Genomic DNA, 56,038 nt, shown 5'->3' with positions numbered 1-56,038 from the left:
AACGCTATGTTGCTTAGAGAGGAGTGATATCACTCAGTCTAGGCAGAAAACATTCAGTTTTATGCCCAGAGCTCCCTGCTTGTTAACAGTCCCCTGGAGTTCCCGTCGTGGCGCAGTGGTTAACGAATCCGACTAGGAACCATGAGGTGGCGGGTTTGGTCCCTGCCCTTGCTCAGTGGGTTAACGATCCGGTGCCCTTGCTCAGTGGGTTAACGATCCGGCGTTGCCGTGAGCTGTGGTGTAGGTTGCAGACGCGGCTCGGATCCTGTGTTGCTGTGGCTCTGGCGTAGGCCGGTGGCTACAGCTCCGATTCACCCCTAGCCTGGGAACCTCCATGTGCCGCGGGAGCGGCCCAAGAAATAGCAAAAAAAAAAAAAAAAAAAAGACCAAAAAACAGTCTCCTATGTATCTTCATGGTCACCTCCATGAAAGTCATGTGGACAGACACCTGATTTGCTTCCCTTGATGGGATTCTCACTTCTTCCTGACTGTCTCTGGGTTTAGTCTGTGTTTCTGTGCCAGCATCTCTGTAAGGCTGGAATTTGCAGGCATGGAGACCGAGGCCATATTAGGGCCTTGGGGTAGAAAGTTTTTTGGGCGATGATGATAGAGGGGATGACAGTGGTGATCATAGTGCTGGAGGTGATAATGTACATAATTATGATGACGGAAATGGAGGACTGACCATGATGTTGAAGTGGAGAGGTGATGGTGCTGGCAAAGTGGAGGTAATAGTGATAAGATGGGTAACGGGGATAGAAGAGGGAGTGGAGGTAAGGGTGATGGCAGCAGTAGAGGTAATAACAAAGTTGGTGATGGTGGAGGTGGTAGCATGAAGAGATGGTGGTCATGGTGATGAAGGTAATAGGAAAGGTGGAGATGGACCAGAAGAGGTGGTGGAATAGTTATGTTGATGGAAGCAGAGGTGGTGAAGGAGCTGGAGGTGAAGATGGGAGTGGCGGTGAGGGAAGAGACGAGACTTGACATGGTGGTGGTACTCAAGCCAGCAGAGACGGAAGGAAATTCTGAACTTACCCTGCCCAGCTCTCTGTCTCCTAATTTACAGATGAGAAAACAGGCCCCCAAGAATACCTGGTTTCAGTTGCGGTCTTGGAAGGGGGTGGGGAAGATCCAGGTTTCTGGAACATCAGGGCTGAGACAGAGGCATCAATGCCTTACGGAAGGCAGGCAAATGTCATGCAAATAAGTGTGCAGAGGGCTCCTCTGCTCCAGCAGGGCAGCCAGGATCTCCACCATCTCCCCTCCCTGAGCTCAGATCCTTCAGGGGACTTTGACTCACCTGGAGAGTCACTGGAATTCCTGGTCTGTGTAAGGGAGAATAAAAATGATAGACACCTCCTAAGGTTGCTGTGAGAATTCAATAAGATAAGACGCATGAGGCGTTTAGTGCAGAGCCCAGCACAAGCAAGCTCTCAGTAAGGCAATTGCCCTGGAGTCACAATCACCTTCACATCTTCATCATCTATTCCTACCTGCCCATTTGGTGGATGCTGAAACTGAGGCCCAGCATAGTTGCATTCTTGGGGGGAAGGGAGAGGGGCGCTGAGACCCAGACATGGCCTTGCCAAGAGAAGCGGGCGGGAGGCGGACCCTGGCTGAGGAGAGAACAGGGTGAGAGCTATATTTGAGCTCCTGGTAGGATGACTAAGGAGGTTGATAACAGGCTCTGGGGCTCAGGGAGGCAGGCTGGGGGCAGCTGCCAGGGAGAACCGCCCCCCTGGAGACGGCTGCCTCCGGAGGCACCTCCTGGTTCCCTCCCTTCACATACTCCTGGGGGAAGATAGTGGGGGGTGTACTGAAACAGAGATTACGTGTTGTCCAGGTCCTTCTGGAAACTCTTAGTGCTCCCCTCCAGGCAGTTTGGATCAGGGATGGAATGGGAGGTGGTTGATGGATTATCTCCATAGTAACCCTGGGGGGTTGGTAATAAGATTCCTGTTTGACAGAGAAAGAAACTGAGGCCTAGGGGTTACCCAGTCAGTATGGGACAGAGCATGAAGTTCCCAAGGAGATGGTGGATAACTCTCCCCTACAGAGGTGCCCGTTGAACCTATTCTTTTTTTGTCCTTTTAGGGCCAACCTGCAGTGTATGGAAGCTCCCAGCCTAGGGGTCGAATTAGAGCTACAGTTGCCAGCCTACGCCACAGCCACAGCAATGTGGGATCCGAGCCATGTCTTCGACCTATACCACAGCTCACTGCAACGCCAGATCCTTAACCCACTGAGCCAGGCCAGGGATGAAATCCGCGTCCTCATGGATACTAGTTGGATTCGTTACTGCTGAGCCACGATGGGAACTCTTGAACCCATTCTTTGAAGGAGAGTCCATGTGGCCCAACTGAAAAGAGAATTAGCAGAGGGAGCAGCAGGTGCAGAGGTATGGAGTGTGAAATAGCGCCAACCCTGGATACGTGCCTTCATGATCCTTTAGATCAGAGCAAATCCTGCAGAAGCAGGGAAGGGAGAGAGAGTTTCTTCTTCCTATTTTCTCTTCTTCTTCCTCGATTCGCCTCCCAGGGCCACCTGGTGATGGTAATAGTACAGAAGGGTCTGTCCTTTGTTTTGCTCCCTGGTCACCTGATCCAGGCCCACTGTGAGGGAGGTCACATTGGAGCCACTAGCTGAGAAATGTCTTGAGACTTTAGAGGGTGCCTCAGGGCATGGTGGGAAGGTGGAAGAGAAGGAGGGCATCCTGGATGGGAAAGTATACGGGGCCTGGAGGAGCATTTCTCCTCCCAAATCTTCACTCCAGGGGTCCTTACAGTACCACATGCCACATGTTATATCACTGTCCCTTCGTTCTCACCCTCTGGGGCAGGTGTCATCCTCACCTCCCAAACTGGCCCTCAGGAATGGGTTAAAGCAGGAGGAATGACTTTCCCAAGGTCACACAGCTGGGGCTGAGCTCAAGCATCCCTCCTCCCTCTCCTTGACTCTCCCTCCTCCCAGGCAGGCCAGCACCCGCTGTCAGCTGCTCTGAAGTGAGCGGCTATTTTTATTCTGGTGCGAGGGGATCTCGGGCAGCAGAGCCATGTAGGTTAGAAGGCTCTAGGACAACTGGCTTCTGTAGGCAGGGAGAGGCTTACTGCAGGGATGTAAGCTTGCTGGGGGAGCCCTCGTTTTTTGCATGCTGACCTGTCCTTAGCTCCCAGGCCTCCAGAAACTTCTTTATTGGAGCTCAGAACAGAGCACAGAGCCAAACTAAACCCTAGCCCTGATCCTAGATCCAACTTGAGCCGTGTTAACTAAGCCCTGATCCCATGCTAAAACTGAACCTCTAGCCCCAGCTCCAGACTGAGCCCTGACTCTAGTCAAGTACTGAGCCTGATCTAAGCCTAAGTCTGATTTCAGCTTGAGACCTCAATTCTGGATCTAGATGGAGCCCTGACTTTTTAACTTTAGGCTGAGCTGTAGTCACAGCCTGAACTCTAACCCTAATCCGGACCAACCTTGATGTTAGACAGGCCCAACCTCAAGTCTAGATTGAGGTCCAAGTCTAGTCATTAACTGAACATAGTGGCAGGCTGAGCCCTGATTTTGGGCACAGTCTGAACCTTGGGATCTGACCCTGGGTCACACAAAACAGGTCACACATTAGTCCCTGACCTCAGACTGTGCATTGAATCTGGTCAATGGCTAAACCCTAAGTATAGTCACAGACTGAGACCTAGTCCCAATCATTGACTGAGCCCTGACTCTAGCCCAAGACTATGAACCTGGCCATAGGCTAAGGACTGATCCTGACTCTCTTTGAGCTTGGCTCTATCACAGACTAAATCCCAAACCCAGAGCCACCTGAGGAAGGCTGATGGCCTAGATTTTAAACTGCCACATAAGGGCTTGGGTTACGAGCAGAAAGCTGTTCTGGGAGATCCTGGGTCTCCCATGGGTGCTGATGCCAGAATATTCCCGGTACTATTGTGGCCAGTGTCTCTACCAGCAGTTCCACTAGCCGGCTAGTCAACCCACAGCAGCCCAGGCTGTGGCCCCTCTAGGCCATAGCATCCAGGTTAATGCAATGAGAGTGGTTTGGTGGCATCTGTCCAGTGAACATGGGCCCATGGGGCACTGAGGTTTGGCTCTGTCAGCAGAAAAGCCTCAGGCTCCATGAGGCCTCTGGTTTCAGCCACTCTGAGGCCCTTGCTGGGGTGTGGGGTGGGGTAGAAGGAACCCACGGCATACGACCCTTTATTTCTGTAAACAGGTTACTGTTTGTGTTTAGGTAATACATACTTATTATAGGAAACACAGAAAAATATTGTAAAGGTGAAAAAAATTCGCCTATAATTTCATCTGCCAAGAGATGGCCATTTTGACTCCTGGGGTTGTTTCCTTCCAGATTTTGGGTTTTGGTTTAGGCATATATATTTATATATACATATTTTATAAGATTGATTGGCTACTCTGCTGTCACCATAACATCCATTGCAGTCCATATCCCTGAGGGCCTTCAGAAATGGGTCCCAACTGGTTAAGCCAGGGAGCATTCCCATTTTCCGAGCCACTTGACTGCATCATGGATGGCCTGATGAGATATAAGGAGACTTTTGCTGAGGACTTTTGGGAAATAAAGTTTGTTTTCTCTCCTGAGAAGTTTACAGAAATTAAAAAAAATTAAAGATTTCCACTTGATTAGATATGAGTCAAGAAGTCTATGGCAGTCCTGATTATTGTAGGCAGCCATGTTGACACCATGCAGGTAACTGGGCTAATGATAAACTGACACTATGGAAAGCAGAATGGAAAGAGATCAGGTCTTGGTGACTATCAACCAGATCAAACCTCACCTGAAGCTCTCCCTTCCTGGACTCTTTTGTTATTTGAACCAACACATTCCTTTTACTGTTTAAGCTGGCTTAACTTGAGGTTTCTATGACTTGCAGCCCAGAGCATCACAACTCCCAACTGGTATGACTATCTCATAGCTTTTTAAACAATTTAATACTATAACTATGAACATTCTCCATGTCATTCAACACTATGCTGCATCATTTTAAACAATTTCATGGTTCTACTAAGGAGAATTGTATGCTGCATGCAATGTCACAATTGCATGCTGTGACATGCTTCTGTCATGTCTCCAGTTTTTCACCATGATAAACAGTGTTTTGATAAACATCTTGACCTAACAAGTAGTTCACTCTCTGAAGATTATTTCAGTCAAATTCTGAGAAGTAGGATGACAGGGTAGAAGAAATATTTTTAGGGTTTTGATTTATTGTGTCAAGTTGCCTCTCGGAAAGCTTGGATGAATTCCCACTTCCGCGGCAGTAAATAGAGTGTTAGACATAGCCTATCATTTCAATGGTCTGGATAGAACCAATTATATTCACTGTGTCCACATATATTTATAGAGAATGAATGTCAAATAACAGCCCTAAGCCTATTATTATTATATCTTCACAATCAAATCAGCGAATGGGAGGGAGCGAGGTATGAGCAAAGGGCTGGGGGCAGACCTGATTTATCTATCTAGGGCTCATCATACTTTTAGAGGTCCATGAAAATGCTTTAATTTTCATTTCTTTTAAAAACAGAAGAAAAAAATGAATAAATAATAATGAATCCAGCCTGGATTTGATTCTTTGGGGGGGGGGCTTGCCCATGCCATGCAAAAAGTTTCTGGGCCAGGGATAGAAACTGCACCATGGCAGTGACCTGAACCATAGTCAATGCCGGATCCTTAACCCCCTGAGCCACCAGGGAACTCCTGATTCATCTTTTTATTAAAGAGGCTATAAACTGCAGATTTTTAATATGTGGTCTTTTGTTGGTTGTAGTAGTTTTGTGTGCATGTGTTGTTTTTAAGTAGAGGACGGGGCTCAGGAAGGTAAAACTGCCTAGGGTCCATGAACGTCATGATGCAGCCTTGGTCTGATCTTAAGAAGGATTATGAGTGCTAGTTTCAGTGGGAAAGAGCATTGCAATTGTGATGATCATTGTACAACTACAGGTGTGATAGGAGTTCCCATTGTTGCTCAGTGGTTAACGAATCCGACTAGGAACCATGGGGTTGCGGATTTGATCCCTGGCCTTGCTCAGTGGGTTAAGGATCTGGCGTTGCTGTGAGCTGTGGTGTAGGTTGCAGACGTGGCTCGGATCCCGAGTTGCTGTGGCTCTGGCGTAGGCTGGTGGCTACAGCTCCGATTGGACCCCTAGCCTGGGAACCTCCATATACTGTGGGAGAGGCCCCAAAAATGGCAAACAAACAAACAAACAAACAAACAAAAAAAAAACTGCAGGTGTGATAAATTCATTGAGAAAGAAAGAAAGAAAGAAAGAGCATTGCAATCAGTGTTCTGTGTCTGTCTTAGGCTTGAAGAGGGAAGCAGCACCCTGACCTAGTCATCTTGGGCTTGGTGAACACAGGAATGTTTGAGGTTCAAATCCTAGAACCACTACTTAGTCGTTTTACCTTTCTAAGTTTGTTTCCTCACTTGTAAAACAGAGTTCCTAGGGCCTCTTTGAGGCACTGTGACAGGCATTATTCTAAAGAGTTTTCTAATGTGTATTAACCCTTTTATTCTCCCAGTCCCTAGTGTACGGCGTAATATTCCATTGCCGCAACGTGTGCTCCAGGGAATGGAAACGTAGATCGGAATTTCATCCAGAGAAATAAAAGACAAAGATGAGGATTCCCCAGGCCTCAGTTTCCCCATCTTCAAGTCGAGTGTCTGGCCCAGAAACTCGGTCTCTATCCGCATCTCGCCCGCGCCCCCTGCCGGCGTGAGGGGGCATTGCCTGGCCCCATCCTGTTGGAGAGTCCACGCTCTCGGTCAGCAGAGGGAGGGTGGACACTCTTGGGACTGGGAAAGCAAAGGGCCGAGGAGCTCAAACCCTGCCGGCAGCGCCCAGGCGGCCGCTGTGCAGGCCCTGGGGCGGAGACCGAGAGCTGGGGGCGTGGTCCCTAGCGGGGCGGGACCTCCAGCGGGGACCCGGCCAGCCCGAGGGCCCAGACGTGGCGCTGTGGCCGGGCGGTTCACCTCTAGTTTTCGGATCACCTCCGGCCGGCTTTCAATGCACCTCCCGCCGCTTTCGCTGCCCCTGCTGCTGCTCCTCGCGGCACTCGCGGCAGCCACCACCACCTTCCGGCCCGACTGGAACCGTCTACAAGGCCTGGCCCGAGCCCGGGTAGAGGTGAGTGCTCCGGCCCCCAGCCCAGAAATCACCGCCCCCAACCTTGCGGGTCCTCAGCGTTGGAATCGCTAACTCTTCTGGCCCCAGGACCCTCCCGACTCCCACGTCTTCCTCGGCGCCCGGGACTGTCGCTCCCGCTTCCCAGCCTTAGAACCCCCCAGCACCATTCATGGAAGCCTGGAACACCCCTGATCTTGTGGCCTGGAAATCTGAACCCCTCCTTAGTTCCCCATCAGGCCTGACATGGGCCCCAGACACATTGGACCTGTCCCCTAACTTCTCTGGCCCTATGACTCCCAGACGAGTCCAATTTCCCATCCCCCATCACTCCTCTTTTTCCTGGAATTCATCCCCACTCCAGTTCCGGTTGGTCTCTCTCCCTTTGCCTGGGGGAGGGAAGACCTTATGGGAGCCTAAGCCCCCATTCCCACTCCGCCCCCCATGCAAAACCCAGGAAAGGAGGCTGGGAATTTCCTTTAAACACTTACTGTGAAGTGTTCCCCCACCCTCTCCTGCCAAAGTCCCTGTTGGGTTGTGTGACGTGGATCATCACAGACCCTCTCTAGGCCTTAGTTTTCTCTCTGAAAAAAGATGGGGAGGAGGAGGGAGGACTAGAATAGGTAGCCCTGCGGTATGGACTCCTGCTAGAAGGAAGCTCCACATCAGGGAGTACAGGGAGGGGTCCACCCCTCCCCCCTTATTGGGGAAGAGACCAGATGGTCTGTAGGGCTGGGCCGCAGGCGACGGAGGGCCAGCTCCTCATGGGGTGAGGTAAGGAGCAGATGGCAGGTGTCTCTAATGAGGCCCCCAGGACAGAGCTGTTTCCTTCTGGTCTGCCTCCACCCAGAGGTTCTAGGGGCTAAAGACCCAGTTCTCTACTGCCTGAGGGGAAAAGGGTGCTCATTTCTCTTGGGCATCAGGAGTGGGTCAGCAGTCAGTAAGATGTACAGGCAAGAGCCCTAAGTCTGCTGCTAAGTGCTCTTCGGGTCTCTGGCCTTACTCCTTTTTCCTCTGGTGTCATTACGTCTCAGCTTCCCCATCTGTACGGAGTTCTCCCTTCTGCCCACAAGAGGCCTCATCTCCACACCTTGGAACTGCTATTCAGGGAGTAATCCATAGCCCAACCCAAAGCTGAGCTGGGGGATGAGGGTAAAATTAGGGTTGCGTGTAGATGTGAGGGCTCCTGATCTATCCCATTTTGTTCCCCCTGCAGACCTGTGGGGGATGACAGCTGAATCGCCTCAAAGAGGTGAGTTTGGAGGAAGGAGTCCCAGTGAGCCTCCTGGGGGGTGGGAAACATGGTCCCAATGACTGGGTGGGGGAGGATCCTTTGGCAGGGAGTCAGGAGGTTGCACCTGACTAGCTGTGTGACCTCATTGGCTTGTGTTCTGTTGGTACCTGAAGGGGGTTGGGGTCTGATACTCTGGTTCCTCCCCAGGTGAAGGCCTTCGTCACCCAGGACATCCCACTCTAGTATCCTCCTTCTGTCTAGGGGAGGGAGGATGGGGAGAGGATCTGCCAGAATCTCCTTTCACTTAACTTCAGATACAGATGACAAATGGTTTTCACCTAAGTGAGATTGCATGATAGTTACTGCCCAAAGAATTCTGAGGTGGTCTTGGGTTGGCAAGAGAAATTGACTACGTGATGACTGCCACAGACACAGGGGCAGAGAGGAGGGCCCTTACTCCTTTGAAACTTAATTTCCTCATGTGTAAAGGGGGATCCCTGCCCTACTTGGGCAGAAAGAAGTTGCGCTGTTCACATCAGCAAGGCCCCAGGAGCCCCCCCCACTTCAATCCCCCCCCCCCCCCCCTCCGTCCCACGACATGGCCCACCACTACCCACCTTAACACCATCTCCAGCCACAACCTGGTCATGAAACATCTCCCGGGGGCCGACCCAGAGCTCGTGCTACTGGGCCACCGCTTTGAGGAACTGGAGGTGAGGCCCGGAGAGGCAGGTGGGGGAGGGGGCTAAGAGATCGGGCCCGACCCGTTGACTCCGCCCCTCCTTCGCTGCAGCGAATCCCACTCAGCGACATGACCCGCGAAGAGATCAACGCGCTGGTGCAGGAGCTCGGCTTCTATCGCAAGGCGGCGCCGGAAGACCCTGTGCCTCCCGAGTACATGCGGGCACCCGCTAGGCCCGCCGAAGGAGCTCCTGACCGCGCTGACCTGTAGGTCTGGCGGCGCGGCACCCCACCCTGCCTGAGCCTTAGGGACAGAATGAAGCGCTCAGCGTCCCGGGAGCCCCTCCCTCGCTGAGAGTCGACGACCCGTCCCCGAGCCAGCAGGGATGGAGTTGGGGGTTCCTCCTAAGCCGTATTTCTCCCCTCCCCAGCTCCACTAAATCCCCCTCTGCCTTAACCAAGACTTGACTCCTTTCTTTGCTGCTGGTGAGTGAAGAATAGGAGCTCCCCGAATACCCATGGGAAATCCCACATTCCCCAGCTGCCCGCTGCGAGAGTGGGTAGAATTTGCCCAGCTGCTTTCCATGCAAACCCCCAAGGGACGCAGAGGAGTCAGGCTCGTTGAAAACCAATAATTTATCAAAACGCTGCGTGTATGCGTGGGAGGGTGTCGCGACAGACAGGGCAGCGGTGGGCAGGCACACAGGGAGGGGACGGTGCCTGTGTGGTGCGGGCAGCTTGCCGCGGGCGGGCAGCCGTGCGGGCTGGGAAGCTAGACATTCTTGCCGCGCAGGCGCAGCTCGTGGCGCCGCAGGTGGTTGTATAGCGACTGCACATAGGTGAAGACGCATTTGGGGTCGGGCTTCTTGCCCATGATCATCATGTCCTCCACCTCCACCAGGGGCACGCAGTCCACCAGCATCCTGCGGGGAGGGGGCACGGGGAGGAAGTGGTTATCAGCGCCAGCCCTGCTTTTTGCAGCGACCCTCTACCCAGAGGTCTATTCCAGTGCTGCAGCCTGGGGGTCTTCCATAAACTCGACTCTTGATCTAATGAATGGGGGAAAAGCCTTCCAGAAAGGCAGAAGGCCCAGGCATCCAAGGTTGGAGGCACCCCTGTGGGAGCAGGGCCAGGCATGTGGAGGTGGAAAAGAAGAGCCCTGCTCCATCCCCATCGGACTCTAAGGACCCAGCATAGGGTCAAGGTTTCAGCCCCTGGCCCTGGGCGGTCCTGACTCCAGACCCCGCCCACTTCTCTCCAGAGGGCCGCCTCCTTCTCACCCTCAATGGCACACTCCACCTGGCACAAGCCTCTCCATTGGGCTGCTGTAACCAAAGGGGCCTCAAATCTCTCCCTGCATCCAGTACCCCCTCCAGTGACCCTCTCAGCCAGCTCCCTGGACTAGTACCTCCTGTAGAGCAGCCTGGGAACGCTGGTCTGCCTCAATAGACAACCCTGCTGTGTGAGATGGATGCCAGGGAGGGGTGTGTGTGTGTGTGGGAGACAGTTCTTAAACCCTTATTACCCCCTTGGATAAAGCAGGGGAGGCAGATGAGCATCCTCATCAATACGGACTGGGCCATCTACATCATGTTCAGGAGCAGGACCACTCTTCTGACCATCCCCCAGTGTGCTAGATACACTTTACACACAGGGAAACTGAGTCACAGAGCAGAGGAGTTATTGATTTCAAACTCTACAGCTTGGTAGGTGCAGGGCTGGGCCTGATGGATGTTGGCACCTGCCTGGGGCCCCTCCTTCCATATAGCAAGAACACTCACCCCACTCTGGGGTGAGCTGACTGCAGCTATTAAGCAACTGACAGCCCCAGGGGCTCAAAGCTTGAGTGTGCCTCCCTGACTCCATTTCCCTTTCCCTCCCAGAACAAGACCTCTTCAGCCTTGTTCCCTCCCATCTGCTATGCCCAGCATACAGGAAGCCCTCAGTCAGTGTTGTTATGTGAGTTTCTTTTGGCAGAGAAGGCATGAGGGAAGGAATTGCTCCTGTTCCCAAGACACCCAAGGGCCCAGAACAACCTCCCATCTTGTACCTTCAAGGTCAAACCATGGTAGGGCTAGGGCCTACTCTCAGCTCACCAGGACTCCAAGGAAGAAGCCTTGGATGCAGGAGACCTGTTTCAGTCAAGGTTCCACTCCTGGCCAGCTGTGGAAGCTAGAGAAAACCCTGCCCTGTGATTCAGTTTCCCCATCTTTGTAGAAACAGTATAGTCATTCTTTGCCTCCCTGGAGTCCTTGGAAAGCACTGAGGATGAGTGAGAGGTTCCTGACTCTGCTGCTGATGTGCTATGTGCCCTTAGGGTCGTCTCTGGCACTGGGCTTGTTTCACCAGCTGTGCTATGACAAGGAGGCAGCCTCTCTCAGCAGCTTCTTCCAGCTGTGGCCATCTCCCCAGGGATCCTGGCCTCCCCCAATGTGGAGCTCCCTCCCAACTCCGGTGTCTTCCCTGGAGACCTTATAAAGCCATTGTTTACACCGGGGCTCACGGCTCAGGACTCCAGCTGCCCCAGTGACAGGCCAAACACCAGGCAATTCGAGCAACAGCAGGGCTGAGTCACACTTTCCAACTGGATCAGGGCCGGGCTGGGCCCTTCTCCCTCCAGGCTGGCCTGCTGGGCAGCAGCTCCTAAGTCCATATATGACCTAGAGACAGCACCATGCCCATCCTCCCCTCACCTGCACGGCTTCTCTGAGTATATGTGTGCACGTGTGGGCTGCCCCCACAATGGCTCCAGGTCCCAAGGGGCATCTGAGTGCACTGCCAGCCCTGTCCCTGACTCACATTACTTTGGGTAATCCCCTTTCTCCCTCTGGGGCTTTGTTTTTTCTTCTCTCTACAAATGGTGAGAAAAGTGATGAGGCAAAGAAGAGTTACTAAGTGGGGAGTATGGAGTTCCAGCTTCTGGCCCCAGCTCTGACCCAACACCCCTGGCACACTCTGAGCTCACCCCTGTCCTCCTCTGAGCTCCTGGTCTGCAATGGGCAGTTAGCTCAGGATCTGAATTCTCTACTGTGGCCCTGAGGTGAAATGACCAGACAGGAAGTACAACTGGCTTGAGGATCTAGGATCCCCCACCAGAAACATCTTTCTGCTAAAGTGGCCTCATTCCTGAGTGCCTCAATTTGGAGCATGCACCCCTAAGTCCCCAGTGCACAAACTGGCAGCCTGGGAGGCTTTTCTGACCCTCCTCCCCCTCCCCAATGGATCCATCAAGAAGCCCACCCCTCGACTTAAGCTGCTCTAGCTGTCTAGTCCGTCCTCTCCCTCCCCGTCCCTCATCCAGGCCTCTCCCAAGGATTGTTTTAGAATACTACTGGACTACATACATCCCTTCTCTGTTTGGAAACCTTTTATGACTCCTGTCCTCAGAAGGAAGTTCAGACTTCTGCCTGTGACCCCTTCTTCCCCCTCACACCCAGACTAATTAAACTTCCTTCCCTTTCTGGATATACTATGCCCTCCACTTCCCTCCACCCTACCCCTGTGCATAGGCTGATACCTCTGCAAGACTCTCTCTTCCTCCTTTAGCCTGAACTTGTCATTCAGACGCCAGCTTAGTCTGCACTTTTTTCACAGAGCTGTCCTGGACCTGCTGGCTGGGTCAGGTGCCTCCCCCAGGTTCCCATGGCCTCTGGGGTTTCCTTCATCTCAGCCCTGTCCACCTGGGTCAACAGCACCCATTGAGGACAATGGTTTCGTCTGCTAGGTCCTGAACAACCAGAAGATAGAGCCATGTCTGGCTCGTCTGGCTCTTCTGGCTCTTCTCAGGGTCCCCCTGCTTTCCCAAGCAACCTCCCCAGCTTCTCTCTGCACCCCACTGAGAAGATTCCTGTGTAACGGAGCAGGCGAGCAAGGCAGAGTTCCTCACCGTGGGGCCCCAAGCAGGGGTTAGGACTTTTTGGTTTTTACCAGCCCCTTCTGGACCAGACAGCGGTAGAACTCCTGGATGTACGTGTACACGCACTTCCAGTCAGGCTCTCGAAGCCGCACCATGTCCTCTGTGTCCAGGAGCTGCGGGCAGTCCGCATGGGTCCTGGGGAGGGTGGGGGGCCAGGAAGGGGCAGGGGGCAGGGCCCAAGCGGGGCAGGGGGGGAAGAGGCAGAGAAGAGAGAGGGGAGGAGAACAGAGAGACACACACATACACACACAGAGACATGAGTTCAGTTACGTTCTCAGTGCTGCAGTCTGCCAGCCCCCCCGCATGCCCCCTCCCCATCGTGGACGTGCCGCTCACTACCCGTCACTAATGGTGTGCGATGCAGACAGGGGTGGGGGCCAGATCAGTCACAGGTGCAGAGAACTCTTGGGGCAAGCGGGGGGAACATGGGGTGGGGGCTATGGCGCTGGCGCCAAGGTTGGCGAGGAGGGCTGTGCCCCAGGGAGGGGGGTGAGGGAGGCGTGAGAGGAGGTGGAGGGAAGAGAAAGAGGAAGAAATCTGGGGGGGGGGAGCCAGGAAGAGAAAAGTTGAGAAGGAAAGAGATGGAGGAGGGTGCTGAGGGTGAGGTGAGCAGACGGGGCAACGATTCCAAAGTGGAGGGCTTGCTGATGTCCTATATAAGCCTCTGGCAACACCTATATAGGCTGGGCGGGCACGGTGCCCGGGCCAGGAGCCTCCTTTTGGAATCTCCAGCCGGGATCCCGTGGGAGCAGGAAGCTCTGGTGATAGTCAGAGGAGAGCAGGACAGAGAAAGGGAGGGAGAGAAGGGGCAGAGAGAGGAAGAGGGGATGTGGACAGGGCCACCTGGTGGGCCTTGGCCCGGGCTGGTAGGTGGGCCTCCGGCTCCTTCGTTCCTGCGGGCACCTGGCACACTCAGCAGCAGGTGGGGGAGAAGGATGGGGGCTCTTTGGGGAAGGGGGTCTCAGACGCTGAATGACAGTGCGGCTGGCCAGCTCCAGGGGCCTCAGGGCAGCTGGGCCTAGGCCAGATGTCCAGCCCCAGACACCCAGCTGACACCAACAGGGCTGGGGCCCACACTTACTCGGCAGATGAGAAGGCCACCTCAAAGTTCTGGCGCCGATTCTGTGGGCTGAGCTGCCCATAGTCAAAGGCCTCAGGGAAGAAGTTGTGCACCAGGGCACAGAAGGCCATCCCATCACTCCAACTTGAGGAGAAGTTCTGGATGTCCACATGCTATGGGCAGCGGGAGGACTGGTCAGTTCCTCCATGCCCTCCACCCTCCAGTGTTTTGGCATTTCAGACCTAGGGCAACTGAGCTTGGAGAGGCCCTGTAGCTTGCTCAAGGCTGCATGGTGGGTGAGCAGTGGGAACATGAGCCTCCTCCAACTCAGTTGTTAACTCCCATGTCTGCCTCTTAGGGGGACAGAGTAACCAAGAAGCCCAGTACCACCCAGTTAAAGCTATAGTCATGCCGTCATCACTCCCTGCCTTATGCATACAAATTTACCAAGTGCCTCCAATGGAACAATGAGGAGGGGACTCCAAGATGGGGTCTGGCCCTAAACCGTCCCCATCATCCAAAGGGCCCTCATTAGGCCCTGCCACTTAATCACTTATTCTGGAATCTAGGGCATGTTACATGTCTCTGAGCCTGTTTTATCCCAGAGGAGGAATTCCCATCTTCCCTGCCAGGCACGGTGGCTGTGAAGGGTACAGATGTAACTGGATGGGGGAAGGAGCGGGAGGAGGGTGAGGTCCCTGTTGGGCCAGGGCCAGGCCCTCATAGAGCTCACCTCATAGCCCCGCGTCTTGGCTCGGCACCAGTCCAGCAACATCTGCTTGATGCTGTTGGCGTTGGGGACCCCAAAACTGGTGGAGCGCTGCACAGCTGCGCGGGGTCCGCCAGGGCTGCTGAGGGGGCAATATCGCGACCGGGGTCGCAGGACTACAGCGGGGCTCCTCGGTGAGCCCACCCAGTGCGCACCAGCCCCGCCCCTTTTACCTTTAGGCCCTTCCCACCAGAGCTCCAGCCGCGCCCTTCGGTTTACGGCCCCGCCTACCACAGCTCAGGCCCCGCCCCATGCAGTCATAGGCCTGCCCCGCTCACCCCGCGGCGCCTTCTTTCTCCAGCTTCTCAATCATGGCCTTCCGCGCCTGGGAGGCGGAGGTCTTGGGCAGGCTCTGTGCCTTCATCAGCTCTTTCTTTTCTCAGCTTGACGTTTCTCTAGGGCCGCTAGGCTGCCAGGCCGTGGGCTGGCCTCATCCTCCCGGTCAAAGATACTGAGAGGTGGGAAGGAGACTGTTAGGGCTGAGGAGGGTCGCTCCTGAGCCTTGACCCCCACTTGCCAAGGGAGGGGTCTTGTCACGCTCCAGACTCTACTTTCTCGTGGTATCTCCAACCACCAGCAACTCTTGCCAGCAAGGAAGGTCCCCTCATCACAACCATTTTACAGAGTAGTCGACTGAGGCTCAAATGACAAGAAAATGGGAGCCAAGCTCTTTTCAATAGACCTGGCCCCTGGGGAGTTCTCTGAAGAAGGCTCCTTATATCCTCAGGTTACAGGTGAGTTCAGAGTCTGGGCACTGTCATCAACTAATAATGACAACCAATGTGATAACAGTAATGGTAATGATAACAATAATACTGGATTTTTTTTTCCTTTCTTTCTGTCTTTTTGCCTTTTCTAGGGCCACACCCGCGGCATATGGAGGTTCCCAGGCTAGGGGTTGAATCGGAGTTGTAGCCGCCCGCCTACGCCACAGCCATGGCAATGCGGGATCCCAGCTGCATCTGCGACCTACACCACAGCTCACGGCAATGCCAGATCCTTAACCCACTGAGCAAAGCCAGGGATCGAATCTGCAACCTCATGGTTCCTAGTCAGATTTGTTAACCATTGAGCCACAACGGGAACTCCTAGCCTACGTCTATTGAGCCTTTTCTATGTGTTATTTTAAACTTCACAAGATAATGGAAGGACCCTCACCACTACCACTGAAGGTGAGGAAATGGAACCCTGTGGCCTTAGGTTTCAGGGGGCATGAGCGGCAGCTCAAGAGCTTGAACATGGGTCTCTGACTCAGAGTCCCTGGACACCTCTGGTTCCCAGCCTGAATTGATCCTACCTGCCCCAACATCCTCCATAACATAGGGTATACCCCACCCTCATAAGGCTAAGGTGAAAAAGTGCTCCATGACACTGGGAAGTGGCAGTGCAGTGGTGGGAGGCCTCTCTAAGACCCCGAGCAAACCCTTAACCTCCCGCACAGTGTGGCTGAGGATTAGGTGAGATGCCAAGGCTAGCAGGAGTGGTCTGACTCCCATTCTGCCTCTCCCTGGCTGTGTGCCTATAATTTCCCAGCACCCTCAGTAGAATGGGTGTGCAGTGAGGTCCCTTGGGGCACTGATTCCTCTGTGGTCTGGGAGTGGGTACCTGTGCTCACCTGCCCATCTTCTTGGATGATGAAGAGGAAAAGGTCTTGGTTTGCATCATAGTGCTGCCACCACCATCTGCAAAATAGAGGAAGGGGAGCAGGGTGAGGTCCTGGGCTGGACATGGGTGATAGGGTGGGAAGCTGGCAGAGGGAAGGTGGTAGCCACAGGCAGAGAAGAGAAAGTCATGGCTGGACAGAGAGACCCATGGATGAAAAGTTCGGAGCGAGAGTTCGAGGAAGAGTCTGAGGAGGCGGGCAGGTGGGCAGGCACAGGGAGATGCCAGGCGGCCTTACTCTCCGAGCGCCTCACGAAACTTGACTCCACTGTGGTGTGCGGGCCGTCCGTGTGCCATCATCTGCAGGGGCAGGGGATGAGAGGAAGGGTGTGAGAGGCACAGGGACCAGTGAGGTGCACATGTTCCCACCCTGAGCCCTGCTTGGCCCCTTACTGGAGTGGACGAGCCTCTCGGTCTTGGTGACAGTGCTGACAGCTGAGCCGTCAGCTGTCTGCTGGCTGTGCCGCATGGTAGTCTTGGTGGCTGTGTTGCCACGGTCCTCCCCGGGCCGGGCCCGTGCCTCTTGCAGCCGCCGTTCCCGTTCCTTGTCCCGCTGGTCTGGGCAGAGGATGCCCACACATGCCAAGAAGGGCCACCATCACCCACACAGCACAAATGCAGGGGCACGTGGGATACACAGATGGGGTAGAGGGCAACTTGTTAGCAATACTGAAGGCCCAGGGGACAAGGGCCCTCTCTAGGGGTAGCTGGGGTGAGGGGATATCTGTAACTTGGTAGGGGATAGGGATGAGTGGTGGACTCAGAAACAAGGTGATATGGAACAGCTGAACTCAAAGGGGGAGTATTTGGATCTAAGCGAGTTTCTGTGGGAATGAGTAGCTGAGTCCAGAGGGATTATCTCCATCTAGGGAGCGAGCAGCAGAATCTAGGGAAGGAGAAGCTGAGTGAGGGAAGTAGCTGAGTAGGCCTTCAAATGGGTCTTGGGTTGGGGGAGAAGAGCGGCTAGAAGAAATATCTAGATCTAAGAAGGGAGTAATTTGAGGTTTCCGAGAAGCAATTTGATCCAGAGAAAGGGTAGTTGGGAGAGAAGCTGGCAAAGGGGGTAACAGGCCTAAAGAAGAAGCAGGTGGCTGGGTGACCATCAGTCAGCCCAGGAGGAAGCAGCCAGATCCAGAAAGGGAGTAACGGAGAGTATCTGGAAAAGCAAATGGATCTAGAATCTGAAAGAGAGAACAGCTGGGACCAGGGAGGAAGCAGCTGTGTCCAGGGAAGGGAAGCTGAGAGGAGGCAGAGGCTAAGGTGGTCATCAGTGGACCTCAAGGAGAAAGATACAGCTAGGAGAAGGAGTATCTGGATTCAGGGAAGGAATGCTTGACAGTACTTGGAGAAGCAATCAGATCCAGAGGAGTAGCTGGGGAGAGAGCAGCTGGGTCTAGGAAGGAGAAGAGAAGCTGGTTCTGGGTCTAGGAAGTGGGAGAGAAGCAACTAGGGAAGAGAGCCTCTGAATCGAGGGAAGGAGACATAGGAAGAGCTGAATCTAGAGAAGGAGAAGCTGGGGAGGGCAGTTAACTGAGCTGGAGTGTCCACGAATGGACCCCAGTGAGGGGAGAAGCTGCACCAGGGTGGGGTATGGGCTCTCTACCTCTCTTTCTTTGTCGGAGCTCACGCAGTGCGGCCCGGATGAGCTTCCGCTCCTCAAAGTCTGTAGTCTGATCCAGCTGCAGAAAGAGCCCCTGTCATTGCCCACCTGGTGCCTCCTGGCCCCGGCCCCTTGCAAACCCCCAGTCTACCAGATGTGGCCATACCATCTTGTCCAGGACACCCTCATCTTCTATAGCCATCAGCTCCTCGGCTCTCAGTGGGCTCCTCCTCTCTGGTGCTTTGTCCACTCGTGTCTGCTCGGCGCCATTGGTCTCCTCCACTGCTGCAGAGGGGGGCTCTGCTGGTTCTGGTTCCATCTGCGGGGAGGGCAGAGGGCATGGACTTTAAGAAGGCATGTAGATGAAACCAAGCATGCCCTCAAAGGGCAGGGGACCAGGCCCTGGGGCTTCTGGCACAGCCTCTGAAATACCACTGGTCGGTTAGACTGCCTGAGCAGGAAGGCCAGGATGGCCATGCTGGTGTCAGGCTCAGGGAAGAAGCACTGAGGCACTGAGAGCCTTGTAGGGCTTCGCATGTACCCAGAATTGTCTCTTTAAATTTTTTTTAATATTCAAATACTAGTTTTCTTTTTATATTCATTTATTTTTTGTCTTTTTAGGGCCACCCCTGCGGCATATGGAGGTTCCCAGGCTAGGGGTCGAATCAGAGCTGTAGCCTCTGGCCCATGCCACAGCCACAGCAACGCAAGATCTGAGCCACATCTGTGACCTACACCACAGCTCATGGCAACGCTGGATCCTTAACCCACTGAGTGAGCCCAGGGATTGAACCTGCGTCCTCATGGATCCTAGTTGGGTTCATTAACCACTGAGCCACGACCAGAACTCCCCAGAATTGTCTTAATACAACTTAATACAACTAGCGTGGCAGTAGTGAGCACCCTATGAGCAGTAGGAATTTTACTAAGAGAAAGGAAAAGCAAGGCTCAGGGTAGTTTCGTGATTTGCCTGCAGTCCTATAAGCGTTTTGTGTTTTTGTTTTTTTGGGCTGCACCCGTGGCATATGGAAGTTCCCAGGCTAGGGGCTAAATTGGAGCTGCAGTTGCTAGCCTATACCACAGCCACAGCAACATGGGATCTGAGCCGCATCTACACCACAGCTCAAGGCAGTGCCGGATCCTTTACCCACTGAGCAGAACCAGAGATGGAACCTGTGTCCTCATGGATACTGCTCAGGTTAACCTCTGAGCCACAAAGGGAACTCCCGGTCCTTCTGTAAGTATGATGCAGCCTTGGATCTGAGCTAAAGGTAGCCTAACTCCTGATCCTGACTTCCTTCTGCTGCTTCATTCCCAGCCCCCTCCCAGGCAGCCTGGGCCCTGACCTGCCTGTTCCCAAAAACTGGGTTCTCCTGGGCCAGTGCCCAGGCAGCACATGGCCCCCCTCCCCAACCACAACACACCAAGGGGGCTGGACCAAGGCCCGTAGGCTCCTGACCAGGTGTCTGACTGGGGCTGACCAGAGCCAAGTCCTCTGTGAAGCATGCCTCTGCTCCCCTCCCCCCAGCATGAACCACCCCTAAGTGGCCTGCAGCCCACCCTAGCTCCCCAATCCTCCCAAGGCATCTCCCCAGCCCCTTGCAGACAGCCCCCAGCCCAACTATCACAGCCCCTCCCCTTCTGGCAGGGCCTCTTGGTCTGCTGTAAGAGTAAGGAGAGCCGAGGTGGCAGCTGCTTCAGGGAGGCTCAGCTTGGCTGGGACAGGGGGTGGGGGTGGGGGCTGGGCCCCGGCCAGGGGCTGCCAGGGCAGTTGCCAAGCATGCTTCAGGGCCAGGAGCCTGGCACCATCTCACCTTGGTCTTGGAGCACCAGCGCCCCAAGTCCCTGTACAGATAGGTAAACTGAGGTTCAGAGAAGGTAGTGGCACACCTCAAGTCACTCAGCAGAGGCAGAGCCTGGCTCGAAACCAATCCCCTCCCCGCAGCCCACAGGGACTTACGAGACTGCCGCAGCGGGCAGGGCCGGCAGAGGAGCGGCGGCGGGTGCTGAAGGCAGGTGGGTGGGCCACGGGGGTCCCAGCATCCTCGGCCGCCTGGAAGAGGGCCTCAGGATCGGCAGCGGCCAGAAGCAGCTCGCTGGGTTCCAGCTCAGGCTCAAGGTCAGGCACAAGTGGGACCCCCAGTCGCAGGCTCAGCACCTCCACCTGCCTGCCCAGGGCATCCAGCCGCCGGCTCAGTGCTGCTGTCTCCGCCCGCAGCTCTTCAGCTGCCCGGGCCACTGGCTCCACGGCTGAGGCGGCTGCCTCAGCTGCCTGGGTCACTGCCGCCTGGCCTGCCTCAGCCACTGCCCGAAGTTCCTCCAAAGCCTGGCCCAATCGCTCCTCGAGGGCTGCAGCCAGCTCAGACCCAGGTCCTGGTACCCCCGGCATGGTGGTGGCAGGGGCTCTATGGTCAAGTGACAACGGGGACAGTGGTAGGGACTGTGGCTTCTAGCTGGCAGAGTCAGAGTCTTTGCAGCTGGCCTGAGGGCGAAGGCAAGGGCAGTGGGCCTGCCCCGCCCCTGCTGGCCTCCCAGCCCGCCACCCGCCAGCTGGGGCTGTAGCCCAAATAGAAACCTATTCTAGGCTCCCTCTCGAAGGGGCTGTGGGGGAGGGAGTGGCCCGCTAAGCAGGCGGATCGCCAGGCCTAGCCCTGGCCCTCCAGAGATCACAGACCGGCAGGACAGCCAAGTCTGCACAGGTTCTGAAGGATGGCCGAGGCCAGGCCCCAGGCTCCACAGGTGAGGGAACCCAGGCAGAGAGCAAGGACTGGGCCTATCTGGGCCACCATGTGCATTAACTGTGACCCTGTGTCTGCCAGACTCCAGGGTCTGCATCCTTTGCCCTCATGCTGTGCTGTTTTAGAAAGCTTTGTAGAGATGGGGGCAATGAAGGCACAGAGAGGTGGGACTTTGAGCAATGTGCTGTAACAAGTAAATGTCCTCTGCCTGCCCCTGTGTTATCTTTTTTGGGGGGGGGTGGAGGGGGCACAGTGTGCAATAGCTTGATGCAGGAGCTCAGTTTCCAGATCAGGGATTGAACCCAGGTTGCAGTGGTGAAAGCCCTGAATCCTAACCACCAGACCAGTAGGGAACTCCCTCCTCTGTCTGCCCTGGTGCTCAGATCCAACCATAGACTCTGAACAGTGCATTATAGGCACATGATCTGCTTCCCCTTGCTTCTAGGCATGGAAGCTGAGGCGAGTCGGTGGCATCAGACCCAGGGCTTCCTGTGGCACATCCAATCCACCCCAAGGGCTTCGGCTACCCTCTCCTTACTCCCTTGGCAGAGAGCAGTTAGGTCCTGCTCTGCGAAGGGAAGGGTGCTCTCTTGCTTCCACCCTTTCCCTGTCATCCCTGAGAAGGCCCAAAGCTGGCTCTAGCCACCTCACTTCAGCCAAAGTGCCATTCAGTCCCTGGTGCAGCACACAGGGCATTACCTGGGCAGCAGGGCGGCCTGCTGGGGATGGGGATCCCTTCCCTGGCTGAGCTCAAAGCCAGCTGATCCTGGGCTCCAGAATGAATAATGGAAGGATGTAGCGTATTCAGTTCCTGGGCACCTGCTAGGCTGCCGCCTCACCTGACTGGCACCCCCCTTCCTGTCCCCCCATCAGTGCTTCTGCCTAGCACTCCCTGGAGATGTTGACGCAGATGGTAATCGCTAATCTCCAATCTCCTAAAGGGCCAAGCTGATCTTTGATGAGCAGATGAGCGGCTCTGCGCCTTGGGGCTGAGGGCCAGAATGGGGTAGGAGTAGGGCCACGGGGGCTGCTACAAGAAAAGAGGGACAACCCCTCACCCACCCTCTCTGAGCTTCAGTTTTCCCACCTGCTCATGAGGAATAAACCAACCGATTTTGGAGTGAGGACTGGAGATCAACATGTGGGAAGCTTAAGGCCGGTACAGAGTGAGTTTATGACATGCCTAGTGGCTGACAGGCAAGAGTCTGGTTTGGTTCTGCCACCAGCTGGCTGTGGATTGTGGACAGCCACCTCTCTCTGGGCCTCAGTCTCCCTGTGTGTGCAGCGGGGAAGGGCAGAGCAGAGGAGACCTGCTGGCCCTAAACCCTGAAGGGGTCTATGGGAGCTTGATGTTGGTAAGGCTGGGGCGGGGGTGAGGAAGGGCTCCCCTCACTTTTTTTTCCTTTTGTCTTTTTAGGGCCATATCTACAGCATATGGAGGTTCCCAGACTAGGGGTCATATCAGAGCAGTAGCCACTGGCCTATGCCACAGCCACAGCAACTTGGGACCCAAGCCGCATCTGAGACCTACATCACAGCTCACAGCAGTGCCAGTTCCTTAACCCACTGAGCGAGGCCAGGGATTGAACCCGAGTCCTCACGGATCCTAGTCGAGTTCGTTAACCACTGAGCCACGACAGGAACTCCAAGAAAGGGCTCACCTTAAGGCTGCAGCCTCCTTGGCTACCGGGGGAGGCATGGCTGAAGCTGGTGACGTGAGTGACAGTGCCCAGCCGGGCCACAGTCCCGGGGCTGCTGATATGGGTGATGGTGCTCTTGCCCCCACTGCTGGTGCTAAGGAGGGTGGGGGGCGCCCGCAGCCCCAGCGTCAGTTCTGGAGGGGGAAAAGGACTACTGTCAGATTCAGGGGGTGAGGGCAATGCCAGTCCAGGCTGATAGTGCCCCTCAATCCTAGCATACCCTCTAGAGACACCCTGAGCCTTGGCCACAGCACCTGTCCTATGCGCAGAGCCGGGCGGCTACAGGTGCTCATCTCCAGCAGCGGGGAGGCAGTGGGGAGGCCTACCTGCCCTCTGGTTGCCTGTGGGCAGAAGCACCCGGCCTGTGGAGGCCTGGCCCCGGCCATCCTTGATCTCGATGGTGAACGTGGTCTTCATACTGGCCCCTGGCTCTGCAGTGCCCACGGCTACGGGCAGTGGGGCACTGGGTTCCTCTGAGCGGGCCACGGGCCCCCCTGCTCTGTTTTCAAGGGGCCTGGCAGCCAAGCCCCGCCCTCCGGGGCCGTCCTCTCGGGGGCAGCTCTGAAGCTGGGAGGCTGTTCCTTGCTGCTCCTTGTTGAACCGGGAGGAGGTGTCACTGGGGCCCCGGGAGGAGGGGCCACTGGAGGAGAAGGAGGCAGGGGTGGCTCTGGTGTGGGAGGGGCCTGGGAGCCTTGCAGGGGTTGAGGGACCGAGGGTTCCCCGGGGTGGGCCTTCCTGGAGCCCAGCAGCCATAGGAGAATCAGATGTGAACTTGCGCACGCGGTCTCGAACGGAGCCAGTACGCTGGAACGGGGAAGGTCCACCGGCAAGGGGGGTGGGCTCTAGAAGGGACAGGAAGGCTGTCAGTGCTTGGATGGGACAGGGACTGCCCAGAGTCTGGGGCTGTGAGAACAGGCAATACCTCGGTTCTGGACTGGCTGGCGGGGGCTTAGCACGGATAGGGAACGTTGGCAAGGGCGGGGTCCAGCCGGGTCTGGCAACATGGGAAGAAGGCGGAGGCCATGTGGGGGCAGAGAAAGGAGAGTGGATGGTGGGGTCCACCTCTCATGGTCGTCTCTTCCACACGTCTTCAGCCTCCCAGCCCCTTCCTGCCCCTCCACCTCCCCAGCCTCCCCAGCCCATCCTGCACCTCCCACAGCTCCCCACCTCCCCAGTCAGCTGCCTCTCTTTCACAGGCCCCTCCTTCCCCTCCTACACTGACCCCACAATGACACTCCTGGGGGCTGGGGCTAGGACTGGGCTGGAGGAAGGGTGCCCAGATCCTTCCTACCGATAGGGATGGGGGACACCCCCTGGCCAGCACTGCCCACGGCTCCACCAGGGAGATGGGTGCACTCCCTTATTGGGGAAAAGAATGTGCCTGAGGCCTGTTGCCTTTCAAGGCTGTGGGGAGGCCTCTGGCCATGGGTGGGGGAGTGGGCCAGGCCGGGGGCGGGGACACCTCAGGGGCAATGGGAGGAGTGTCAGAGAACTGCCTGGACCTGAGGGGACTGGAGCTGTGTGGGCACAAGAACCCATTTTCCAGGCAGGGAAGGGGAGGCCTGGGAGGCAGATGCCATAGCCATCTCTGCTGGAACCCTCACCTGCTCGCTTCGTGTCGGAGAGACCTTTGGTGGGGCCTTGGGCAGCAGTGGGCTCTGTGGGGCAATGCAGGAGCTGCAGGGGAACAGGGCATGGGCAGGGCCTGACTCCCAGACTGAGGAGCTCGTCTGCCTGGCATCCCTGACCCTCATCCAGACTCACCTTGTTGACCACCTGCCTGTCACTGTTGAGGGTGGCTGGAGGCTCCTGGGGTTCAGGGCTGGGAGCCCTGGGTGGACTGGGAGGTGGCTCAGGGCTGCCCAGAGCCTCGGCAGCAGGGCCCTGGGCCTTGGCAGACTCCAGTGGAGGCTCAGGAGAGGTAGTGCTGGGCGAACTTTCAGGTGAGGCAGGTGAGCTGGGTGTGCTCCCAAGTGGGGCCCGCAGCAGGAGTGTCACTGTGGTCACATCCCGGCTGGTGCCATTTGGGGCTGGGGTTGGCTCTGGGACCTCTGCCTGGTGCTCTTGTTCCTGTGGCTTCAGCACCTGTGGGAAACCCACAGGATGAATCCAAGGCTCCGCAGGCACTCAGGGCAGGGCATGCAAAGCAGAGAGGCTGGGGATGGTTTCCTGCAGGCACACCTGCACAAGCATGGTCACTGGCACACCATGGGCAGTCTTGGATCCTCACTTCCCAACCTCTTAGTACTGCCTGCCCAAGGGCAGTTCAGAGAGCACCAGATCCTAATGCCAGGGGATTGGGACAGCAGGAGATCTGCTGGGGACTCCTAAACTTAATAGATTCCTGGATTGGGAGCTCCTTACCTCTGGCTCAGCCTGGTTAATCAAGGGGGTAGGGGGTAGTCCTGCCAGGACCAGGGAACCAGCGGCCTCTGCTGGCCGCATAGGGAACCTGCACAGCCTGCCCTCACATCCACACTCCCTGGAGAACAGAGTTGACTCTGAGCATCTGGGGATTGACAAGTTCCTGAAAAGTCAAGGTAAGGATGGGGGCTCTCTGGTTGGGGGTGGGGAGGGAACGGCCTCAGGAGGATTTAAGCTGAGCAGGTACCAGGGTCTGATTTGCATTTCAGGGAGATCCCTCTGTCTGCTGAGTAGAGGCTGGATGGCCAGCATGGATGTGGAAGGTAGGCATGGAGGTGGGGAGGCAAGCAGGGAGACAGGAACCTGGGAGCAGTGTAGACAAGCTGGCTTTGATGGGGAGGCCTTGGTAGAGAAAAACTGCAGTAGGAGCACGTGACCAGAGGTTGCCTGGGAGAGTGAGCAGAGATCTGAGATAGTTCCATCAAACACAAATCAGGGGACCCTCAGTTAAGTACTGGTCTAGCAAAGACACACAGGCACTCAGTGCTGCTGGCATCCATGGGCAGAGGACCTTGCCCACACCCCTTACCTCACACCGTTCCAGCCTGTGTGATGCCCGCCCCTTGCTGTCCTCCCTTGAGCCACTGTTGGGACGCCCGCTGCACAGCCTTCCAGCCAAGGTGGCAGCTGGAAGGGAAGAGAAAAGCGTCAAGTGAGTGACCGGGGCGGGGGTTGGGGGAGCTGCATAGGGAGGGTGGTGCTGCAGGTGGCATGCATCTGGGCAGGGGCGGGGCCAGGACAGGGCATGTACCTTCAATCTCCTGGGCCCGGATGCGGCGGATGGCAGCTCGGATCAGCTTGCGTTCCTCATACTCAGGGGCACCTCGTAGCTGTGGGTGAAGAGTGGGCCACAGGGATTGGGCTGTGGTGTCCAGGTCTTTACCTACCCTGCCCCCATCCCCTGCCCGGGTGCAGGCCTCACCAGAGCGGTCAGCTCCTCCACATCACTCATGGACTCCAGCCGTCCTGCCAGCCGTGCCAGAGCAGCCCGCTGCTCAGCCTCCCGCTGCTGAGAGCTGCAGGGACATCATGACCGTAACTGCCACTGCCAGGGCCAGGTCATGGAGGATGTGGGCTGAGGGCGGAGGCCAGCACAGGGTACCCGGAACTTGGCAGAGGGCATGTCGCTGTGCACACCCTCTGGCTACACACTGGCACATGCACGCCCAAGGGCCTGAGCGCTAATACCACAAACTCAGACATGCTGTCCACATGGGTGTGGCCAGGACATTATGATTGGCACCTGGTTCATGCCTGTAAACGCCCCTGTGTACTACAAATGTGTGCCTGTACTGCCATTTGCTCACCCAGATGGGCAGCAGACACCTGGCTTTGCCTGCACAACAGGAGCTGAGCTTTGGCATGTGCTGCCCCACCAGCATGTCCAACCTCACCCCCACCCCACCACTCACTGCAGCCAGTTCTCCTTGTTGTCCTGCCGCTCAGCGCGGAAGCGCTTGGATGCCAGGGCTTCCTCCTCGCGCTCCAACTCCTGCCGCTGCAACTCCCGAATGGCCGAACGGATGCGTCGCCGCTCTGCCAGATCCGCTGTGACCTCCAACTACGGGGCAGGCAGGGGCGAGGGGCAGGTCATTTTGGCTGCTGGGGCGGAGGGCTGGCACCAACTGCCCACAGCTCGGCCTGGGCACAATGAGTGTTCTGTCTCCACTCCCTCTGTCCCAAGCCCATCGCGTGCCTGCCCGCCCACCCAAACTTGGTCTCGGGGTAGGGAGACCCAGACCACACAGCCAGGGCTTCTGGACACATCACCATGCACTATGGTTCACAGAGTGGGCAGCCAGCCATCATCCACCTGTGGCAGGTGCCAAGCCAGGCACTCCTTCCTGTGATTCGAGTCCTGAGTCTCAGAGCTCTTCATCAAACCCCTGAGAGTCTGGGAGTCATAGCAGGAGGAGAGGCCATTCTATGGGCCCCTAACAGTGTCCCTGGGGAGGGAAGGGTGATTCGGGCCACTGGAGTCCAGCTGAACAAAGGAGACTCCCATGGTCCCAAAGTACCACAGTCTTGCTTGTGGGTGGCAGCCTCATCCACACTGGACAGACTGAGGCAAGAGTAGGCTCTCAGGAGTCAGTGTTCCCTGTCTGGCTGGGGGCTATTGTTTTCCCTGCCCTGGTCCAGCCTTAGTCACCACTGAAGGGGCAAAGAGGCTAGGGCCCAAAGTGGGAGGGCCAACCCCCCAGACAGATAAAGCAGCTCCATTGAGGTCCACCTGGCCCTAGAGAGGGTGTCCATGGGGGACAGGTGTTTTCCCAACTGGAAATTGGGGATGGTTGGTCTAAGCAGGTTCAGGAAAGGGCAACCTTCTCTGGGCAGTCAGCCAATCCTGGTGCCCCCCTCACACCTTCCCCACCACCTGCTACGGAAACTGGCTCAGGGGAGAGAGGTCTGGCCCAAGGCCCCCAGGAAGATAATAGCAGAGATAAGCCTCCAGTGTGGGTCTGGGCCAGATGGAAGCAAGTATAGGCACGGTGGTTTCTCTGTCTCCACCCCCAAATTGTGCAGGGGTAGGCCCAGGAGCCTTCCACTCCCTTCCTTTTTAGCCTCCTCCCCCATCATTCCTTCCTGCTCCATGGGGGAGCCAGGTGGGAGGGAGAAGGTTTCTGCATGGAGTGTGGGCTGGCTTAGCTTAGCTATGAGCTCACTTGTCCCCATCTGAAGAGAGTAGGGACAAATGACAGAACACTCCAGGGTACCTTCAGTCTCCACATTCCTGAGGAGCTAGGGGAGGGTCCCATGAGGCTCAAGCCAGGACCCACAGCTGGCTCCAGCCCCAATCCAGTTCTGGCTGGGTGGTCAGATCATATCCTTATCACCTCTGGTTGTGGTTTTCTCAGTTGCCAGATGGGACAATGGCTCCCACCTCAGAGCAGTGGGTGGGGATGGGGGCAGTGACTTAAGGTCCCCCCTGCTTGGTTTCAGCTAGCAGGGAGGGGAGAGAGAGAAATGAAGGTAAGTGAGGACAAGATACCAAGAGGCATTTGAAACATTTACTGAGAACTTGTGTGCCAGATCCTGCGCTGAGCCGCCCAACTTGTCCAAACCTCACGGAAGCCCCAGGCACTTTATTTCTCTCATTTGACAGAGGAGGAAACTGAGACTCAAGGATTTGCTTAGGGTCAAATGATCTGAGCCAGGATTCGAACACAGAGCTCTGTGACTCTGCAGCCTAGAGGACCCTGGTACTATATCAAGGACCCCTCTAGCCTGGACTAGAGATGCCCTGGGGCTGAAGAGGGCCTATAATAGCAGAGGGGGCAAAATGAGACTCACTTTCTCACCCTCAGTCCTGGCCTTGCTGCAGGCCCAGAGCCCTCTGCAGTACACTTGGAGACTGGGGACCTGAGGGAACAGCTGGTCTAGCCCCTCCTAAACAGAGGGTAAAGAAGTTCAGAGATGCAATAACGAGCCCTTTGTCTCCTGGGTTTCCCTTCTTAACCCTCTGGGCTCTATAGAGACGGGGTTCTTGTCCTTGAAGAAGCCTGATGTGGGAACTTGGTTACTTCTGTGACCACTGGGATCCTCAGTGTCCCCATCTGGAAAATTGGAGCCTTTGTCTGATCCCCCCACGTGGGTGTGGCAGGGCTGGGGAATGGACACCCTCATTCCACTGGTCACCCTCCAGCATTACCCTTCCCTTTAGGCCTAGAGACAAAGGTCCACCCACAGTGTTCCTGCTGTGTGTCCTGTGTTCTCCGCCCTCTCAGGCCCCAACGTCCTGAGTGGAGGGGGCTGTGGGAGGGAGGGAAGGAAGTACAAAGCGCCATTGTCCACCGGGGGAAAGGGAAGGGGATGGGGCGGTTTCCGAAACTGCCCAGTGAAATTCTCCTGGGAGGAAAGCGGGCGCTTCCTCCTCCCGGGGGGCCGGGTCTCTGAGTACTTTGTACCCGCCCTGCTGGGGTCTGACAGGCCCTGGTGGCGTCTCCTTGAGCCTCGCTCTCCCCACCGGCACCATGGAGGAGACTTTCCAGTCATTTGCTCAGTCCCACCTCCTCCAGTTAACCCGAGGGGAACCAGCGGGCAGTGGAGCGAGGCCTCGCCAGGGGGCGCTGAAGGCCCGCGGGCCCCACAACCGCCGGCCCCTCCCCACCCCATACACTCAGGGCACCGCCCACGCCTCTCCCAATCAGCCCAGCACTAAGGCGCCCAGCTTGGAGCTGGCCAGACAGGAAGTCCCCCGATACCGCCTGCTTTAACATCCCCGGCTACAGAGAGGAAACCCAGGTTCACAGACAAGCAGCTTCCGCAGGTCACCCAGCTAGTGAGTGTCAGAGTTCCATCTCAAAGCCGGGACGAAGGCGGAGGGCGTCCGGATATGTGCTGGAGGGGCACGTGGCATTTCGTGTCCCCAGGTACCCCCATCCCGCGCAGTCCCCTCCCAGTTCTCAGGAATGTGCAGCACCCAAGGCTGGGAACCCGTCCTGGGGTCTCCAAATCAGTCAGACGCTGGGACGAGGGTTAACTTGCCCTTATAAGGCTCGGCCCTGCGGGGAGGAGCCCAGCTCGGGACTCCCCCGTTCCTGCCACGAGGCCAGCGCGCGGGGCGGGACTCTCAGCAGTTCTGGGGCGCAGTAATGGCGGGCGCCTGGCGGTGGAGGACCCGAATGGAATGGAAGAGACCTCGAGGGGCTTCGGGGTCCCGAGACGAGGTGCGAGGTCTCTCTAGTCCTTGCCCAGGCAGGGGGCCGGACGTGGGTGGACTACAGCCAAGGCCTCCGCGTCTCTGAAACCCTTTTCTAGCGCTCAAACTCGCATGGGGTGGGGGGTGGCGGCTCGAGAACCCTGAGACTCAGAGTAGACCTCTAGGGAAGGGCATGCGCGGAGACTTGGCTTTCTCTCTGCTACCCACATTAGGATTCTAACTTCGTAATGGGAGATTGAGCCCATGTGGTGGGAACCTTTGGAAACCCAACTCATCTCCTTCAGGCTGCACACAGCCGCCTCTGGCAGTGGCAGACACCTGGAGTCTACGGTGCTGTCCGAAGACCCAGAGACCGAGTGTCCTGGGTAGACGATGCCAGTGTCTGGGAGCTGTACAGTGGCTGGGCTGAGCTGGCTGGCTCTGGCTCCTGCCTCCAGAGGAGTGGTATGGGGGTGGGGTGTGTCATTTGCTTTCTCCGAGGGAAGGTAAATCTTTAATTTTCCCCCTGGACAAGGGTCAGGGGCTGGGGGGGTGGGGCTCTGGTCCCTCCTCCAGTTCAGGTGTTTCCTTCCTTGGCTGGTGGGAACATGCCTGCCCTGCTATGCTGCCGCACAGCCACTCTGCATGGGGCCGGGAGTAGGGGTGGGGGGAGTGGGGGTGTCAAGAAGAAGCTGGGGAAAGGGGATAGAGTGGGCCCATCCTTATTCGACCCCAAGATCTGGGTCCATACGTCATTTCATCCCCATGCCGAATATAGGACCTAGATATATTCACACATTCTCCCACCTCCCATGTTACAGGTAAAGAAACTCAGGCTCTGAGTAGGAAAGTGACAGATTAGAAGTCACAGAGTTCATAAGGGCCCCCCAAACCAGTCTCTGTGGGATCTTCTGGCCCTGACTTATCCAGTCTCTTGGTCCCCCGTGACCCCATTTGTTTGGATCCTGGCACACCCTTTTCCTAGCTGGGTGCCCCAGATGATTTCACCTCTCTGAGCCACAGTGTCCTCCTGACTCTTGGAGCTGCTGTGACCATTCTGTGAGATGGTGTGCTTAGTGCCCAGCCAGCTCCCTACTGTGCCCTGGCTTATTAATCATTGCTGCTACTGTTATCAGTGGGTCAGCCTCCAGGGGTGGGTACTGCCCAGACTATTGCATGGGAGAAGCAAATCCAGCCTCCTCACACCTGTAACTGCACATGGGTGAGTCCTCACCAGTTACTATTTAAACAGGTGGTGGCAGTGGGGGGCTGGGAGGGACAAGGCCTCAGCACCTGGCATGGACAGGCACATGCCATCAGGGCCCCTGCATCAGCCATGCGGAACATGTTCCCCTGAGCCCTCCTCCTGCCCCTTCCCCCATCACCTCCTCCTGTCAGCTGAGAGGTATCCTGGACAGGCCCTGTCTCTCTGGCCTGGCTTGCCTGTCCTCATATAGGGATGATGGGACGACTTACCAGCTTCCGCAGGGCTCCCTCATCCAGCCCAGCTAAGGTTTCGTCCGCCATCTTGGTGGCCCCTAGCTCCGTCCGTCCTCTCCTGGTGAGTTCCCCAGTGCTTGTGGCACCTGACACCAGCTCAGGGAATTCTGCAGGGGACAGACATGAATCAGGCCTGCTGGGGCCTCTAGAAACTACAGGGACTTGGGCTCTGTGCCTCAGTTTCTCCCTCTAACCCCTGATCATCCATTAGTGTCCAATCCTTGTTATCTGTGATGTGGCGCCTGGTGGGTGGTGCCCTCTGCCCTAAGGTAATGTGCTGAAAACTCAACATACCAAGAGTAAGGATCTCTGGTTCCGGCCCAGCCAACTCCACTGCTAGCCTGCTGTGTGGCCTTAAGCTTGGCCCTTGCCATGTCTAAACATCAAAGAGGGAGGGTAGGGACCTGGATTGTGAAGCCAGGGCCCAACAAGGACTACCCAAGCTGTCCTTATCACCAGGGGGGTGCCTGCCAGTCTCCACAGCTTCCTACCCCAGCCACCCATCCCCAGGGCCTGCTCAGCCTCTACTCACCTCAAAAGCTCTGCCTCTGGCTATAGGCTAAGCCTTTCTGAGCCCTTGCAGCCTTTGCCACTCTCATTCCCTCTGGTAACTTAAGCCATTGGTGGTAACACTCAGTCTTCCAATTCTTGAGGACGGCCCTCTGTGCACATCCCCTTCCACTCCTCCCCTTCCTGCCCTCCTCCTGATGCCAACTGCCCTGACCTCATGAAGCCAGGTGTCCAGGAACCTAGCTCCTGCCAGTTCACACACTTAGGATTCAGTTCCCCGGCTGGAAGAGCCTTCAGAAACTGATCCGTCCAGCTCCTGGATGAGGCAAACAGGACTGGAGAGGGCCAGAGAATTGTCATGGGGGAAGGAGGATCCCAAAAACCCAGAGGAGAGGGAATGGATTTAATCTTGGTCACCTCTAGCTTCTGAAGTCCTCTTCCAAAGTACCTTCAGGGGCTCCGGACACTCCCTTTTGCCCTACCACTGCCTATCAAAACGGCCCCCTAAATCCTGGCCCACCCTCCCACTGCAGCACTTTCCTTCCTCCCGCAGCGCTAATGTCTTTCTGGAATTTGAGAGCTCATAGCCTGACACACATGGTAGGTGCTCAGTTAATGTATGGTGACTGAAATGGCCCCAGGATTGCCCCTGTTCCTGTTGATTCATCCCTCAGTCATCTCTTCCCCCTCCCCAGAACAGTCACAGTCACTGGTCGAGTCACTTCATCCGGTGAACGGGTTTGGGGGGTCCTGGTACACACAGTTGGGGTTCATCAGACCCTACCTGTTCAAGTCACTGCTTGCTTTTCCCATCCCTGTGGGCTAGGACAGGTGGCAGCCTCCCTCTGCTGGGGTCCTTAACTCTTCTCTACCTACTCTGGTGTAAACTCCCAAGAGCGTCACTCTGCAATCACCTGGCTTAGGTTCTGTGGACACTTTGAGTTCCCTTAAGTCTTCTGAGGGGCAGGGGTCCCTAATGCATAATCTAGGACTCCCAAGGAAGTCCCTTCCTCGCCAGGGATTCCTGTCGCTGTTCCTTTCCAGTTCCAGGGCTCCCTGTCCCAGTATGGGGTTCCCGAAGATTGTGAGGAGACTTGGGGGAATGTGGGCGCTTCCCCAGGGTTTCTGGCCCCAAGACTTGCACCCCTCGGGGTCGTGGAGCCTTCTGGTGGCCCATGGACGTCCTTCCCCGCGGTCTCAGAACCTTATTCCATGGCTTAGAGACCCCGTGTGTAAGCGGGGTCTCCCAGGTCTGGGAGTCCCAGAACCCCGGGAATCCACATATCCAGGTTCCACCCCCGGACCTGGCGGGGGTCTTGGTCCTGCCCGAAGGTCCGTACACTCACCTCTCAGCCCGGCCCGCCCGTCCGGCGCGGGCTCAGGTTAGGTCTTTTGGTATCCAACAGATGGACTAGGAGCGGTCAGGCGGAAGGCGCCGCGACCGGGATCCCAGACCCGCTCAGCAACCGTCCCTGGGATTCTGCAAGCGCCGCCCGTCCAGCCGCGCCAGCAGCCCTGCCGGCCCCGCCCCGCGCCGCAGCGCTAGCCAATCATCGGGAGGGTCCCGCCCACCCTCTTGCCCCATTGGAAAGATTCAATTTTGACGGTCACGCCCCTAGTGAGGGCCCGCCCCTCGAGGGCCTGAGTTATAGAGGATTGCTGTCTTGGGGACACTGCTAGCGCGGTTTTGGCGGGTCCGGTGGGCGTCGGCAGGAGGACGCAGCTTTGAACCAAAGTCGGGGAGGGCACCCAAAGCCGGGTTAAGTGGTCTGGGATCGTACTATTTGCGGAGCCTTCAGGACAGCCTCTCTCCGCCCTCCTCTTTGTTCGTGAGACCCCGTCCACTCCCTTGACTCCGCCTCCTCCTCGCGTCAGTGCAGGGCTTGGCCGCAGTCCCTAGACTGTTTTCTTTTGGAACACCTGGTCGGGACCCTCTCAGATCAGGGACTTGACCCTTCTTTGGAGCACCTCAGGGACCACCTCAAGTGGAGCAGGATCAACCACACAACACCCCTTCCCCAGACCATACAATATGAGCAGACATTGACCTCAACTACATTGCTGCTTCTCCCCTCCAAGACCCTTGGGGTTGGCCCCTTGCCTCGCTGGAGTTTTACATAGGTAATATTGAGTCCAGAATCTCATTCAACAAATGGAGGAAATTGAGGCCGAGAGAGCAGCATGCCAAAGACAGCACAAGCAGTCAGCCAGGGGACCCAAGAGCTCAGATCCACTGGGGAAACCACTTCATTCTCCGTGCTAGAGGTCAGGGCACGTCCCACAGGTGTCCATGGAAACCAAAGGGAGTTGGAACCTGGGAGTCCTGTCTATCAAATAATAACAGTAATAGTATCAACTAATTTATTTCATACTTGCCATGTTCCAGGTGTGTACACACACATATATGGATTATCAACTGTCCCGTTTAACAGTTAAGGACAACAACTAATAGGTTGTGGAACTGTGACTTATACCAGCACCTTTCATTTTAGAATCTGTGCTTTTAACCTTTATGATGTGGGATTGTGGAGGAAGTCGTTTCAGGATGTTGCCCCAGCAGAGCCCCTCAACCCTGTGTCCAGATTCTCTGTGATCACTCACCACCTCACCTCACCACCATCCAGGGGGAGGGCCAGTATCCACCCTGAGACTCTTTTAAGGGTGATATCTTATTTCATCCCTGCGTCCTGGAGGTAGTCCTGTTTTACACATGAGAAAACCATGGTGAAGCAAGGGAAGAGACTTCTTAAGGTCACACAGGAGGAAGAGCAAACAGAGCCCAATTTAGGAGCTGTAGTTCAAGGTCCCCTTCCTCTGGGCAGACCCCATCTGGGCCCTCTCTACTTGACCTAGATACCATCCTATTCTCCAGAAGGAGAGTCAGTGCCTTCCAAAGCCAGCTTGGTCCTGTTCAAACCTAGCGGGCCATCTGAATGGCCCCTTGGGGCTGGGCACACTTAGGCCACCTGAGTGGCAGCTGATGGCTCCAATGAATGGCCTGCTTTGGCTAGCTCTGCACTCCCTCCCACCCCCATACAGCTGGAGGGGAACTGCGCAGGACTCTGCTTGGGACTAGCACATACTGGTTCTTGGTGGTACTGAAGATAAGCATGGGTCCCGTCCCTCTGTCAAGCCCTCAGGGCTGGGGTCCTACTCCATACCTTTTGGCCTTCCCCTCCTATCTGAAAGGGGCAGGGTGGGATGGTGGTGAAACAAAGATCAAAGGTGCCGGAGAAGCTTGCAGCCACATCACAGGAAGGAACAAACATCCTGTGAGGACAGTCCTGGTGTTTACTGAGCACCTGTTGCAAGTCCGACTCGGGGTTTGCCCCATTGCAGATTGACACTGTGAAAGATAAGTATCACCCAGATTCTCCAGAGGAGGAAGCTGAGGCTCAGGGAGGTGAAGGCACCTGGGCTGGTAATGGCATTAAAACGTGAGTGGAATTTTGCCCCATGCCAAAGCCCCTTTCCTCCACCTTGCTGCTTCTAGGATGGAGGGAATCCTGGAAGACTTCTTAGAGGAAGTGATAAGCAAACTGGTCCTTGAGGAAGGGTGCAAAGAAAGCCATCCCACAGAGAAGAGGGGGAAAGACATGAAAGGGTTTTTGTGGCAGAGGAACAGTGTGAGTAAAGGCTGGGAGGTTTGTAAGTGGGCAAAGGAGAGGAGATGGGCTATGGATGGAACAGGAAGTGGGGATGGAAGTCCTCCCATCTGTGAAACTCCCTGAATACCAAATGAACAGAGTGAGCATGTCTTATGGGCACTGAGGAGGCCTGGGCCTCAGTCTGTCCATCTATAAAATGAGGGGCTCGGAGTTCTTCACTTCAGGCCCTCCCAAGGCAAGGGGCTATAATAGAAAGGTCTAGATTTCTCCAGGTCCAACTCTGGACTGGCAGAGTGGGGAGTGGCTGTAGCAGCTCAGGGGCCAAGGGTAATATTTTGCTCCAGTCTCTGAGTCTGGGAATAAATACTTTACCAAGCTGGCAGTGCCAGATCCCTGAACCTTCCTGGCTTCCCCTCCTCCCAGCTGGGGTTCTGCAGAGAAAGCCCAGGCTTGGGGTCAGAAGGAAAGAGGAGTGATAGGTCTCAGGGCTAGCTCCCACCCAGGCAAAGTTGGTTCCCTTGGAGCCTCGGTTTCCTCAGCTGCACTGTGGGGAAGTTGTGGCCTGAGCTTTCTAAGCCATCTCCCCCTAGACTAGACAACATAAAATTCCAAGACTTTCAGGGAGACCCCACTTTGGGATGTGTTCACAAGTAGCTGTGAGGCCAGCCAAGGCCAAGACCTTGGGCCTATGAAGGAGTCTAGAGATTGCTGGGCACTGGGAGGGATGCAGGGGTTAGACCTGGGTTGGAGTTGGGCCTGCTGTTAGGGCTCATAGCCTAGTGAGAGTCGGGGAGAGAAGGTTGTAGAGAAGGTTGTTTAGCATGTGGAAGGAGTGGGGAAAGGCCACCTGGAGAAGGTACAGCATGGGAACAAAGGCAGGCAGGTAGGACTGAGGACTTTGTTGGGAAAAAGTGAGCAGGCAGGTGAGGCTGGAGCATGTGGACACTGGAGGAGAACTGATCCTTGCTGGACTTGGCTGGATCTGAGGCTGTCACCCTCTTTCTCATGGGCGGAACTGGAGGCCCCCAAGGTCATGGCCAGCAGCCCCAGGAGTGGAGCCTGGGACCTGTTTGGCAAACCAGTTTGGCAAGGCTCTCTCCTCCACAATGTTATCCAGCTGCTGTGTTCTCTGAAAAACAGTGCCAGATAAACTTCCGGTCTTGAGGAGGAGGCCTGGCCCTAGGCACTGAGGGATGGGAAGGAGTGACTCTATAGTGAAGGAAACTTGGAGGCAAGTAGGCCCTGGGGAGGAGAAGGAGTCTGAGAGGCCCACTGGGCCATGATGAACCCCAGGAGACCAGCCTCATGGAGAAAGGAGAGGGTTCCTGATGGGCTCGCCTGGACCTCTTGTGACGTCCAGGGGTTTCTGGATGCCTAGCAGGGGCCCTATATAATTGTGCCACTTGGGTTGGAATCTGGCTCCAGATTACTTATATATGAGTGGCAGTGTTGTTACTATGGTGAACCTCACAGCTTGAACCTTGTGAGGTAGAACCATCATTATACAGAAGAGGGGACAGGCTCAGCAAGGCCAAGCCACGCCAGCACCTGACACAGGATCAGAACTCTTTTTTTAATCATTTTCTTTTTAGGGAGGCACCTGTAGCATATGGAAGTTCCCAGGCTAGGGGTCAAATTGGAGCTACGGTTGCAGGTCTACACCACAGCCACAGCAACACAGGATCCGAGCCACATGTGCAACCTACATCACAGCTTATGGCAATGCCAGATCCTTAACCCACTGAGCGAGGCCAGGGATCAAACCTCCATCCTTATGTACACTATGTTGGGTTCATAACCCGCTGAGTCACAATGGGAATTCCGTGAACTCTTGATCTTAACCACAGTACCCTCACATCTACCATTTGGGATCTCTGCCCACAGGGGCCTTGTCATATTTTTCTTTTTCTTTTTTTGCTTTTTAGGGCCGGACCCACAGCATGTGGAAGTTCCCAGGCTAGGGGTCAAATCAGAGCTACAGCTGCCAGCCTACGCCACAGCCACAGCAACCGGGGATCCTAGCTGCATCTACAGCCTACACCACAGCTCACAGCAATGCCGGGTCACCGACCCACTGAGCAAAGCCAGGGATCAAACCTGTGTCCTCATGGATACTAGTCAGATTCGTTTCCACTGCACCACAGTGGGAACTCCCCGGTATTTCTTAAATTCTTGTGAGCACAACAGCTGAATCTTGGCATCATAGAGTCCTAGATGCCCACCTTGTGGTCCAAATAGGTAATCTAAGCCTCAGAGAGGGCAAGGAACAGGCTTTGGATCACACAGCAACATGAAGGAGGAGCCATTCTGTACCCCAGATCCTTAGCCTCCCAGAACCCTTGTTTCCCCTCAGGGCCTGAAACACTCATGAAATAACATTAACTGGCACATATCAAGTCCCGTACTATATGCCATTCACTCATTTAATCATCACCACAGCCATGTGAGAGGTAGGTACTAAGATTATATCCATTTTACAGATAAAGAAACTGAGACTCAGAGAGAAGTCCCTTGTCCCAGCTGACACTGAATGTTGGTGATAGGGCCTGGGATTTGAACCCAGTTGTGTAGACTCTTTCCCCTTGGTGGACCCAAAAGGCCTCATTGGAGGCATGAAGACCTCTAGGTAGGAAGGTGGATGGCCCCTTTGCAGGCTCCAGAGGCAAGCAGTGTCCAATTCATAGTTTCCACGCAGGCCTGGCCTCCCTGGGGCGGGCAGAGAAGTGCTGAAGCTGCGGAAATGCTCTGAACCTTCCCAGAGGAGGCGGCCACGGTGGGAGGGAGTGTTCAGTGCAGACCTCAGAGCCAAGTGTAGACGTGGCGGCTGGACCGGCTGCAGGCGAGGGAGGGCAGGCGGGTGGGGCCCAAACCCGAACCAGCCTCCCAGCAGTGTTCCCAGCCATCCACCAGCCAGGCCCAGCCCTGCCCACCCTTCTAGCTTGCCATCTGGATTTGAGATGAGGACACTGGGCCTAATAATAGCTGAATTGTAGCAAAGGCAATGCCTGGAGCTGCATGCAGCCAGTGGGGGGCTGGGATCCCCCATCATCTCATACTGGCCTAAAACAAGTTTCCAAATTTTTTAAATAATAGCAAGTGTTATGAAGTGCATACATGTGCTAGGTGTTGTGCTAAGTTTAGCTCACAGTAACTCCTTTATTCCTCACAACCACCCCAAGGAGATAAGACTGTTATTAGGTCTATTTGATGGGTGGAGAAACCAAGGCACAGAGTTAGGTCGCTTGCCCCTGATGGTTATAGCAGCCTCTAACTGCTGAGCACACACATGTCCTGGGCACTGTGCTAAGCACTTTCCACATACTTTCCCACTTGAGGAAAATTCACGAGGCATTATAGGCAGATTGTCATTTATTTAGATCATGAAAAAAATGAGACCCAGAGAGAAAAGGGATTTGGCTGATGTCATGTGGCTGCAAAGGGTGATTCAAACCCAGGACTCTAGAGAGGGCAAGACCTTGGCTTTTGGAATCAGACAAACCTGAGTATGCTGGTGACATCACTGTTTCTAAGCTGTGTGGCTTTGGCAAGTCTCATCACCTGCCTGACATTCTGTTTTCTCCTCTGTAAAGTGGAGGTTTGGTTAACATGATACTAATACCACCTGTCAGCTATTAAGCCCACCCTGGAGTAAGTCATTTACATCCTGCTTTTACACTGTGCATTCCCTCATTCAGTTCTCACAACAGCTCCCAAGATGAGGGGTTCTCCTCTTCTCTCACACTTGCTTTCTAGAAGAGAATGTTGTCAGTACAGATTAGGGTCAGCTCTGTGAAGAGACACGTGGCACTATGGGAACTTGTATTGAGGGCTACTTAATTTTTTTTTTCTTTTGGCTACCCCATGGCATATGGAGTTCCTGGGCTAGGGATCAGATCCCAGATACAGTTGCAACCTACGCTGCACCTGTTACAACTCCAGATCCTTAACCCACTGTGCTGGGCTGGGGCTTGAACCTGTGTGTCAGCACTCCCAAGATGCCACCAATCCCACTGTGCCACAGCAGGAAGTCCTAAATTAGTTTTAAAGTTTTGTTCTGAAGAGATAATCCTCAGAGATCAGAGAAGGTACCACTCAGGAGGTAATTATTCTCAGATATGGAGGATAAGACGAAATTTGCTGAACAAGGAGTCGGTCTTGGGGTGAGGAGTGGTGTTTCCCAGAGGGAATAGGCTATGCAAATGCCCTGAGGCAGGAACACCCTTCAGGAACTGATGGAGGACCGATGCAACTGGAGTTTGAAGGGTTAGGGAGCAGTGGCGTGAAAATGACAAGGGAGAAGGGAGCAGAGGCCATTCCTGTGGGTAGGACTGGGTACCTCATTTCTGCAGCCTGGTGCAAAATGAAAACATAAAACTCCTTACTAAAAAAATTATTAAGAATTTCAAAATAGTGACAGGAGAGCATTAAATCAAGCAAGGGGTCCTGTGCAACTGCACAGGTCATACACCCACGAAGTTGGTCCTGCCCTTGGACCACAGTAAGAAAGGAGAACTTTGCTGTGAGAGCTACAGGGAGCCAGGAAAGGCTTTTGAGCTAGGGGTAATGAGATCTGATTTGCATAAACCCAGGTGCTGTCTCACTGCTCCACACCTGGATGGTATGTGACCCTCTCCTCTGCACAGGTGGCCTGATTCATTTTCCTGAAATATTTTACTCACTCTCCTGCTTAAGAACCTGCAGTGGCTCCACCCCCCCCCCTTTCAGTCCAGCTCCTACTTCCTACCCAGACACTCAAGCTTCATAATCTGCCCTCACCTGCCATGGTTAACCTGCCGTCAGCATAGGCTCTGTGCTGAATCCCAGAACTGATGAACTAACTCAAGGATGCACAGCAATTACAGGAGGGCAAGCCAGGGCGGGAACACAGGTCTCCTGCAGTAGGCACCTCCCTGCCTTGGAGGAGGCTGCACCCTCACAATGTACTTTGTATCCTACCCCACCCCCAGCATAGAGGCTTGCACACAGTAGGTGCTCAGTGCATGCCTGTGGCAGTGGCAGTGAATCCCTCTTGGGGCACATCTTTGACCCGGGCAGGATATTCAAAATCCAGAATGTAGTGTCCCTCCTGACTTCTCCTCTCCACCACCTCTATCTCTAGGCACTGGCCAAGACTCACTGCACCACCCTGGGCCAGGTCCTGCCCATAGACATGTGTTTGGTCTGCGCTGCTTTTTCAAAGTTTTTTTCAACTCATCATTAATGTTAAAAATCAAGAACTTTCACAGGGCAATCTGCATTGTTTCTTTGCAAAGTCCTGGGTCCGGATTCGCCAGGGGCAACTCTCCCTAAATGGATCCTGAGAAGAATTGTGCCTTAAGGCCTTAGTAGGACTATGGAGCTTGGAACCTTGGAGAAAGAGAGCCCTTGTTACCACCAAAGACCAATCAGGATTCTGAAATCTGACCAATCAGAAGAAGAACTCTACCTTCTGGAGGCGGGGCATGAGGGGTAAGCCCCGCCCCCAGCCTGTGAAGGAAGGAGGGATGTTTTGCTCCCATTCTTACCAACCAACTCCACCCTGATGGCGGACTCCTGAATCCCGGAGGCTGAATGGATGCAGTGAGTGTTCCTCATATGGGCTGCATTGGTCCCTCCCACCCAGCCTGGATCTTGGATGGCTCTTCCTCCTCATTTTCACTTTGGCTGGCTCCTGATTACCATTCAGGTCTCAACTCAAATGTCACCTCCTTAGAAAGACCTTCCCAGTGCACCTCTCTGAAGCTTCACGCATTACTCTGTATTGTATTATCATTTTAAATTTTGAATATTTAAAAAATCATAGCAGTTATTATCTGAAATTTATTTGTTGCTGTTTGACTCCCACTAGATGTGAGCTCTATGAAGGCAAAAACTGAGTCTGTCTTGCTCACTACTGACTACCCAGGGCCAAGGTCATGACCCGGCACCAAAGAAGAGGTTCAGCACACGTTTGTGGAAAAGTGAACTACTGGACTCACAAAAGACCTCTCCCTGGAGGCTGCCCATGACTCCGTGTCACAAGTGTGGGTGGAAACAGGTTTGCAATTAGGGAGCAATTAGTCACCAGCTAATTAATACCCAAGACAGCTGAGGGGCTGGGAGGCAATCTAGAGACTGAAGCCAGAAATGAGCCTCTTCTGTGTTAGTGAAGGAGATTTAAACAATCAAAACCTCTCCAAAAAGGGATTTGGTCCCTTTAAGAAGTAGGTGGGTCTAGCCAGCCTCCGGTGGCAGGACTGGAGAAACTGGCCTGTAAAGTAAGGGATGGAGTGGAGAAAAAAAATCACCCTTTCCTACAGGGCAAAAGTACTTTCTGATGTTAGGAAACGTTCTGCAAATACCAGAAACTTCCTAGATTAATCTGAGCTAAAAGGGGATTTTTATTGGAAGTCCATCAGAAGTGGTATCAAGGTTAAAAAATTTCAAGGTAGAAAGTGGGGGACCTCAAATTCACTGTTTTCATTCTCTCAAAATTGTTTTTTTGATTTCCAGACCCTTCCGAACAGTCTGTTGTTTAGAGCTTTGCATTCAAAGGTGATCTGTGGAGCAGCAGCTTTGGCATTTCCTAGGAGCTTCCTGGAAATGCAGAGTTGCAGGCCTCATCACCAGATGAGGGGATGGTATTTCTTAAAACTGCAGGTTCCTAGAAGAGCTGCTGCTGTAGTGGTCTCCAGGGGATGGGTGTTCCCCAAGGTCCACTGGGAGGAGGGCAATAAAACTGGCAAATAGTCTTGAACTACTGTTGCTGGTGCTTGGGTGCTAGCTGGGCAGGAGCCCAGCCTACAGCAGCCTACTCCTCAGGTAGGAGATAAGCTTGGGAAACCCGTGCCTGTGACTTGCCAAAGAGGAAGCTGCTCCAGACCATGGAGTAATTGCCCTGCATGCTGGTGGATTTCTGCTCAGAGGGCTGTATTTTGAAGGCTCATCTGCTTGGGTGAAGGAAGGCAGAGGGCAGCCTGGGCTCATGTCAGAGCTGGGACCTTCAATCTGCCTGCTGTGATCTGGGCAAGCAGTTTCTAAAATGCTACCCTCAGGGCACAGAATGGGAGCAACCATATCAACTTGGCCCTGTAGGAGTTCCACAGCACCTTCACCCTTTATCATGTTTGATCTTTATAATGCTCTTGTGCAAAGGATGTAAACAAACAAAACCACCAGTCAAGCATGGAAGATTCCTGCCTTTAAAGAGGGTTGAGTGCAGCTCCAGGAGTTGTACTTCCCTCTTAGTTGGTTAAAATCCTGTTCTCAGATTAATCTGAATGAAAAGGGGATTTTTATTGGAAGGCCATCAGAAGTGGCTTCAAGGTTAAAAAATTTCAAGGGGCCCTGGAGTTCCTTTCGTGGCTCAGTGGTTAACGAATCTGACTAGGATCCATGAGGATGTAGATCGATCCCTGGTCTCGCACAATGGGTTAAGAATCCAACATTGCCGTGAGCTGTGGTGTAGGTCACAGACATGGCTTGGATCCCTCGTTGCTGCAGCTGTGGTGTAGACCGGCAGCTGTAGATTCGATTTCACCCCTAGCCTGGGAATGTCCATATGCCTTGGTGTGGCCATAAAAAGCAAAAAACAAAAACAAAAACAAACAAACAAAAACCAAAAACAAAAGAAAAGAAAGAGGGGGCCCTTTTGGGCTGAGTTGACTCATGGCTCAGCAGGTTTAGGATCTGGCACTGTCACTGCTGTGGCTCTGGTTACAGTTGTGGTTCGGGTTCAGTCCCTGGCCAGGAAACTTCCACATGCCATGGGTGTGGCCAAAAAAAAAAAAAAAAAAAAAATCCCATTCTCAAATTAAAAGTGCTGTTGAATTAGGAGGTTGGGCCAGAAGTGAGCTCATCCTTTCACATTAAGAAGTTGTTCATTAAAAGTGCATCCATATTAGCTCTCCCAGTAAGACACAAGTATCCATCCAGGCTTACTCAGTACTCCCTGGAGCTCAAGAGTTTCCCTTTTAGGGCCAAAGCAATATTGGAAGAAGTCAATCCTACTTTTCTCACTTATTTCTGCCATGGGAGAAAGGATTCCCACTTGCCACTCACAGTTCCCAGGCTTTATTGGCAGCTCTAGGCAGCTCCTAAAATTGCAGATAGAGGCTCCAGAACAAAATTGTCAGTCTCTACAGAAGTCACCTTGCGTCTCCTGCACTTATTAAATGACATCATGAGTAAGGCTTGGAAAATAGCATGCAAGAGTCTGGCTAGTGAGGACAGACAGAATCCTGCAGGCATAGATGCAGGCAGGATGGAAATGGAGAGTGCCAAGAGGTGGAGGTGAGGACAGGGCTGAGTGCCTCAGAAAGAGAAGGAACAATCCCAGTTATCTTTACAGAACACTTTCACACACATGGTCCTTCTCCATCCTCAGCAACCCTGAATGGTAAAGTGTAATTATACCCAATTCATAGATGAGGATCCTAAGGTCTAGCAAGAACCATGCATCTTAGACCAGCGCCTTGTACATAGTGAGTAAGTAGTTTACATTTGTTGAATAAAAGCAGAAAGTGTATATTGCACAATATTTTTTTAAAAAAACTGTGAATGATGATAAATTTACTTTTTTGCCTAGTTTAAGTGTCTTCCCACAAGATACTAATTACAAAGGGACACTTTACAACAGAGAAACTTGGCAGGCACCTCCTTAAACCAAGTGATCAGTGTTTACATCACTAGTAATAAATCCCGTTGACAGAATGTAGCTCCTGTCTGATGCATTAAGAAGGGCACAACATCACTTCTGTACTATTTTTGCCCAAAATGCATAACCTCAATCTGATCAGAAGAAAACCACCAGACATCCAAAGGGAGGTACGTTCTATAAAATACTGACCAGTACTTTTCAGTGTCAAGGTCATAAGAGATAGGAGAGTCTGAGGAACTGTCACAGATTGGAGGAGACTAAGAAGACATAACAACTAAATGAAAAATGGGATTCTGGACGGGATTACAAGAAAAACTCAAAATTCAAATAAGGTCTGTAAGTTAGCTAATAGCACTGTATTAGTGTCTGTTTTCTGATCATTGTACCAAGATGAGGTAAGATGTTTTTATTAGGTAAACATAGGTGAGGAGTATAGGAGGTGAAGAGTTTAGGAAAATTCTCTATACTATTTTTGCAACTTTTCTGTAAGTGAAATTATTTCAAAATAAAAAATTTTAAACTATTAGATAACTTTTATGATATGTGGATTCTATCTTAATTTAAAAAACTGTAAAAATCTTGACAAAGTAAAGCATTAATATATAGCTCCTTTGGATGATACATTCTCCAACAGTGTTCATTTTTCTCTTCTAATTTGAGAGGACATTTCCAGTCTCTATGTTCCAGATTATTCTCAGTTCAAAGGCCATCTCTTCCAAGATAGCTAGAAATACTGTCTTCCTTCCTTGAACTCCCACCCTACCTTACCTGCACTTCTATAAGGGCACTTATCACCTCCATAATGGTAGTGTCTTGTTCACACAGCCCCCTAGCCCACCTCTTTTTCCTCTCCTTCCTCGCTCCAACCACAATGTTCTGGCAGGAGCTGCCCTGGTGAGACAGATCCTACCCCAAGCCACAGTTGATTGGTCTAGGAGTAGACATCTGACTCAGGCCAATCAGACACCTTCTCGCTCCCCCCTCCCTCCCCCACTGGAACTCAGAAGTTTATCGCTCTGTCTCTGGTTGCTGGAGCTGTGAGATATGAGAAATGGAAGCTGTTAGCCATCATGTTTTCTGACACAAGGAGGACCTGGTTCCATCTGTTTGTTTTTTTGGTTTTGTTTTTGGCTTAAACAACACATTTCTCACATATTTGGAGACTGGGAAGTCTAGATGAGGGTGCCCTCATGGTCGTGTTCTGGTGAGGGCCCACTTCCAGGCTTGTAGACAGCCGCTTTTTCGCTGGACCCTCACTTGGTGAGGAGCAGGAGAGGACTCCGATTCCATCTGTTAATGAAGTTTTCTGTACTTTACAGGAATGGTTGGTTGGTTGGCCCCCGCTGTCTACTAAATAACCCCCAGAATCCAATCTTCCAATAAAATCCTCTTCCAATAAATCTTTCTTTATTAAGTTAGCCAGAATATTCTTATGTGGTTCTCAATCAAAAGATGCTCAATGAATGTAACTATTCTTAGTTATCTGCATACATGCTTCATCTCTCTTGCTCATCTGGGGATTGCCAAATGCCCATCTTAGATTCAATTCTCCCTGGCCTGCGGCTACTGAGAAAACTAGGACAATTACTTATAAAGATACTTTTCAAAAATTGCTAAATTCTGAGATTAGTCCTTATTTAATTTTATGGTGACGTGCTTTATTTTTCCTTTTTAAAAAATGTTCTTTAACCAATAACAAAATGTTGGCCACTGTGTGCCCCATTTGGAGATGACACTTTACTGGAATATGAAATCCTAGAGCGGGGGAAGCGATGTCCAGGTATTGATTCCTCTGGGGCAGGGCCCTCGCCTGGTTCTCTGCTCAGCTCCTGGCACAGGGTAGGGAAGGAGATGCCTCCAAAATGAGTGGGATGAGCTAATGGATTTAGAAAGCAGTTCTGGTCTCCTGCCTATCACGAGGTGATGATCTGCTTTAAAACCATTAAAGCTTGTTCGTTCATTTTTTAATGGTTTTCAAAGGAAGACTAATCTCTTTCATTTTCTGTGCAAAATGCCCCCTTCATCCTGCCTGACTGTTCCTTTCAAGTGGACCTCAGATTCACTTTCTCTTTTATGCTCTCCTCTGTCTGGGGTGGCTTGGCTTGCGGGGAAAGGTGAGGGCTCCCCTCTCAGAACATGGTCTGCTCGCTGCACTGGGGAGAGAGCACTGAAATGGGAGTCCAAAAGCACTGCAGTCTCACTCCAGCTTCCCCTTGGGCTGGCTGCAAGGTCTCAGGCAACTTGCTTCATTTCTCTGAGCCTTGGTATTCCCATCTGTGAGGTGGGAATGATATCTAGCCTACCTTCTACACAGGGCTGTTAGAAGGTCTTGAATAAGGCTTTGACGGCAATTTGGAAACTGGATGTGGAGGGACAGGTGTCAGCTGTTGTTTTACAGAGCTGTTGGGGGGCATTGGGTGGGAAAATGACTAGTAATAGAAATGGGAATATAGGAAAGTGTAGGGGAGTTGCCGAGTACCTCTGGCTAGTCCTAGCCGTGCCTACTACTTGTATGTGACTTCACCTCTCTGTGCCTCAGTTTCTTTTATTTTTATTTTTTCTTTTTAGGGCTACCCTTGGCATATGGAATTTCCCAGGCTAGGGGTCGAATCGGAGCCACAGCTGCCGGCCTACACCACAGCCACAGCAATGCCAGATCCAAACCACACCTGCAACCTACACCACAGCTCATGGCAATGCCAGATCCTTTCCGCCCTTAAGCAGGGCCAGGGGTCAAACCTGCATCCTCATAGATACTAGTCGGTTCGTTACTGCTGAGCGGCAACGGGATCTCCATGTGCCTCAGTTTCTTCATCTGGAAATCCAGGAATAATTACAGTGTAGATGAGAAACACAGGTCTCCCCATGTGTTTTCTTTCATGGGGACAATAATAATACTTCTCTATCATGATGAGAATTAAAAAAGATGATGCAGGTAGAGTACTTAGCATAGACTGGCCCACAGCAAACTCAGTAAGTGCTTGTCTTGTTTTATACTACAGATAAAGAAAATGCATCTGGGAAGTTCCCATTGTGGCTCAGCAGTAACAAACCCAACTAGTATCCATGAGATTGCAGGTTCAATCCCTGGCCTCGCTCAGTGGGTTAAGGATCTGGCACTGCCATGAGCTGTGGTGTAGTTCGCAGATGTGGCTCGGATGTGGTGTTGCTGTGGCTGTGGTGTAGGCCGGCAGCCGTAGCTCCGATTCAACCTGTAGCCTGGGGACTTCCATATGCCACAGTTATGGCCCTTAAAAGCAAAAAAAGCAACAAAAAAAAAAAAAAAAAAAAAAAAAAAAGAAAGAAAGAAAGGTGGTATAGCTGGCCCTGTCACACAGCCATCAGTAGCTGAGCAGGATTTGAACCCACATCTTTTTGACTTTGGAGGCCAGGCTGTGAACAACTGTGTTACAGTCACCCCATTGTGGGGCCTCTGCTCTCGACCCAACTGACTCAGCAGCTGTGGGTGGCCTGGCTCCTGTGTGTGGGCAGCAGAGCCAGCGAGAAGCCTCCAGTTCCTTGAAAACCAAATATGGCCAGACTAGGCCCTTGGAGGCCTGACCCTCAGGCTGGGCTTGCTCCTGCCTGATCCTTGATGCTGTGGGGCCCCAATCCCTGTGCTGTGGGGCCCTACTTCCTGTGCAACCTCTTGGCTCTGCCCCAGAGGGCGCTGGGAGAGCCTCCATCCAGATCCACATTCTCATAGGATCTTGTTGAGCAAGTTACTGAAGCAGAACATGTGAGACCAGTGTCTTAGCCATGCCACAGTAATTCCCAACTCCAAGCCTTTACTCACACAGTTCCCTCCACCTGGACTTCCTCTCTGACCTGTCTTATGCATTCTTTGGTGCCCACTGTGAGCTATCAGGAAGGGTTACTGTGACCTGGAGTAAATCTCACATCCTATCTGTCCATCCATCCTTTCTTCCATCCATCCATCCATCCATCCATCCATCCATTCATCCATCCATCCTTCCATCCATGCATCCATCCTTCCATCCATCCATCCATTCATGCATGCATGCATCCGTCTACCCAGGCATTCATCCTTCCATCCAGTTAGGCTCCTACCTGTGTCAGGCATTTTACATACAGTCTCTTTGCAGACTAGAAGCTTCTTGAGGATTGCAGACCAGCTGTAGAAGATAATTATTCAACTATTATCCTTGGGACAAGTCCTGTCCTTACTACCGTCCTGGCAAGGCTCTTATCAACATCACCCCCTTTCCGCAGTTGGGAAGACAGTACTCAAACAGAGGAAGTCCAAAGAACACAGCAGAGATGAGTGGAGTGAGACTTGGACCCTGATCTGTCAGACCCTGGAGACCAAGTTCCTAACCACTAGGCAGTACTGCCCAACTCCTAAAGGAGGGAGGGGTGGTGGTGAGGCCCAGGTCCTGGGGAGGGCTGGGACCCTGTCTCCTTCAGTTCTTGGCTTATAAGTAGCCCCCTTAAACCAACACCTTTCCAGTCCTGAGGCAGCCGTACCTCTCTCGCCTTCCCTATTCCCCCTACCGCCTCCCCGGATATGACCAGAGCTGGTCTGACACTTGCCAGGGTGGCTGGGAGAGGATTAATTTTTTTCCCTTGCTTCCCACTGACTGAGACTTTGAGAATGCCTATCCTGTCTCAGAACCTACAAAGTCTGTTTCAAGGTCACCAGCATCCTGACCTCAGCCCTGCAGAGGGGGCAGGGAAGAGAGGCTCTTCCCCATAGCTCAGAGAGGGGAGCTACGGCCCCAGCACTGGTCATGGGGGCTGGGGGTGGGGCGGCCCAGCTGGGCCTGGAATGTCTTGCTTCAAGGAACAGAGCATGGACTTGTCTGCTAGACCTTTCCTGAAGCCACAGTACGAGGTACTTAGAGTCTGACAGGTTCCAGCTCTGCCACCCACCAGCTGTGCAGCCTTGCAGAGTCACTTCACCTCTCTGAACTTCAGTCTCTGCCTCTGAAATATGGGGACAGGGCTCTCCCATTTGAGAGATGTTGGGAGGATGAAATGAATGAATGCTTGTGAAGCACTTAGCCTGGAACGTGGTGGGGGCTCAGACAATGAGGTGATTCCCGTTTTAAGCGCCTAATGGAGAACATCGGATCAGGAGGGTCATCTAGGCCCTGGGTAATAGTATCTAACGTTCCTTATCACTGCTCTGCACCAGGCACGTTCATCAGGACAACATCATGATAATTCAGTGCCATATTACTGATGGGGTAACTGAGGCTCAGAGAGGGAAAATGACTCACCCTAACTCCCTGCCAAGCAAGAGGAAGAGCCTGGGCTTGGACTCAAGTCTGTGTCTACCACTTCAACTCTGATGCACTGTGCTGGATTCTCTGTCTCCATCTTGCAAAGGCTCAGAGAGGGAAAGGGAGTTATTTGGGGCCCCACAGCAGTTGGAGCTGAGTCAGACCACATCCTGGCAGCTCCACATGGGTCTGGATAGTTCTCCAGTCCTAGGATTAAGGCTGATACCTTCACAGTTCTAGTAGGCTCTGGGGATCTAGTCTCAGGCTGGTCTCAGATCCCATCTTCCTCAGACACCCCATGACTACCCCTTTCCCACCCCCAAGGTTTCAGCATGCCCTCCCCACCTTGAAAAAAAAATGATCTGAACCTTCGTCCAAAGAAAACTTGTTGATGCCCACAAACCAGCCAGCCAGGGAGGAGGCTGCCCTGGAATGTTGGAGGGGGGTCACCAAGCTGTTTGTGAACAGGCCAGCAAAGAAATAAGAGCAGCTACCTTTTTTGGGGAAAGCCAGAACTCCCTCTGTGAGAAAGGATCCTGGGCAGGCTAGCTCAGAGGCCCTGGTCTCAGTTTCCCCATAATCACCACCATGGCATTTACGGGGTATGATTAACTTCAATTTTATTGATTCAACAACTATTGTCTGGGTGCCTGCTGTGTGCAAGGCTCTGAACTGGCTGCTTGGGAAACAAACCTGTTCTCTGGGGCTGGCTTTCCAGCAGAAGGCAATGTCTTGGTAAATCTCCCAAAGAGCCAGAGGCCAGTGGCCCAGGCCCACAGCCCCAGATCGATACTCTTTGGGTTGGATGGGTTTCAGAAATCAGAATTTTGGGGAATTTTAAAAGATGATTGGATGGGGTCTGGGCCCACCCATCTCCAATCAAACATGGATATCGATATAGTGAGAAGTGGGAGTATTGACTCTGAAATAAAGGTTCTGCACAGCTCCAGTTCATTCAGGTCAAATTTTGCCTCCAGGGAGTTCCCGTTGTGGCGCAGTGGTTAACAAATCCGACTAGGAACCATGAGGTTGCGGGTTCAGTCCCTGCCTTTGCTCAGTGGGTTAACGATCCGGCGTTGCCATGAGCTGTGGTATAGGTTGCAGACACGGCTCGGATCCCGCGTTGCTGTGGCTCTGGCGTAGGCCAGTGGCTACAGCTCCGATTAGACCCCTAGCCTGGGAACCTCATATGCCCGGGAGCGGCCCAAGGAAATAGCAAAAAGACAAAAAAAAAAAAAAAAAAAAAAAAAAAAAAAAATTTGCCTCCAAATGAATGTTCTTTGAGGTGCAAAAAAGCCCTTGGTTGTCTGGGTATTTGGGTAGTTGAAGAAGGTAGGTATTAGAGACCTAATCCTCTCCCCATTATACAGATGAGAAAACTGAGACTCAGGGCAGAGGAACCACATGCCCAAGGCCCTGGAGCAACCAAACAGTGGGTGAGAACACAGGTCTTAGTGACTCTAAATTTAGAGCTTGCCGCCACCAGGGACCCTGCCTGGGAGAGAAGCAGGGGCTGAGTAAAAAAGCTTCCTAGCCTAGCCTTGGGGCCCAACAGTCAGTTCTGCCAGGAAGGAGTTAAGCACCACCTGGGCCTCCGCCAGGACTCGGCACCATGTCTCCTCACAGGGCCTGCCTGTCTGGGGCCTGTTTACCAGGCTGCGCTTGCATCACTGGCTTCGACGTGCAGTGCAAACACACTCACATTCTTGGGTCATGAGAAATGCACAGTTGCGGTGACATCATGCCCAGAGAGGAGGTTTTCGCCAGTCTCCCGCCTGCCCAGAGTCAAAGCTGTTTAATTAGCACCCTTAACTGGAACTCTTCTCTTCTTGTAAATACCAAGTGGAGAAACTCTCATGGGTAGGGGTGAGGGGGGTTGGAGTGTGTGTGTGTGTGTGCGTGCGTGCGTGCGTGTGTGTGTGTGTGTGTGTGTGTGTGACTGTGTGTTTTAAGGGATAAAAATAGCCCATCTGGGACTCCTTTTGGGGTATTTGTGAGTATTAACGCACCACTGTTTATATTAAATCTATGTCACTCTGGACATTTCCTCTGAATTTGGCTTGGAGACGGGACCAGAAGAACCACCCATGTCTTTTTGTTCTCTCTAGTTTTTCCTTTTGGGAGGGAGACATGTAGGCCAAATGAAAAGGCCCTTAGAGACAATTTAGACCAACCCTTCATTATCCAGCCAAGGAAAGGGAGGCCCAGAAAGGGGAGGGCCTTCCCTGAGGTCACACAGCAAGGCTCTGTGTTCCCACACCCCTTACATGCATTTTGCAACACTGTCCTCAGCCCCACTTTAGCTTTTTGAGTGGCTTTTTCAGAGTATTGAAAAGAGAGATGCAGGAGTTGCCGTCATGGCGCAGCAGAAATGAATCCGACTAGGAACGGTGAGATTGCAGGTTCAATCCCTGGCCTTGCTCAGTGGGTTAAGGATCCGGCATTGCCCTGAGCTATGGTGTAGATGTGGCACGGATCTGGTGTTGCTGTGGCTGCAGCTGTAGCTCTGATAAGACCCCTAGCCTGGGAATCTCCATATGCCGTGGGTGTGGCCCTAAAAAGACAAAAAACAAAAAACAAAAAAACCAACCAAACAAAAAACCCAAGAAAATGTGGAAACTCACCCCCTCCCCTTGAATGTAAGCTGGGCTTACTCATTTCAAAGCGTGATTTCCAAAGCTAGGCCATAAAAACCACTGTTGCTCCAGCCCTACTCTCTTAGATGACTCACTCTGGGGGAAGTTAGCTGCCATATTGTGAGGACACTCAACAGCCCTGTGAAAAGGCCCGTGTGGGAGGGACAATTTCTCCCACCGACAGCCAGCACCAACGTGCCAGGCAAGTAGGTGAGTTTCCCTGGAAGCAGTTCCAGTCCTGGTCAAACCTTTGAATGACTACAGTGTGGACTAACATTTTGACTGCAGCATGAACCAGAGAGATCCTTGTATTAATCATATTTTTTATTTTCTGTATGTTATGAGGTTTTGACCTCTTTGAGAGCCTTGATATCTGGGAAGAGACTGCCCCTCTCAGGGCTAGCTAATTTCTAGAGACAGTAGACAATTTGTCAGTGACCCCACCTTTCATATACAAACTAACCAATCCTGAGTCCATACCCCTAATGACCACCTCTTCTAACTCTCACACACCAAGCCAATATTTTCTCTGCCATAAATAAAGCCAGAGCAGGTACCGGACAACTACGGACAACCCTATGCCCCAAGGCCCATTGGAATTATTCAAACAAGCCAGTCCTAAGCTGTTTACCCTGCTCTGCCATGCCCTTTCTGCAGAAACCCCAATAACAGCTGTGTTCTTGGCTGTCTCTCTTTCTTTTCTGCCTCCTGACTGACACTGGTGCTTTCCCCCATGGCCCCGCATTGCACACCACGGCTCCTGTTTCTAGGGGAGCTGTAACTAACATAGACTTTTTTTTCAATGGAACTGACTCCCTGTGTTTTCACACAGTCACCTTTATAAATTAAGAATCAGGGAGTTCCCGACGTGGCTCAGTGGTTAACGAATCCGACTAGGAACCATGAGGTTGCGGGTTCGATCCCTGGCCTCCCTTAACTGGGTCAGGGATCCAGCATTACTGTGAGCTGTGGTGTAGGTCACAGACACAGCTTGGATCTGGCGTTGCTGTGGTTGTGGTGTAGGCTGGCAGTAACAGCTCCGATTCGACCCCTAGCCTGGGAACCTCCATATGCCACGGGTGCTGCCCTAGAAAAGACAAAAGACAAAAAAAAAAAAAAAAAAAAAAATCAGGCACAGATCACACCTGAGAGATCTTGATCTAGAACAACCTAACTAAGACATTCCTGGAGACTTGACTCACAGAAACTTTTAGAGATAGTAGATGTTTATTGCAGCAGCTAGGTTTGGGATAATTTGTTTTACAGCAATGGATAACTAATACAGATGGTTATATCACCTAGTTCTGGCTAATGAGAGGTAAGAGAAAGTATGCTGGGTGCTTCTGGGAAGCTTCCCTGAAAAAAGGATCACAGGGAGAGAAGAGCTCATGGGTAGCACACTCTTAGAACAAGAGTGATGCTTCCAGAATGGATAGCCATTCTGGGATCATGAGATGCTGAAATATAAGGATAGAGGAGAGTGAAAAAGTAAGAAGAACCTGTGTCTTCCATGACATCATTAAGCTGGTGGAACAACCCTCTGATCTCCTGCATCCAAATTTGTAGACAAGCAAACAATAAATGTCCTTGTGATTTGTTGTTGTGTTGTTGTTGTTTTAGGGCTGCACATGCAGCATATGGAAGTTCCCAGGCTAGGGGTCAAATCAGAGCTACAGCTGCCAGCCTATGTCACAGACACAGCAACATGGGATCCAAGCATTGTCTTCGACCTACACCACAGCTCATGGCAACACCAGATCCTTAACATCCTGAGCGGGCCAGGGATCAAAACCGAATCATCCTGGATACTAGTTGGATTCATAATTCACTGAGCCACAATGGAAACTCCCTGTCCTTGTGGTCTGAGCCACTGTGTCTTGCTACTTGCAGGTTAATGCATCCCTAACTGATAGGATAAACATGCACAATAGCGTCTCACTTAAAAGGAATGACTTATGCAATGACTTCACTTTTCTAGAATCTTAAATGAAACTAAAAGGACAGTTGAGCACCAAAAGCAGCACCACAGTGTCATACCAAGTGCCTGACTCTTAGGTAAGTGTTCCTGACCTTCACTCATAGCCTTTTAATTTTTACTTTACATACAATCCCAATGAGCTTTTCTGGGGGCATCTTCCCAGGCTGTAGCTTGGAAATCAAGTTAATTCAGTAATCAATCATCTGCTATCTGTCTAGCACTGCAGGAGGCTCTGCTAGGCACTGGGTTTGCGTAAATGAGGGGTTTAAAAAAATTTTTATGGCCACATCCATGGCATATGTTAGTTCCCGGATCAGGGATTGAATCCAAGCCACAGTTGCAACCTCCACCACAGCTGTGGCAATGCCAGATCCTTAGCCCACTGCACTGGGCAGGGAATCAAACCCATGCCTCCACAGCAATCCAAGCCACTGCAGTCGGATTCTTAACCCACAGTGCTACAGGGGGGACTCAATTTTTTTTTTCCACATCCGAGGCATATGGGAATTCCTGGGCCAAGGAATTGAACCCGCACCACAGAAGGAACCTGAGCCACAGCAGTGACAACATTGAATCCTTAAGCCACATGCCATCAGGGAACTCCCATAGATGAGTTTTAAGTGGGTAAGAAGCAACATGATTCAATTGGCCAGGTAACTTGGCTGTGATGTAGAGATTGGAGCAAACCTGGAAAAAGCAAAAGAAAAGTCTGTAGTGTCAATTTTTTTGTTTGTTTTTGTTTTTTTTACAGCTGCATCTGGGCATAGGGAAGTTCCCGGGCTAGGGGTCAAATCAGGGCTGCAGCTGCTGGCCTACACCACAGCTACAGCAATGCCTGATCCTTAACCCATTGAGGGAGGCCAGGGAGCAAACCTCTATCCTAATGGATATTATTATGCCTGGTTCTCAACCGCTGAGCCACAGCAGGAATTCCTCTAGTGAATGTCAACTTATTAAGATATATACTTAAAATTATTTCCCATGGAAAATTCCATCTAGAAGACAAACTACTAACTCTTCTTAATTGTTGCGAATACTGGTTTCCAAAGTACTTGTCTGCTTTGACTTCCTGAATCCCTTAAAAGTTTTCACAAGTGAAATAACGTGCTAGGCCTGGATCTGAGTTCTGAGGACATGCAGAATGCAGCAGCTCTAAGATTTCCCAAGGCATGATTTTTCTGCCTCTATACTTCATAGATGGGAATTTAAGGCCAGAGGAGGGGAAGGGGCAGCTCAGAGTGACCCAGTAAAATAGTGGCAGAGTGAGACTAGAACCGAGGGCTCTGTACTTTCCTTTCTCCAGGCAGTGAGGAAGGCAACGCGGATTCCCTCAAACCAGTCAAACATTTCCTTTCAGGAGGAGTGAGCCTTGACCTAGTGCTGTGAGCTCCCTCTGGGTCAGGAAGCTCTGCCTGCCCAGGATTTCCTGTGTGTGGGAAAGAAACAGGATGAGCAGATAAATCCTCTGAGGCTCATTTTTGAGTGCATGAAGACTTGTCTTTGGTGAGTCTGCAGTAGCCCTGGACAAGATGACCAACTTGTTGACATGTGTGTTTCTAAAAGCAAGCAAGGAAATTTCCCTGTGGCACAGTGGGTTAAGATCTGTTGCCACAGTTGTAGCACAGGCCTCAACTGCATTGCAGGTTCGATCCCTGGCCTGGGGACTTCCTCATGCGTGGGTGCAGCCAAAAAAAATTTTTTTTTTTTTTTTGTCTTTTGTCTTTTTGTTGTTGTTGTTGCTATTTCTTGGGCCGCTCCCACGACATATGGAGTTCCCAGGCTAGGGGTTGAATCGGACCTGTAGCCACCGGCCTATGCCAGAGCCACAGCAACGTGGGATCCGAGCCGCGTCTGCAACCTACACCACAGCTCACGGCAACGCAGGATCGTTAACCCACTGAGCGAGGGCAGGGACCGAACCCGCAACCTCATGGTTCCTAGTCGGATTCGTTAACCACTGCGCCATGACGGGAACTCCCCCAAAATTTTTTTAAATAAATAAAAGTAATAAAAAAAATGATGACCCTGTACCCATGAAAGACAAGTCCGGACATGGTAGGGGAGAGGAGCATAGGGCTTTGTCCCCCGCCCTTGGGAGCAGCCTTGGTTTCCTCCTCCCAGAAGCAGACTCTAAGACAAGTATTTAAATGCAAATAACCTATCTTGGAGGTGATTCCAGGGCATCTGCGCAGGGAAGGAAAGGGAAAGCTGGCAGTAAAGGAAACATTATTAAGTGGTGAGAAACCAAAGCTCAACCCTGCTAGGGAACTCTCACAAACAGGGTAGCGCAGCCTCACTTATCCCAATCAAAGAGCGAGGCAGCTGGGATATCCACCCACCAATT

General features: G+C 53.2%; 2 protein-coding genes across 2 annotated transcripts; one reads left to right on the top strand and one right to left on the bottom strand.

Annotated features, from left to right (window-relative positions):
* SELENOM (selenoprotein M) lies at positions 7,039–9,527 on the top strand. Its single transcript, NM_001161648.1, is given in 5 exon segments — positions 7,039–7,158; positions 8,372–8,407; positions 8,597–8,631; positions 9,024–9,102; positions 9,183–9,527. Coding segments are annotated over 5 exon segments (429 nt in total). The 3' UTR covers positions 9,342–9,527.
* Positions 9,689–33,072, bottom strand: SMTN (smoothelin). Its single transcript, NM_001244360.1, is given in 23 exon segments — positions 9,689–9,993; positions 12,957–13,121; positions 14,068–14,219; positions 14,780–14,897; positions 15,094–15,191; positions 15,194–15,266; positions 16,431–16,497; positions 16,716–16,752; positions 16,755–16,777; positions 16,871–17,035; positions 18,081–18,156; positions 18,244–18,396; positions 22,477–22,649; positions 22,842–23,357; positions 23,438–23,509; positions 24,120–24,192; positions 24,280–24,600; positions 25,469–25,566; positions 25,691–25,769; positions 25,862–25,955; positions 26,352–26,500; positions 31,055–31,185; positions 32,935–33,072. Coding segments are annotated over 21 exon segments (2,733 nt in total). The 5' UTR covers positions 31,106–31,185; positions 32,935–33,072; the 3' UTR covers positions 9,689–9,993; positions 12,957–12,976.

The sequence above is a fragment of the Sus scrofa genome, chromosome 14 (assembly GCF_000003025.6).
Source record: "Sus scrofa isolate TJ Tabasco breed Duroc chromosome 14, Sscrofa11.1, whole genome shotgun sequence".
Lineage (NCBI taxonomy): Eukaryota > Metazoa > Chordata > Mammalia > Artiodactyla > Suidae > Sus > Sus scrofa.
Note: the sequence above shows the minus strand (reverse complement) of the source record. Positions and strands in the feature narration are given on the sequence as shown.